Below are 72,089 nucleotides of genomic sequence, written 5' to 3'. Positions count from 1 at the left end.
CAATTTAATCGCCTTTTAGATAGTCAGAAATGTTTCAAAATACATTATATCAGCATTTGATTTATTATATAATTTTTATTTAAAACATCAATACATTTATAACAGGTTATTGATATAACACCAAATAAAGAATAAACATATCAACATTAATCATTAGTGTTTTCTAGATCATAGACAGCATTCAAATCACCGCCATTTCAAATTATTAAAAAATTGTAATTTCACCCATAAATAATCTACAATATATGACTGCTAAATGTTTTTGTGTATTTACATCCCTAGAGAAATCTGCAAACCATGTTTAATGTACATTTGTCCCAAATATACTTCTGTTACTGGCACCATCCGAATAGGCAGTTCAATTGATGGTGTAATTTCTGTTTCCAGTGCACTACTTTACAATCTGAAACACTAATTCAATTTTAACAATAACCTCAAAAAGTATTTTGGAATAAACTTTTATTGTTTTACTATGTAGTAAACTCTATTTAGTTACAAAACCAATGTAAAGTATTTATATTATCTCTTTAGAGTACTAAAGATTTGAACAGTTCTTGAACGTATCAATGGTACAAGAATTCTGATTCACTTTGCTGTAGATTTTTGCTTCAAAAAGCACCTTTTCCCTCCTGGACCTTTTTCTTGGAGCCTTAGAGTAGTAAACACTGATCGGTTGAGAAGGAGCAGTATTTCTAAGGAAATATATCTTGATCAATTCGCGGAAAAGGGTTGCTTGAAATCACTCTAAACATGAGTAGATCTAACTAATGAGTTACTGTCACCAATATTCCTTTCAGGAAGCTTCCTGGATAAAATTCTGACCAATTAGGGTTTATCCAATCAGTAAAGATACATAGACGAAGCGAATCCACATCGGTACAATGTAGTGAAATTGTCACAAACTACATAATTATCTAATAATAATTCTACTTTGCCTTGTAAAATAAGGCATTCTTTAACTTTCTTGACTTTGACTAATATTTATGTAATGTTTTGCAGCACTATGTCTGCGGGTCTCAACACAGTGGCTGGCACAATATACGAGGACTTTGTTCAGTTTATACTGAGAGGAAAACAACAGTCCGAAGCTATGCAAGCATTCACTCTTAAAGTAGTTGTTTTAGTGATTGGCGTCATCTGCTCATTACTAGTCCCCATTGTAGAAAGGCTTGGCGGTTTGCTTCAGGTATCTTAAAAAATAGTAATTTAATTATCCTACTGTAAATTGACCCATCCAATAATTATAAAATATTATAACCAAATTGTATTAATATTTAAAAAATTAGTTTTTCAGTTGGCCTTCTGTAGGAAAATTTGCCCTTTTTGATTTGTTGCCTATCAGAACAGAGTCAATCTCAGATACTTTTACGCCCTTATTTGTGTCTGTATAGTTATAAAGTGTGGCTAATTTTTAAGATAAACACAAATCCAGATGGTTTTAAATTTTTTTATATTCTTTCGGTAATTTAGAAAATTCTCTTATTTTCCATCCTACATAGTTTAGATATCCGAAGAGTATAAACTTTATGATAAAAAATAAAGTGAAATTGGAAGTGTATTATTCATATGTTTAAAATGAGATGTCATCAATTAATCCATGACCCAAAACAAGGAATTAGACGTGTCCTTAAAAGGACCTAAAAGTTTAACATTGTTCTTAAGAGTTAAATCTTAAGGCTATTACACTACAGCTATTAAATATTTTACTGTGAAAATAGTGTTACGCTTTAATTGTTAATATCCACAAAAATTAAATTTCGTCGTTGGGTTATATAGGGTGTTTCATACTATCATGACTTACTGCAGAGGTTGATTTAAAACGGATTCTCAGCTAATACCATCCCAAAGAATTTGCTTAAAATAATTTCAATTCTGTAAATATATAGCTTGCTTAAAAAACAGAGGGCACGTGTTGGAGTATAAAAATTAAAAAATGTAAACACACTTCATGTTATACATAATTTTAAAGGTCCTTGAGAAGTGCTAAGGTGGTGTTTATTAATGTCGTGAATAAAGCTTTTTAAATATTTTAAGTTATAATTACCTCGGGACTAATACCTTTAAGGACTAGAACTGTACAAAAATAAATAAGTATTTTTCTCCCCCAATATGTTTAGGATGCAAAAGACTTTGAAAATGTTCTACAACATTGTGTCTTTGTATTTAAAACTTTTCAGATTCGAACACGGGACACTAAGATTTTGAGACACTCTGTATTTATTTTATAGAGCTGTAATTATTTGAAACAAATTCGTTGGGGTCGATTTATTGGGCAATCAGTTTAAACTAAATCTCTGCAGTTAGATATTTGACCGCTAAACATATGAGATGGGTGCTATGAAACAACCATATAAAGTACATGGTAGTATGCATTTAAAAATAATATTTTATGGTAGTTTTCAATCTTTTTGACGAACAATATTATTCAAGTGAAGTGATTTTGGAGTAAACTTGTTTGTATATATTTTTATTACTTAGAAGATAACTTACATTTGAAAGCTAAAGTATTTTTAAATGAAAAACGCCTTAGACTCTTAGACAACTTGGTTTCAGCTGGGGCTTTTGTAAAAAAGTAGCTAACTATTTCGTATTATGTAGATAACAATTTAAACTTTAAATACTATATTTTGAAATTTAATTTTTATCAATTTTCAAATTAAAATTGCCTTACACTGCTTATATTACTCTCTTAATTTACATTGAAGAAAAATGTTATATAAATTCTAAGCCTTCAAAGCAGAGTATATTTTGTAAAAATAGAAGAAATTTCAATAATACATTATATGATTTATATAAAGTAAAAATAAAATTAGATGTAATAATGAACTTTGTGGTTTATATGACTATGTTATTCCTTCTATCCTAGTATAAATAACGCTTTCTTTGAGTTAATTTATAATAACAATTTAAGTATTAATAATCATTTAGGGTTCATACCACTTGTTAGCTACACTTAGTCCAAAATGTAATTTCCTTAGTAAATGATCATAGAATATAATGTATACAATGCTTTTAATAGAGGATAGAATGTATACAGAAACTACTTTAGGTAATAAATAAATGCAATTTAAATTAAACTATACGTTCCTATAATACTTTAACATTCATTAAGTACTGACTAGTTTCGGAATTCCGATCAAATGTAATTGAGGAAATACAAAAAACTATTAATAATGGTGTTTTAACCAATTAATTTGTGGAGATTGTTCCGTTATTTTAAAATCATTGTATATTAAATTTTGTTATTATTTTTTAAACACATATTTAAAATAAAAGGTATGTTATTGGGTTTTTTCAATAAAATACTATAGAAATATTGAACCATTAGGGTCGTAAAATCTACTTACTTATGGTGTCAGGACATTGTTCTTATTTTATTTTATAAAGTATGTTATATTTCGCCAAAATTGAAACAAATAACAGTTCAATGCTATTTGCAGGTAGCCGTCAGTTTACATGGAGTTAATAGTGGTGCTCTTGTGGGGGTTTTCTGCCTAGGAGTTTTCTTTCCCAGAGCCAACGCCAAGGTAATAACATGACACGTTATACCATAGAACATGTTATATTATTCTGTTCTATAATATGTTAAACACAGGGCAGAATACAAAATTATTTTCAAGAAACCTCTGTGTGAGTGAATCATAAACAACCTCTCCTTCAGAATAGGAACATCATTAAGAATCAAAAAGAAATTTATCATTTCCTTGATACAAAGTCACCAGTGGAGTCCTTCATATGCACCATTAACAGCCTCAATATGGAGGCTCAGCGGTAAAACTGAATGGACTTCATCATGAGAAGAAAAAATGATACTGTGATGACTGGGCTTCAGAGTCTACTTGCGTAACTTCATGGCCATTCGGCTATCCCAATTATGAGTGGTCATCTTACTAACCTCATAATAGAGGCCTTGCTTGTAACCCAACAGAAGGTTTTCAGGAAGCACAATGCACACATTGTAGAACAAAAGAGTCTTCATTTCACAGAGAAGTTGTTAAAGGCTGCTAATTGATGAAAAGTTCAACTCTGTCTCTATATAGACAGCCATCTTTGTAAGATTAGTCTGGCTGAAAAACTACTATAATGGTTATTAAGTCAAAGCTCATAAGAACAATCAAGTTTGGTGTTGAATTTTGGAGCATAATTACCATACGGTTTTCGAATTGGTAATTTTAAAGTTGTGAGAATGGCTCAAACACAAGTGGTGAGTGCTTTCATTGATAGTGCAGGATTAGATGAGCACATCATGATTCTAGCAATCGATAAGACCTAGGTTGTTTATCCCTCTATACAAAGAATGGCATCATCAAGTCCCAAATACACCATGAAGACATCAATATAAATAACGCCTTGAATTGTCTTGGTGTGAATCTTGATATATTAACCATATGTCCACATCAAACTCATAGAAAAAACGTTTAAAAATAAACGTTGAATATGAATATTCGAAGGACTTTGAAAGAACCTTATGTTAAGTTAAACAGAAAGTGGTCTGTAAATCACACAAGCTTTTAGGCAGAGGAGTCTTTTGTGGATGTGACAATCTCGTACAATTGGTAAATACTTTAAGATCAGAATGGCAAATTAGTTTTTCCTCATCCGTAAAAAAAGCTTATTGCTAGCAATCCTGTTCTTCTACACTGCTAACCCTTATTTAAAAATATAATTCAAAGACAGGCAAATGTAAATGTGTAGTATAACTAATCTTATTAATTAATTAACTATTCCAAGACTATAATAATGAAGAAGATAGCAGTACACTACACCACGTGTCGCAACAGGCTCAATGAAAAAATTTAAAGTCGGACTCATTTCATTCTTGAGATGTCTGCAGGCGGATAGACAGTGATTATTCAATAAACAGATTTTTACGTAGCTCTGGCAGGTCAAAAGGAATTGTGTCAAAAGGAAATAGGTTTAAATGGCATTCAGTCAAATTCAATGGTTGGACGCGCACAATCATAAACCTCATTCTTATCTACATTGGAATAACATTTCATATAAAGTTTAATATTTCTCGAAATAATATGTTAACATTTTTGTTAATTAAATTGGGTTTAATTGCAGTGTATAGTTAATAAAAGTCTAAACCCGTTTCAAATTTGTTTATTCTGCTACTTTCTCGTTGCCATAGTGGCAGACATATATGAAATTATTCCAACCTCTCCAGGCTTCGCTAAAGCTCAGCTAATAAAATCCTTGAAATGGCACAATAAGATTTATAAGGAAATGTTATTACCTCTTTATATCTAACCACTATGATAATTCTAAAAAAAATTTTCTTGCCAGAGGAGAGTGGCTTACAAGGAATCGGTGAAGTATGATATGTTTAAATGTGTGCAAAACTTATGTTTTTGTGGCTATTATAAAACAAAGAGAGGGACGTAAAGGTAAATTTTGCAGCTGTTTCCTAATTTTTAATGTTTACTATTGCATTTTTCAGGGAGCAATTGTAGGAGTACTAATGAGCGTGATGGTAATGACCACAATTGTGTTCGGCGGTGAATATTTTATTGCCAATGGCCTGCTGAAATTTCCCGGAAAAGTTACCAGTGTGGACGGCTGTCCTGCAGACTTTCTGGCTAGCCTTCCTTTCAAGTAAGTAATTAATAAATAAGTAAAAACAACTTTTATTTCCAAGCATTCTTCAGTCTACCCACTACTTTTCAGAAATTGAGGTAGATTAAGAAAAAATAAAATGTAAAATAACACTTAAAACTATACAAAATTACAACGAAAATTACAGTAAACTAAATCACAAAATAATGGCTCCAAATAATTTTTTTATCATGAATTTAATTTAGTAGTAACTCAAATCTAATTAATAATAAAATCCTTAAACCTAATTTTCGAGTTCCTTCAGGTGGTAGAGGAGACCGTTAAACAATTTTGGATTGAAGCAGGAGAACCTCCTCCTTCCCAACTCCAACTTAAATTTTGAAGAGTGGAGCGAATGCGCGACATAGCAGGTCTCATATTGAGACCTCTTTTTCCAGTACGAGAGCCTCCCGTCTATATATTGTGGCTCCCCATGTGATAGAACCGTATGGATCATATTGCAGGTCTGCATCCTGCATTTGGTTTATACAGGGTGAATATAAAGTCAGGACCCCCCCCTCTATTTTCTTCTATAGGTAATATAAGGAGATATCCTTTGGGTAGTGGTGCAATGTGGAAAGGAAGTTTCATTTTATGACATTGAAAATTTTTTTTGTCCCCCAAAAATGCGAAATTTTGGGGGCAACCCAAAAATTTCAAATGTAAACCCCTATCAAGTGACCCCTCATTTTAAAGAGCATGAAAAACTTAAATAGTAGTGAAAACCAGAGATTGCTATCTCTTTCCTAATCCGAAATAATAGCCAGTATTACCAAAACACAATTTTAATAACTCACCACGTCACGAAGATACGAAAGATACGAAAGTGGCAATGTTCCAGCTGCATGATCAGCTGTTGGTGTCAGCTCTACTGTCTATTATAAATAATAATGCATCAGCTGACTCATACTGCTTATTGTGTTCTGACGATTTATTTACATTAAGGTAAGGTTATGTATACTGATGATAGTCCAGTTGATTTTGATGTGAATATTTCTCAATTTTTGAAATCAATTCTCAAAAAAAAAAAAAAAAAAAATCTCCAAATAAATCACTGGATGAATTACTTTCTAAATCACTCTGTGCCATTTTTTAATTTCAAAAATTAAGAAATATTCACATCAAAATCAACTGGACTATCATCAGTATACATAACCTCAATGTAAATAAATCGTCAGAACAGAATAAGCAGTATGAGTCAGCTGATGCATTTTTATTTATAATAGACAGTAGAGCTGACACCAACAGCTGATCATGCAGCTGGAACATTGTCACTTTCGTATCTTCGTGACGTGGTGAGTTATTAAAATTATTTTGGTAATACTGGCTATTATTTCGGATTAGGAAAGAGATAGCAATCTCTGGTTTTCACTACTATTTAAGTTTTTTCATGCTCTTTAAAATGACGGGTCACTTGATAGGGGTTTACATTTGAAATTTTTTGGGTTGCCCCCAAAATTTCGCATTTTTGGGGGACAAAAAAAATTTTCAATGTCATAAAATGAAACTTCCTTTCCACATTGCACCACTACCCAAAGGATATCTCCTTATATTACCTATAGAAGAAAATAGAGGGGGGGGGTCCTGACTTTATATTCACCCTGTATAGACAAAAGGCTAGCAACTAAATGATAAGGAGGCATATGCTCAAAACGTTTCAATTTAAAAACAAATCGAATTGCAAAGTTTTGCAGTTTCCTCATTCATTCCATGTCTCCCTTCTAGATGCTATTAGTATATGCAGGATAATAATAATAAAAAAACAGAAAATACGACAGCCTGCATTACCTTCAACTTTGCAAACTGTCCAAGTAGGTATGAACCTGTGGGGGCACCTTAGATTTCCAATGGCATTTTGAATAGTGTGTGTGCCATGATCATAGAATATGAGGTAACTGTCCACCACAATACTAAGTCTACAGACTGCTACCAATATGCAAGGATTCAATGGCATGGTGGTGTAAGATGTCCTTAAAAAAGTATCAGGCATTTGTTTTTTTATGTTACTATTACTGTCATATTATAACAGTTATACAGAGTTAATAACTACATGAACTAAACCAACTTTTACTATAAACCAAAACTATATTATCTGTCAAAGTCTAGAACTCTTACAAACACACAATGTTTTTCAGAATAACTGTAAAATCTATTACGATTAAGATGAACACTATAAAGTTACAAATACAAGTTTAACACTATTTCATCATGTAAAATACCTGCAATTTAGTCTGGGTTGCTTTTAATTCACCCTTAGAGAGAGTTTATTTTCAGAATTAGTTTCACAAGTAAATTTGTTGTTAATAAATATATAACAAATGACAAATTATTCATACCTTAGCACTGATTATTTTGATAAAGATAAAACAATTTTATTTAGTTTCAATTAGAAATTTCTTTCAAAAGATGTGGATTGAATACAAAATCATCCTGAAGTTTTCCTATATTTATTTATATAGGAAATAATTTACCTATTAATTTACTTTTTAATCTAACTACTATTTTTTTGTCATGTCAGAGGGATGGCCCTTTAGGAGTCAGAAGAAAATCTTAAATGAAAGCATAGGTTGAGTAGTACATACAATTCACCCTTAATGAGTAGGGTAGGTTGTCGGTTAGGTTAGTTTAGGTAAAGGTCTATATTAGTTGATTAATAATAATTTTATAGATACAAAACTGTACATGTGTTTTTTTTTTTTTTAAATATTTATGACGCAATCCAATGCATGTTACATGTCTGATGGAAATAAAGGATATTTGATTTGATTTGATTTGATTTGATTAGTAGAGTACAGTGCCGCACATCCCATGTTAAAGAGTTCACTCTTAAAAAACTACGTTGGTTTAAATTTCAAAACATTTACAATCACAGTCCTGTTCTAGATGGTTTAAATACTCTTGTCTTGGCTGAAGTTGTGAAAGTTAAACTTAGTAAATAATGAATACTGGACTAAAGAAATAGTTTTTAAGGTAGTTAGTGACTCTTCACATCCAATAGAGCATGGTCTTCAAGGAGTTGGAGGGAAAATTTAACGTAAGCGTAGCTCAAGCTGTATATTATTATTGTTAAATGATAAAAAAATAGTAGTTACTTCAAAGAGTAGATTTAATGGAGCAGTAATGATGTACCAAGTTTTATTGCTTTACCTGCAATTGTTTGGAAATTATGAAGCCCGTGCGGAACTATTTTTACACTCTGTATAATAGAGAAAAAACATATATTTTTGTTTTCTTAGGACAAGTACCTTGGAAATTGCAATTATTCCTCAAAGGACCTTTGTGCTGCTTCCGGAGTGACAGGATATTCTGGGTGGGTAAAGTTGGGGGTGGAGTCCGTCTCCTGTCAAATTCCATGAGGAAGGATTTAGGGCATTAATCTCAGTGATGTCTCCTAGGAAGAGGGGGAAGCCAGCTTTGGACCAGCTTCTCCAGTCAAAGCAGGCAGGGGGTGACATGCTCTTGTGTCCTTATGTCTAGGCTAGCAACAGCCCTTAACACTTGGGGGGGCCCAACTAACCCCAGCAGTCATCGCCTCAGTAGACAAGACCTATGTACAGACCACAATATCTCGACATTTGCATTGGTTAGTGATGTGCTGCTCCAGGACATCCATTAGGATTTCAGATTTATGTTAAACATCGGTTTTTGCTATACTCAGTGAAGGTTCAATTGGAGGGTATAAATCAGCTAGATGTGAACCCTCCTGGGGTACATATAGGTATTACAGAATTGATTCCAATACCTTAATAGACCTAAAGTCTCAGGTTTGATCACATCCTATCCCAAAATAACGGGTTAGAACAGAATATGTCTCCTTTTATGACTACCCACTCCCAACAAGACACGCTTGAATATAGTATTTGTATTTATAGTCTGTAGTTTGTTAACACCAATCCAGAGTATTTGAAATTCTAAAATCGGTTTGAGATTTACTTCTGTTGTTGCAGTGCATCAGCACGGGTCCAGACCTATGTCGGCGTGGGATCGCCGGTAGTCGCTGATGCATCCGTGCCTCTCATCTTCCAGATGTCCTACTGGTATTACATCACTCTGGGCACTCTGGTGGTTCTTCTGGTGGGCCTTCCGGTCTCCTACTTAACGGAACCTGTGGACATGAAACACTTGGAACCAGCATTGTTCGCTCCATTCGTCCGTCAATTTCTACCCCAGAAACAGAAATTTCCTGTCAACCCTCCAGCAGAAGAGTACAAGCTCGTCGCCACAAATGATCACTCCAAGGAAGTGACCACACCGGAATCTGATAATAAAGATTCATAGCATTCTTTGTTAATAAATAGTGATTTTGAAATCGTATGAAACGTGTTTACTTCCTTCCTGTACAGAATATGAGGCTTATTTATTTAATTTTGTTTCTATCCATTAATAATAACAATTGTTTTTATTAATACACTCAAATTATTGTTTAGGTTTTGGTTTTCCATTTTACACGTGAAATATAATTTACTAGGTAACAATATTCTTTCAGAGCTGACTTTTTATGTTGTGGTTAACTTGATTGTATTTTAACTTCATGTACAGGGGTTTAATGTTGTTTTAGATTTAAATACTAGTAATATAGTGGTAGGGATGGTGGTTTTTTGGTGGTTGTACACCATGAAAGATACCAACATATTATTTAGCTCGCCTTAAGGATGCGAACTACCACGGGTTAGAAATCGCAGTACGATTTTTCAAACCTCCAAGAGGATCACTGGCAAGGTCGGTTGTAGGGAGTAGAGTACTTAGTACTTAGTAGTGAGTAGAGCTGTAGAGGGGATCGGAATTTACTAGCGCCACCGACATTTGCAGAGCCGAGCCTCCGATGCGGCCATGAACGCCTGACGCACGTTCGCACGCAAGCACGCACGCTTGCTCGCACGCCGCTTTATCTAGCTATTGTAGGGAAATTATAGCATGACCGGTGGGATGCGCGTGAGGAGTGGAGGAGGTGAGCGCGTGGGGGCACAATCTAGAGTAGGGGAGTGAATACGGTGCTACTACCCCTTCTGAGAGTTTTCGGCTCCCGGCTCATAGTGGTCGCGGGAGCCGAATATTGTAGTGTTTGCCAACATTTCTAGACCCTTATGTTCTTACCACGTTGGTCTTTTATGATGAGCAATTTAGTATAGGAGACCTTGAGAATATTTGAACATTTCTAGACTCTTTTGTAGTTACGGCGACGGACTTTTATGATGGGGAATTCAATACTGGAAATCTTGGAAATATTGGGACCGGATGTACGTGATCTTAACAATGACTATGTTCTGCCGAAATTGTGTTCATAGCTCACCCTTCTTAATGAGTTCGCAGTAGAGATACCTGGTGGTAAGAAAGGGTTCTCATAAATTGGGAAGGGGTAGAAATTTATATTATTCTTGATCTCCAACGACGACAACAGTTCAGAATTGTAATTGTTACGCTTTGTTAGCCATTAAAATTCAATTTATCATATACTAACCGTGTAAGCTTCAGGATTTACGATAGTAGATACAATATTATACACTGAAACATTGTCAAATGACATAGCCTAGCTGCTAAATTAAAAATTAATATAAAACTGGTTAAACTAATTTGTCAATACCATACAGAATATTTGTCAATATACACAGTAGAATAAGAAAAAACTCAGTTTTATCTACCAACTTGTATCAAGTTAATTTAATGATGTATACTTCAAATAACAATAACGCCAACGATCTACACGCAATAGTTAACATAACAAAACCCCGTTGTCGATGAAAATTATTTATTGTTCTTCGAACTACACCCAAATCAAAATTGTTCAGATCAATTTTAGTATGTTTGCGTTTTCTTACTTTGTTGGGCGTACTAAAAGAATTGCCAATTGGACTTATTTTTTTCCTCCTTCAAAATTCGTCTCAGCGTACTTTCAGAAATTCCAGTTGCCTCTACGACACGCTGTTGAACTTTCTTCAAATTTATAAGTGTGTTGGTTTCTGCTTCCCGTTTCATAAAATGGTAAACATTTACAATCACTTCTCTTGCTTGGCCGTGTATAACCTCTCTACCTCCAATTTTACTTTTTACATTACGATCCATCACAAACTCTTTACTTAAAACGTAATGAGCACAACGCAATTAATTCACAAATTGTATTACAACTCGTGAATTGGCACAAGCGAATGTTTTTTGGGCGGCACGTATAAAAGACTGGTGACCGAAGTTCACAAGGCTACATACGGCAACAGACTGAGCCGCTCCACCCCCCCCACCACTTTAGTTCCGTCTTTGCCTACGGCGCATCTCGAAGTCACCGGTCATGCTATAACTTCTCTAAAATACTTAGCCCGTGCTTACTTAGCGTTACTTTCTATGCTTGTTTTAAAATCTGTTATTCACATCAGTCTCTTGGGAACACAATGAAACCATAAAAACACAAATATACACAAAAAATTATTGCGTAATATATGTAAAATTTAAATAACATTACACAAAATTGCAGTAAATGTTTTTAATTTTTAACCCAAAACTGAGCTTGGTGTAATAAACTTTATTACTGTGAATAAAGCAAATTTCTCTAAATAAGCAATCTTCAGATTTGTACATTTGTACAGCACGCCTAATATAATAAAATTAGATTTATTTGTAACAAACTTACTCTTTTTTAACTGTGGTTCTAAAATTATGAAACCCTTAATTTATATTTTTAGTTAATAAATCCATAATTAAATTATTTTGAGTAATGGAGCATCAAATATCAATGAATTAAAATACTATAATTATCTCGGTAATTTAGTATTATCCCGAGGCCACTATTTTTGGAAGGGGTTTTCTTACAGGTGATCTAAAAACTACATTATTAAAAATAACAGACTTTATTCAACTTATTAAGAAAATTACAATGTAATTATGACGATTGGTTCTAGTTTTCTGCTCTCTGTTCTTGGGTTCTGGATACTCTGTCCCTATCTACTTCTTGTTATTACACAATATGAGTAGGTTTAGATTAGATTTTTATAAATATATTACTAGTAACACCATAAGTTAAAGATAAACTTTACGAGTACTCACATGATCTGACTTGAATTTAGGCATTTCAAGCTGGCACTCAAGGAATGTGTTTCTTTTTTCGCGGGGTGGCGTCGAAGGCGTCACCGAAACCCGTAATGATGGCAAGGGGCATTTCCGATCTGTACTTTCCCGATCTCAGATCACGTGTCAAATCGTCTAACATGATGTGAGGTCGAAATGGTTAATGTAAAGTTTTTTCATCTGCCCAAGATCAATACACTCATTTTATTAAGTTGACTATGTAAATTTAGTTTTGGCATAACAATGTACAGTTAAAAACAAACTTTCAAACTCCTAACACGTTGTTTAATTAATTATGGCCATTAATTACATATCACTTATCGGACATCAAAGAAGAGAATAGGAGAGGGCTTTAAAATTCTCAGTATATTAAAAAAAATGTTACTTTAATATCTTGAAATTATGAAGATAATAGTCATAAAATTTTGGGAAACGAATGGTTATATGTAAGTAATCATGTACTATATAACAAAACATAAATTATTCGTTTTTAATGAATACGTTATTTACAACAATGTTTGTATTTACTTTGATTTTTATATCTTCGAGTGGAGGATATGCAACATTTTTAGAAAAAAAAAAACAAAAAAAAATTTAAATTAATAAATTATGAATGAATATGTATGTTTATAAACGTTTCTAAATAATAGGAACTAAACCAAGTCCACATTTTTGCTTAAAGAAGTGTTGTTAAAAAGGTTTCAGTGTGATGGGGTTTATAAATATCTTTAAAGTATTTGGATTGTATTGACATGCCAACTATTAGAGTTGCCATATCATCAACACTGTACAAATAACGTTTCTGAAACTAATAATGCATCTTCAGTTTGATAATTCGAAATGACAGCAACAAGTGAAATCTACCCTTCTTTCGACAACGCCGTTATGTATATTAGTATATAATTGTTTCGGATGTTACAAATAAAGTAAATGAGAAATAAATATTCAGGTTGAAGACTTGAGGGGTTTTTCAAACTACTGAAATGTTGACACTTTGTGGATAGGTGCTATTTGATTCAATTCCTTATCTTGAGAACTGGTGCTTGACTTCTAAGATTATCTTCTAAGTGCACTTAATCAAGATGTCACAGCCTGGCTCTACTCGTTCACGCATATCTTTTACTCCCCATTGAGTTTTCCTAAGTTCTGAGTAAACATCTTCATGCTACCGTAGAATTTGCATTGTAATTTGTACGAGATAACTTGTTGCATTCATATTGTTAATAATTGTTATTGACTTCAATAATCTATCAATGGAAATAGGTTATTATATACCTGTATGACATCAAACAATGTAAAATATTCAACAGATATAAAAAATGAATAGTATGTTTTATGTTAGTGATGCTAATAAGAAAAGTATCTCTTCATTGTAATTCTGTTGCAGGAAAATTCGTCATAACTAATTACACATAACTATATTTTGTTGGTTTACTTAAATTTTCGGGGCCAGCAGTTGATAAAAGGCTATGAGTATGCTATTTCCTAGAAAAAAATGATTGGCGAAAAACAAAATGGTAGCGGTAACACTACTTTTTTGTAATTTAAAAGTTAAGTTACCAAATTTTTTTTAATAATCACAAAGCTGCAAAATAACCAAAAGTAAATATGCCTGGAAAAACAGGATGCATATTTTAATTACCTTAAGGAAAAATTAAAATTTTAAGATTGGTGTTGAGATTAAAAAATAGTAAAACATAGGTCTTTAATTTACTAGTAAATTAAATATAAACGTTCACGTTACTTGCTTTAATATAATATATACAGGGTGTCCAGCAACCATTCGAACAAAATTTGCCACATTGTTCAACAGGCCAAAACTAACAAATAATGCAATATAGCAGGTGCTCTATTTTACTTCTTTTAGCGTCTGTCTGTCTGTATGTTACTACTAAAAAAATTACTACTCAAAAACCACTTAAGATACAGAATTCAAACTTAACAGTTATGTTAACCTAGTGCTGCTCCTTTTCAGTGAAAAAATAAAACAAATATCTCATTGCATTTCAAATGGCGGCCGTTCAAAATTTTCAAATTGTATTAGCTTTGAAAACGGCTACTTTGACAACAAATTCACCAGGATAACTTTTTTAGCGTATTTTATTACCAATTCAAACAGTTTTGTTTCAAAAAAAGATTGAATAACAAATAACTGAGTTACAGCACCAAACGTAAAAACAGATTAAATCCATGCATTGCAAGTACATACAACAATGTAGTGGAATTTTACGAATACACTTTTTAAGGTTCTTTATTAAAATACTGAACAATTATTATAACCTAAAAAAATATTACTATCATTTTTGTTCCATTTACAGTAATCAATGTGTTACACACACACAAATAAAAAAGAAACAAACTATTCACAATGCTCTTAAAAAAGCAATAGCATAATATTACATGAAAACAGCTGACCAACAATCAGCAACCAAATCAGATATTTTAAATGAAGAAAAACTAATAAACAAACTATCAAGACATTGTTGAGCAAGTCTATGTTTTGAACGTGATTGTCACTTTTTGAATGTTCTGTTCTTCTTTGTAAATTCCTGTTAGTTTTTTCCTGTTAATTTAAAATTCTTTTATTACTTTGTTTCTTGTACGATATGAACCGTTTTACTTTTGAAGAGTATGCTGATATTCACTTTGTGTAAGGGGTCTTGCTGGAGGCAATGCCCAGATTATCTAGCAGAATTGTACAGAGAGCGCTTTCCAGATAGGCTGCACCCAGTTCATAGCGTCTTCAGTGCCGTTCATATTCGTCTTAGGGAAACTGGACATTTGAAAAGTAATGTTGTAGAATGGGTAAAATCCGTATGGACTGTTGATTTTAAAGAAGAGGTTTTATTATTCGTAGAAGAAAAAACCCCTCCACCAGCGTTCGCGCTATTGCTCATAATTTGGATGTATGCAAAAGTTCTGTGTGGAAAGTGTTAAATGAAGAACGTTTGTGCCCTTACAGACATCAGAAAGTACAAGCCTTTTTCTCTCAGGGTAGACTGCTCTCGTTGGTTCCTTCACAAATTGATGGAACCTCGATTTTTTTAAGGTATGTTCTCTTTACTGACGAAGCGTCAATTTACTCGAGATGGCATATTTAATAGCCGAAACAGCCATTTGTGGACTGAAGAGAACCCTCATGAAACTGTGCAAAGTAAGTTTCAGCACAAATTTTCTGTCAATATCTGGGCTGGAATAGTAGACGGATATTTGATTTGGGCCACACATTATAACCAAACAGACTGAACGGACCTACTTATGAAGTTTTTTTGAGGGAAATCTTACCTGAGCTGTTGGAACATGTTCCTATTGAAACTAGACAAAGAATGTGGTTCCAACACGATGGAGCACCGGCCCACTTTTCCCTGATTGCTAGACAACATTTGAATGAAGTGTATGGAGATCGTTGGATTGGACGTGGAGGTCCCGTCCCTTGGCCTCCGCGGTCATCTGACCTCACACCCATTGATTTTTACTTGTGGGGACACATGAAGCAATTAGTGTATACCACTCCCATACAGAATGAAATGGATCTAGTAGCTAGAGTTGTTGAGGCTGCTGCAGTTATTCAAGACAGTAATCCTTTTGAAAGGGGTGAGAGAATCGTGCTTACGACGCTTCAGAATCTGCAACGAGTTACAAGGACGCCACTTTGAGCAACGATTATGAAAGTTTTACAGTAATGTAATCATTGATTTCTTAATAAAAAATATCATGTTCAATAAAATTTTTCAAACACATTGAATTATTAATTACGCTGTTTCACACAATTGCCATGTAAGAAAACCCTATACCTAACCATAACGTAGCCCTATTAACATTTTTTTTTAAGATTTAAAAACCAGGATTCACAATTGGTTAAGAATTTTTTTTAAATTTACCTTAAAACAAATATTAAATTTCAGGTTTATAAATATTGTTCACTATTTTAATAAAGAACCTTAAAAAGTTTATTCGTAAAAATCCACTACATGGTTGTATGTACTTGCAATGGATGGAATTAATCTGTTTTTTTACGTTTGGTGCTGTAACTCAGTTATTTGTTATTCAATCTTTTTGAAGCAAAAATTGTTGAATTGGTAATAAAATACGCTAAAAAAAAGTTATCCTGGGTGAATTTGTTGTCAAAGTAGCCGTTTCAAAGCTAATACAATTTGAAAATTTTGAACGGCCGCCATTTTGAAATGCAATGAGATATTTGCTTTATTTTTCACTGAAAAGGACCAGCACTAGATTAACATAACTGTTAAGTTTGAATTCTGTATCTAAGTGGTTCTTGAGTAGTAATTTTTTTTCCCAAAAAACACATACAGACGGACAGACGCTAAACGAAGTGAAATAGAGCACCTGTTATATTGCATTATTTGTTAGTTTTGGCCTGCTGAACAATGTGCAAAGTTTGTTCGAATGGTTTGCTGGACACCCTGTAATACAGTCTAATATATATACAGCCGCATGTGTAACTCACTCACGTATACAAAATTCTAAGGTACTTCTAGAAGTGCTAGAAACTTGAAATTGGCACGCAGGTACCTTTTGCCGTATAACCAACAGAAAAAGTCTGAAAACCGGGAATTTTTAATTCTAAAACCCCTCAAAAAAATTCGCAAAAAAACGCGCATTCTTTACCCGCAGGCCTTTTTTGTAAGCCCGATAGCGGGCGAACCGTTGGAGCTAGCTCAGATCTGACGAAAAAATCGTTAGTCAGGAATGAAGTGAACTACAAACAAGGTCCAGTGACTTTTTGCTCTATCTTCCATGTTTAAGCAACAAAACGCTCGAATATTTGACATTCCAGAGATTTTTTCGCTAAAATAATGTTTCGAGCCCGATAGCGGCCGAACAGTTGGTTGTAGCTCAAATCTGATTGACCCATAAAATTAGCAAATTGCGCTATCTATAGAAAAGGTCTAGTGACTTTTTTGCTCTACCTCCAATGGTTTGGCCGAAAAAACGTGATTATGTGCAATTTTGTTGTAATTTTTAACCTGGAAATTTAGATTTTGGGGTTAATAGCGGGAAACCATTGGGCGGAAGTCAACATAAAACAAAGATTGGATTTTGGAAATGAAGTGATCTACTTAAAAGGTCCAGTGACGTTTTACTCTATCTACATTGGTTTGGCCGCAAAACGCGATTAAGTGAAAATAATTTGGAAATTTTAGCCTAAAAACTTTACCTTCCATGCTTGATAGCGGCTAAACGGTTAGTTGTAGCCCAAAACACGTATTTTAATAAGTTTTATTTAATGACGTGTTCTACAAAAAAAGTTCAGTAACTTTTTTGCCCTATCCTAAATGGTCTGGCCGAAAAACCTGTTTATATGGAAATATTTTATAATTTTTACGTGAGAATTTTGTTTCTGGAGACGGTAGCAGCCGAACCATTGGTCATTACTTAAATTCTAAATTGTCAATAACTAGGCAATCTAGAGATCTAAAACAAAAGTTAGGTACTTTTTGTCGTATATCCTTACGTAAGCCCTAAAATCTCTCTTAATGGAAAATCTTGGTCGTAATTAGCAAATATCAGTTTATGAATATGATGCGACTATAATTTGTGCAATCCGTTCTCGTTCCGGATTTAACTTGTGTCACTACGTTAACGAGTGACACAACCCCACATCGTCAATTGGCTGAGCGTTAGCAAAGCGTCAATAATTTTATAGGGACATAGTACTTTTTAATTAATTTAGGCTAATGAAATAGTGATTCATTGCCAACACTCTGATATTGAATGATAATTTCCTGAGTAATATAAACCCCCAGATCAACGTTTTATTTTGATAAAAATTACTGTACACATATTCTCGTAGCAAAGACACACATTTCCCAGAAAAGTACTTCGCGTACTTATAAAACCCCCCCCCTCATAACATAAACCCCCCCTCTCGGGAATTTTCCTGGTAGATGAACTCCTGATTAAGTTAAACCCTCTGATCAACTTAAAATCTATTAATACAAAGTAATGCGATCAACAAAAAAGGTCTAGTGACTTTTTTTGCCTTATCTCCATCGGTTTGGCTAATAAATGTTAATATTTTGTATGGTTTAATTTTTTTTAGTGGAGTCGATAGCGGTTGACCCGATTGTGCTAGCTTAAATCTCAAAACATTTATAAATTGATAGGATCTACAAACAAGTTTCAGAAGCCACAAAACGCCCTCAAACTCAAAACTCTGGTTAAAATTAAACACTCTACTTACCACTTTCTGACGAACCTAATCTCGGACTTTTGTTATCTCCCCAATTCTCGTGTCTCCTAAATTGGCTAACAAGTCACTTTAATTTTTCGCCGAAATCCATTGTTTATTTTTATATACCACATGCAATTTTGCTGAACGTTTAGCGAAGCATTATCACCCGTACGATTCTCCGAATCGAATGCAGCAGGGAACATGAAACCTCATATGCGAATTTAACTAATCACCAAATCTATCTAATCCCCGAATTTTTAAGCATTCACTTTGAGGGTCTGGGGGCGTAATTTTCACGTGAAATTTTAGACTCCGGGCTCCATAGCGGCCAAACCGTTGATCATCAGCCCAAAATAGATGTAGTACTGGAATTATCAGATCACGTGATCTAACAAAAAGACTTCAGTTACTTTTTGCCCTATCTTCAATGGTTTGGCTGCAAAACTCTTTTATATTCAAACATTTAGTAATTTTTACATGAGATTTCTGTTTCTGGAGGCGGCAGCGGTTCAACCATTAGTTGTAAACTTTAAAAGTAAACTTTTTATAACTAAAAAATAATTAGATTCTACAAAATAGGTCAAGCACTTTTTCGTATATACTTGCATAAGCCCGACAAACGCTCTCAATGGTAAAATGTTTGTCGTGAATTGGCTATTTTAATGCGGTTTTAAGATCTATGCGACCACAATTTGTAGAAATTGCTCCAGTTTGGGATTTATCTGGTTCGATAAATTTCCTCCAGAAAAAAAAACCATGTATTCCTGATAACCCCCGATAACACTAACCCCCCTCCCGGGAATTACTTCTGAGTAAATGAAAGCCCCTGATCAACTTAATAATCCGATAAAGACCAAAAATGTGCAATTCATCCCGGTTCCAGATTGAGTTTTTACTACTATGTAAACGAATCACTAGTATACGTTTACTACCCACATCATGAATAGGCTGAGCGTAAGCGAAGCGTCAAAAGTAGATAGGGACAGAGTGAATTTTAATTATGTTCACAAACATACACACTCTACACAGAGGCCCACGTGTGTCATTAACCCCCGGTAACATTAACCCCCCACCCGGTATTTTCTGGTATGACCAGATAATCTCTTAGGTAAATTAAACCCCCTGATGTCTTAACCCCCGGTAACATTAACCTCCCCCCCAGGGAATTTCCTGGAATGACCAGATAAACTCCTGAGCAAATTAAACTCCCTAAAACAAGTTAAAAATACTAACTTAGTGTATGTTTTTTACTATATTTACACTCAGCAATTCACACTAGCTGCGCAGTGCAGACTTTTCTCCCAAGCTATTTCTCTGATTTAATCTTACACTTATCACCCTTACAGGCTTTTCTTTGAAGCCCGATGGCGGGCTAAACGTTATAGCTAGCTCAAATCTGAGGGAAAATCGTTAGTCAGGATTGAAGTGAACTACAAAAAACGTCCAACAACTTTTCTCTTTATCTTTATTGGTTTGGCCGCAAAACGCGATTTATGTGTAAAAAATTTTAATTTTTACTTCAAATTTAACTTCCGGGCCTTATGGCGGGTAAACCGTTTAAAAACATTTTATTACGATATAGGAAATTAGTTGATCCACAAAACATGTCTAGTGACATTTTGCTCTATCCTCAATTGTTTGACCGAAAAACCCGTTTAAAAGTATTAATTTTTTAAGTTTAAGTGATAATTTTGTTTTTTTGGGCTCTATTGCAGCCAAACATTTAACTGTACCCAAATATAAAAAATTTTGATTGTAATACAAAATAATGCTTTCAACAAAAATGTTCGGTGACTTTTTGCTCTATTTTCCTTTCGTTTGGATGATAAATGGTAATATTTTGTAATCTTGACGTGACATTTTGGTTTCTGGAGTCGATAGCGGTCGAACTACTGAATCTAGCTTAAATATAAAAACATTTCCAAATATACACTGATAAGATCTAGAAAAAAGGTCAAGTATCTTTTTTGTCTGTCTCCATCGGTTTGGTCATAAAACGTGATTAAGTGCAAAAATTTAGATTCCGGGCTCTAAGAACAAACATTTTACATTTTTCACCCCTTGCAGGCTTTCCTTTGAAGCCTGAATAGCGGGCGAACCGTTAGAGCTAGCTCGAATCTGAGGAAAATTCGTTAGTCAGAAATGAAGTGAACTAAAAAAAAGGTCCAATGACTTTTCTCTATATCTTTATGTATTAACCTCGTTAACATTTTACCCACCAACCCGAAATTTCCTGGTATGACAAAATAATCTTCTGAGTAAATTAAATCCCTTGATGTCGTAACCCTCGGTAACATTAACCCCCCACAGGGATTTCCTGGGATGAATAGTTAAACTCCTGAGCAAATTATACTCCCTTACCATTTTAAAATTCTAACTTAGAATCGGTTTTTTATTATTATTACACTAAACAATTCACAATAGCTGACCAGTGCAAACGTTTCTTCCATGCTGTGTGTTTGCTAAACCGAAACTCGGAAGCTAAAATCCGAGGTTAGAATCGAAAGATAAAATTAAATTTCCGACAATAAAAGGTCCAGTCACTTTTTATCGTATCTCTAATAATTAAGCTACAAAACGCCCTCAAAATCAAAAGTTTGGTTGAACCCGGAATGAATCAATAAAATAGGTCTAACGTTAAACTTCCAGATTCCCTAATCTAATGCTCGGACTTAAACCTGTCTCAGAATTCCGCTTATCCTCGCATTTAGCCAACTCCCCATTGTATTAGGGGACTGGGGGCGTAGCCCCCAGCGAGCCGAAGGCGAGTCAACGAACAATTCGTTGGCTTTAATACAATTTCTCTCCTGAAATATTTAATACAACAATGAAACAGTAATACATGTCCTGTTTCACTGTATTTCTTCTTGTCCAAATAAATGAACAAAACAGAGTATGTAGGATCCACCAGAACGTAACGAAAGTCTTAACAGTTTATATAACCAAGTAACTTCATTACATGTGTTGGTAATTTACTGAAAGATGTTATATCATTATACTCACTCAAAGGATATCTCATTTTACCAGGTGAAGTTAGTGCTAATAGGCCATCTCTAACACTGGGAACCAATTGTTTAAAGGTGGTTTCCGAACCATCAAAAATGGCTGGGAAGGCGGGCTGCTTGCAAGGAGAGGATCGCTCACCCATCCAAACAGCAGCCACGTTGCTTGATTCGGTTATCTTGCGATAACCGCCTTATCCTTTTAAACAAATAATTGGAAAATCTTCAGCCTATCCCTCTTGGGGTTGAAAAAGTTGTATTTCTGTCTGTCTGTCTATATGTAATATGTCCGATATCTCATAAACGAATTGGCCTATATACATGAAATTGTGCATGAAGCTTCATTTATATACAAGGAACACTGAGTTAGATGATGGTACATGTCACTCCATGGGGTTTTGCTGAGCTTTAGCGATTATGTTTACATTGGCCTTACGGGTAACCGTGATCGCAACGGGAACATATGAGAATAAACAAATTTGTAAACAAACTGAATAAACCCATAAGAGATTCAAACATATATATTATATTAAAACATGTATCCTAAATATCCAAAAACATACATAATTTTATTGTGACTTGGTGTTAGACTTTTATTATTCAAACTCTAATATTAAAGCAAAATCAATGAATAAAAATGTGAATGTATTATGTGCAAGATATGTCGAGAAGGGTTTCATATGCAGACTTTACATTTCGCATGAAACTTTATTTCTGCAAGAATGTTTTCTATGATTCTTTTATGCATGTCTGTCTGTCTTATCCGTTCGCAGGACATCTCGAAAATGAAATGAGCTATAGAATTGAAATTTTGCACGCAATCTCAGCGAAGCCTGTTACGACACCTGGTGTGGCGTACTTAAATCTTGTAGAGGTCCAAACCGTTGTAGGATATTTTTAGTTATAAAACAATTGACACGAACAAATATATAAATTTATTTAATCCAAAGCATCATAGTTTAAATAATAACACATCCAAGTTAGACTTTCATTCAGAAACAAAGGCAAACAAATATTATTACGGGGTTAAGGTGTTTACATGTAGTTGGTAATTGTGGAATATGCCTGACGGTACTTAGTTCAGAATAAGTACTTCGTACTCTTTGTACTTGATCTCGTCTCCACCGTATGGAATGTAGAGACATCCATGGCTGGGCTGGATCTGGAATGAAAATAAAACACTAATTATATAAAAAATTACTTTATTACAGACTCTTACTGCTGAGATTTCATGTTGCTGAGAGTTTAATATTTAATGGTACATTACTGAAATAAATACTTCGGGGAAACCTAAAAAAATATTGTTTCTTTATTTGATCAGGTTATAAGGAACTTTTAATACCATAGTTACCAAAGACCGTTTGATTTATTGTTACATCGTGTTTCAAAACTTATTTTTAAGCCTAGTAAGCTGTTTTGGATACATAATGTTTTACTTGTCTTCTATTTACTGATTATATCTGGCCTATATTAGGAGAGAGTAATGACACTCTCGGACATGGATGTTACTTAAATAATGTATTAATAAACTGAATTTAACACTTTAACAAAAATATCTTTTATTGGCTGAGCGTTAGAAGAGCCTATCACTCGTGATACTGGAAAACATTAATATATGTCTGTCTGCATAATATCTTGAAAATAAACTGACTTACAGGCGAAATTTTGCACGAAGCTTCATGTCTACATATGTAGCACTGAGTTCGATTATGGTGTATGTCATCCCATGGGATTAATTCGTTTACTGTTTATCCAACGATAAATCAATTCTTATTCAAGGATTTCTAAGTTTGTTACACGTGTTTAAAGTAGTCGAGTATTTAGTAATCAAATATAAATTTCTGAATAATTACGTAGATAATTATTAAATAAATAAAAATTTATATTTTGTTTTGAACAAAACTATTCAATACATTGGTAATTTTCTCACATTCACCACAATACACGTGGTCTCATATTGACATCTAGATTATAATAATCATGAGCTCTCATATTCTGTAAGCTTTTAGGAAACTAGACCCCCAGAGGCAGAGAGGTTTCAGTTGAAGAAAACTCCCAGTACCCAAAACTACCAGAGGTTGAGGACTTCGAGATCTTTCAGAGGCTAGTGAAGGTTTAGGATTTGGAATCTTCCAGAGACCATCAGGATTTTCAAGATACCAGAATCCAGCGACCAAAAGTTTCTAAAGGCAACAAGTTTCAAGTAGCTGGTAGCTCAGTGGAGCTTTCAACGGTCAGTTAGCGGTATGTTGACCATTAGTAATGATATAGACTTACATATATATCGTACTTACTTTTCCCGGAGTAAGCGTGCCATGATGATGTGCTCGCCCCATGTACAAGTTCTCACCATCACAGGTCTGCCCTATCACGATGGCTCCTAGGGGCACATTGCCATGGCAGTCCTCCACCCAAGCTGTATGGTGACTTATTAACACCTATAAAACATAAGTTCTACTTATTGATTGAAAATGTACTGTTTTGTGATGAGCAACTTCTGAAATTCCACATAGATTTATGCTCGCTCTCATATTTGGTATATATACAATGTATAAGTATATAAACAAATCATAATATAGTATAGGAAATGTAGAATAAAAGAGAACAGTTATTTCCATTAAGGTATTTGTATTTTTATGGTTTGCTGTGGGATATTTTAAATTATAGCGTGGAGCAGAAAGTATTATCAGGATATTTAGATGTTGACTAGTAAAATAAACAATTATATAACAAAATGTACACTTTCAATCAAGGAAACATTCATAAAGGACTATTTATTCAATTATAAAAACATGTAACACTTTAAAAGTAAAAATTAGCTCGCAAGTGGATTAAATCCTAGAAAATATTTTATAGAAAAATCATTTATCTTGATAGCATATTATCAACGTTATAGGGACAGCAGGCAATGCAAAAAGACTAAATTTTAAAAGTTGTGACTATAAAAACTTACAGTAATATTTGCGAGTAGTTAGTGTCATACGTAGAATATGTGCTTTTTTGTATGCATATTCCACTAAGATCCAAACTGCATATTGTCCGAACCTCATACATTTTATGAGTTTTACAACAATTATACAACATTTTCAGTCTTGTAAAGTTGTTAAAAATTATTTTCCAGACACCATCAGGCCTTCGAGAGCTGACAAGATGGGCTAGAGTTATCCTGTATTTCTTATATCAATATACTGAAGGTTGTAGTATTGTGATATAAACCAGGCGGTGACATTACTGTATATTCCGTCAAATCTAATCTACATTAGCGAGTCATTATTGCGGGGCCTAAGCCCCAGGGAGTTAACAAAGTGTGCTTGAGTTGTCAAGTATTGTCATAAAACATAGAGTAATAAAGTTGACAAGTGTTGTTATGTAACTCTGTGGACCACAAGCATATCTAGTTTATAGTATGAATTTCACCTGGACCTCAGAGAGTAATAAAGTGTACACTTACTACCCCACAGGATGTTTCTCTGTACTTACACGATGTTTGACTCTTTCTATGTTCCATTATTCCGATATTTTATTCGTTAGTAATTATATAAGGTGGCCATTTAGTGCCAAGGTACACTACCAATTGTCAGTTGTATTTAAAAAAATACTATAAACTGTTTCAACACCCACGAGTTACCAACTTCTGGATAATATTTTCAAGAAATTAAAAAAAATGAACCCAGTTGTTTAATTATGATCAACCGGAATTTATACAATGTCCAAAATTTAAATAGCAGCAGGGTTCTCCGAAATTTACCGCAGGTTGCATGTTTAAACTAAGGGGATATTAAGAAAATAAGAAGAAACACACAAATTAAGATTATAATTTAAAAATTGACCTCCTAGCGAACTTAAAACATACGCAATGTATCATGAATTTAGGAAGAGTAAATCAATGATAGTTAAAAATGTACTAAGGTTAATTATTAATTATTCAAAATAAAAGTAGATTAAATAGTCAAAAATAAGCAAACTAAAGGTTAGTACGGAATGCATTGAGCTCAAGTTAGGGTTGATGGTAAACCAGAGGGTCGGCTAACTCTGAGCGGTGTGGTTCGCCTGTCACCACACTCTATCAACCCTTATCCCAACCATGCATGCCATCCACCCAAGTTGCTGTCTACGCATAAGTATGAAACCTCAACCCAACCCTGTATGCCATCCACCCAAGTTGTTATTGACGCCTCAGTATCAAACCTCAGCCCAACCATATATGCCATCTACCCAAGTTGCTATCTACGCCTCAGTATCAAACCTCAGCCCAACCCTGTATGCCATCCATCCAAGTTGCTATCTACGCCTCAATATCAAACCTCAGCCCAAACATGAAGCCCCATCCACCCAAGTTGCTGTCTACGCATAAGTATGAAACCTCAACCCAACCCTGTATGCCATCCACCCAAGTTGCTATCTACGCCTCAGTATTAAACCTCAGCCCAACCATGCATGCCATCCACCCAAGTTGTTATTGACGCCTCAGTATCAAACCTCAGCCCAACCATATATGCCATCTACCCAAGTTGCTATCTACGCCTCAATATCAAACCTCAGCCCAAACATGAATCCCATCCACCCAAGTTGCTGTCTACGCCTAAGTATGAAACCTCAGCCCAACCCTGTATGCCATCCACCCAAGTTGCTATCCATGCCTCAGTATCAAACCTCAGCCCAACCCTGTATGCCATTATTATTTTGAAAAAAATTATCGTATATTTTTCTATATGTAACAAATGTAATATGGCATTGGTTTATAGCTGTTTTTGCTATATTTCATAGTGTACACGAATCTCCACTTACTATAAGACGGCTAGAGTGAAACGACCTTGAGTTCCCCCCCATAAGACAATGTTAAAACTTGTGTTTTTTAAAGCATCATGTTTCATAGAAACGTTATCTCCCATTTTATTGTTTCGTTTTAAAGATATAATTAATAAATACCAAATGATTTCTTTTTTTTTTTTTGAATGTACGTTTATAGTACTTAAACGATTAAGAACAAAAATAGTTGACATTTTCCCGAAAAAACACAAAAAAAAATTGAAAAATGTAAAAAGCACGTGGATGCGTGTGAGATATTCTGTATATTTTCAATGGGACATCTGCTTATATTATACGACTAAGAATGTGGTTGAAAAAGTGCAGGAGGTTTTACATTGTTTTATGGGCATACAGTCAAGATAAACAACTGCTAATAATAATATCCTTAATCAATGAAAGCAAAGTATCAGTAAGTATGATTACCTCAAACTCGTGCACTGTGTGTTCACGGCCTCCGTACGGTACGTAGGCCTTGTGGTGTGACGGAGCTATCTTAGCTGGTAGCAGGTCACCCTCGTAGTAGGCTCTGCCAGCGTACAATGGGCCGCCGTCCTTGTCTCTTCCTGCGTGCACGGCATTGTAAGGGATCTGCCCGGGCTCACAGTGTATCCAGTAGAATTCGCCTTGGCAGTGAGACGGTCTCTCCCATTGGTACCAACCGTAGCCTGTCACCACACAAACATCAGTCTTAATCTTGTATTTTGATGCTTTAACACTTAGTGAAGTTAGAAACCGATAAACGGAGTAACTAAGAAACCCAAAAGACACATCCATTGATCTTTTGATCCCAAATTCAGTAGAGTTCTTCCTTGCACCATGAGGAACCTCTGTACAATTTTTAGTCTTTAGCACCTTTCTTACAAGAGTTTTGGCACTGATAGACGGACAGTTTGTTCTTTGAACTTGTACTCTAAAATCAATAAATTTGTAGATGTGTTCCTTGACCAAGTGGAACCCATATACCAAGTGTCGTGCCTCTATGTTATTTCTATCAGACGCACAGACTAACTACCCTTTGACCTTTTAATCCAACATAAATAGATTTGTTACTTGGGCCAAGAGGAACCCGTGTATCAAGTTTCAAGCCTCTAGGATCTCTCTCCCTGGAGTTATTGCACAAACAGACATAGAGATGGACTCACAATAAGATTTTAATAATCTTCTGTTAAGAAAAAACACGATAGGTTAAAAACCTCCATTGTACACCTTGATTATGTAGTGTTTATGGCTATGTACACCGTCAGTGGCTATGCGCGCGCACGTTTTCCATTTTCATAACTTATGCGCACAATTGTAGATTATACGAGCTCAGTATAGCTCATAAGAGAGTAGCTTATACAAATAATCTTATAATAAATATAAAGTATACAGTTGACTTATTGTCTTATTATTTCTTTATTCTATTGCTACATTACTTCCAAAATTTTATTGTTAATTTAGGTATATATTCCACTAACCAATTATACAACATTGATTTTAATTTTAATGAACTTATTAAAATATTTAAGATAGTTGGTACTATACTATAAATAATAAGATTGTTATGTGAGTTGTGTATTCAACATTAATAAAAAAAAAACACTAAATATAATGAAATATGGTGTATGATATTTCCTTAGCTCACAATAAAACAACAACAAATAATAACGAAAGGTTTAGATTAGATTACGATTAGAAATGCATTATATACAAGTTTATTGAATATATATATATATATATATATATATATATATATATATATATATATATGTATTCAATAAACTTGTATAAGTGACAATAGCCTAATTTAATTTCAATAAACATTAAATCACACAAAGTACTTGCTCTGCCGGGAGTCTAACCCGGATCTCACACTTGCCGGGTGAATATGCTACCATTACACCACAGAGCCCTTAATTTTTACAATTCAATTTTTTATATTTGGCCATTTCTTTCACATGTGTGTTTAAATAACCAAACTAACATATGATCGGAAGACCAATTCATTAAATTTGTATAATTGGCAATAGCCTAATTGAATTTCATTAAACATTGAATCACAAATTATATATATATATATAATTTGTATATATATATATATATAACAACAATATATATATATATATTCCACTAACCGATTATACAACAGGACACAATTTAGATCCTTATTGTTATTGCATATAATTTATGTGCGTGTACAATACATATTGTACTAATCTAATGCACATTTTAGTTACAAGCTACTGATAACTCAAGTTTTTAATTATGTAACCAAGCAATCAATATAGTTTTATGGAGAAAGTTAGTATAAATGTTTATGAATATGAATATTATAATGTGAGAACATATATATATATATATATATATATATATATATATATATATATATATATATATATTCCACTAACCAATTATACAACAGGACACAATTTAGATCCTTATTGTTATTGCATATAATTTCTGTGCGTGTACAATACATATTGTACTATTCTAATGCACATTTTAGTTACAAGCTACTGATAACTCAAGTTTTTAATTATGTAACCAAGCAATCAATATAGTTTTATGGAGAAAGTTAATATAAATGTTTATGAATATGAATATTATAATGTGAGAACATGATTATTGACCTTTACAAGTTCTAAATAATTGTATTTTGTTTCCGAATTGTAACTAATTTGGAAGTAAAGTGGTTTGATAACTCTAATTCAATATTTTACGTTTGTATTGGTGGATGAAACATTTTTAGCCTCTTCACTATAAAAAGAAGTTATATTATACATATAGCCTAAAAGTTATTCTATTGTACGCCACACCAAGTGTCACATAATAAGTTCCGGTGAGGCTGCATGTATACTTTCAAATCTATATCTCATTTCATGCTCTATATATACTGCGGTCAAATAGTATTAAAGCGTCTGATAGTACTTCGCTAAGCTCAGCCAATCAATATATGTTTACGAATCATGATATGAATTGAAATTGACATAGTTATTAAAAACTTAAATTTTCATAAATTCCTGCCATTTTAAGGCCAATCACATTTGATCCAAAAACCACTGTAATTTCTATGAGTGGATGTAATGAATTATTTTAAAGAGAAATATTAACACAGAATAATTTTTACTATAAACTGCTATTATAAACAATTTAATAAGCCAATAAATACTCTGCAGGACCAATTAGTTATGAAATCAATTTCCTTCTGATTATTAAATTATGAATAGAAATGGAAGTCTACTTTGTAGTTGATGATTCATTGTGCTATCGCAATTGTAAACACGGTGGATAAAGTCTTAAAATAAACTAAAAATAAATTTGTATTTGAAAAAACTGTTGTCAGTCAAACATTCTTTCTAGAAAAGTGAAAGTTAGTCAAGTCTATTGTTCAGGTATTTCTCAAAACTCTTATCGTTATCAAAGCACTTGGCGGTGTTATCTCTAAATTCCCAGTATTGGAATTAGGTTGAAATGCGATAATGGAAGGTGCGCCTATAAGTGCAACGGAAATAACACTAAATTGCGTCTTTATCGTGAAACTTAATTTAACCAATTCGCTCTTATCTATGTCTTCAGGATTTCTTGTTGTTATCTTTCCAGGGTATGGAAGTTATGAAACTTTCGAGTGTGTCTACAGTATGCAATGGTTAGAACTGTACCAAGAACCCGCAGCACCAGGTGAGTTGTCTGTCAGATTTGTGACAGCCTGTTTAGCGCCGAGATAACGATGATAACACCTGTTATCAGGCGAGAATGGATAACCTTGACCGGGCAAGATGGCTGCCGTCATGTGACTCTGCCGTGCTCTGTACACCGACGGTTCAGTGCAAACAATGCAAAGCGTTCTGAAATACCTCTGTCATATCTCCAACTGTTCTGTCTATGTCGTGTCATTTGATAAAGCTCTTGTTATCTGTATCTGGTTTAGTGATGAAATAAATAAACACGATGCTTGTATGAGTATGAATCCCTCTATTTATTTAAATACTTAGTATAATCGTTGTAGGACAGAATCACAACTTATAAGTGGAAATGGATGTGCTCCATCCAGGTACGAAAGTGGACATGTTTGATGGCGCATTTGGGTCAAGAACGCGATGATCGGTTGGTTCAGCTGTTTGGTTCAACAAATTGAGATTAATATAACAGAAATGTAGGAAGGAATACGGCGTTGGGTTCCGCTCACAAACAACGGTTGGAGTATTAGATTAGTTAAAAAACAGATGGAGTAGCTGGGCACGACACAGTTGAAAGCCATTGTAACATTCAGGTCAAGTTTCTTAATAACAGAATTGCTACTATAGCATCCTTGAGCACTTGTTTGGCCAGTGTCTTCACACCTTTTTAGCAAGGCGAATCGGTCAAAGATTATATTAGATTATATTTATGATATTTCCTTGTCTATACGGCCAGGAATGTTGGTCTATGATCAAGTGTATGATTTGTATTGTCACAGTTAGGCCTACAACAGAAGCAAAATATGTTAATGTTTTAAAAATGTTGGTATAAAGTTAAGAACATTGGTGAAGGAGTTTGGATACTACATTTGGTCAGTTTGTGATGAAAGTAGCTTATGTAATGGACCGGGATGAGAACAAAATACCCTATTTTAGAATTCAAGTCAAGAACAAGCCACCAACAGATCTTTCAGCCCAACGTCCCCACCGGGCCACCAGCCGCCCGGTTACTCTCATTTGCAAGAGTTAACTCCTCAGTTAAATAAATAATTTATGAAACATATTAACATTTCATTACAACTTTTATCTTTATTCTCCCCTCTATTTGATAAAACTCCTCCTTTCAGTTCAAAGCCTGAACAACTGTTGCACATTACAAAATAGTATTTAACTAGTTCTTGTATAGTGCTTAATGATTATCTTCCTATTTCTGTTTAAGAAAACTAATTTTCGAAGTTTTGATACTGCCCGATGACGTGCAAAGTGCAATGTTGTTATTATGTTCGTTATAATGTTATATTTCTAGTAGTGAATCATAACATAATACTTAAAAATAGCGGTCTCAGTCATAAAATAGTTATTACTCATACATAGAACATTTGGTTTTAAATAGTTCATATAAGTTTGATGGTTATTAATTATAAATTTCATTAATAATATTTATTAAATTCTTAAACAGTTATTAGCAATGCATAAAAGACAAGCTTAGTTCTAACACTCAATCAATTTATGGATTCCTACAACTGTATGGTAAGAAAACAAGGGGGTACCAGTACTTCAATATTTCAAAAAAATATAATATGTAAATTCGGTTACTGTTGATTATATGGCCTTATCTACAACTTGGGATTCTGGCAAGAAGTCGGCCGGAATTGTACTACACACATTCCTTTAGTAATTTTCATTAAATCAAACTTATTCTTGACTTGACTCTCCTTTTGGTGAATAAATTTATTGATGCCAAAAGAATGCATGATGTAGAACTTTAAGAACATGTTACAACTATCCGATATCAATAAAAGAGTCTCGGTTTGAACAGCTCGAGGGTAAACACATATGTTCTTTTGATCATGTGCTAAATACAAAGATGATGACATAACGGAATGTCAGTCCTTCAAAACGGAAGTTGGCACTGGGGACAGCAATCAGAAGGAAATTTTAGCTCGAGAAGGTAATTAAACTCAGAGAAGCTGTTTTCGTAAAGTTCTCGTACAAAAATAAATCTTTTATGGGCTATGTACCTAGAAAGTCAATAAGTCCACCGCAGCGCAGGGAAAGGCTGGGACGTTATAACCGAGAAGTCCTGAGTTCGATTTCCAGGAAGGCCAAATACAATTTTACAAATATGTTTTGGGCCATTTTCCTGTTTGGCGTAACTGATTAAAATGCTCTTCAAAATAGCTAGGCACTATTTATGTAATTAGAGATATTGATTAAAATTCGAGTACTTTTGTATTGAAATTAAATTCAAACAGAATTACGAACTCTGGATGGAACGAAATTTTTGGTAAAGGTCGGAATAGAAACTGCTCCAATGTATTGAGAGAGCCAGACCGATATTCCTTAAAGCTAAAGCTATATACCTTGCGCGCCGGAGGAAAGAGAATCCAGACTATCTAGACGTAGATATACTCGTATTCTCCATAAACTTAGCATTACTTACCCAATTTCAAAACCCGAGGAAACTATCAGTTCCATAAAATGAATAATTCTACCAAAACAAACCTGTAAGTATAGAGAAAGTTTAAAAATACATTTTTTCCAATGACACTGTCTCTAGTTTATTTAAAACTTAAAAATAAAGCGCATAGAATTTTGAAGCGAATTATATCAAGCGTTGTTTTGTTGGAAGCGTAGGAATACATTGACGGAGATGCACACAAGGCCATGTACAATCATGTTTACAAAACTGACAATAAAATTTGTGTATATATTGGTGGAAAACAAAACTGAGAAGCTATAACGTAGAATCGACCATATTATACATGACTGTACGTCAATCATTTTCACATTTAAATGAAATACTATAGTATGATACTGGGCATTTGAATCTTATTATTGTTCACATTAGGCTTTATTTAAATTAGCTTTTAAAGAAAGATAGGTTATTGTTGACGATTATTTTAGAAAATTGTTATATGATATTGCGGATTAGTAATGTATTAGTAGTTAGCAAACTATATTAGTGGAATATTATTGACTTCAAACACAAATATTAGTGGTTACCTCACCAAAATAGTTACCTTGGTTAGGAGGACTCCATGGTCCAGGTGGTGGGGGATACCCACCGGGTGGAGGGGGGTAGCCTCCGGGTGGAGGGGGGTACCCATATGGTCCCCCAGGTGGCGGCCCATAACCTCCTGCACCATAACCATAACCTACAAGGAACCCTGACATAAGTATCTTTCTAGAACAGAGACTGCAAAGTGAAAAAATACTAAAATTATTAAAATTTTGTCTTTGTTAGCAAAGTAACACGGCTTTAACCTAATTGGATAAAGTTTCTCTTTTTTATTAATTGGAAGGCTACCTCAATGAACGCCATCCCTAATCAATTTCTTTTCACATTTTTGAAACATAAGTTTATATTACGCCAATTATCAAAGCTCAAGTTTAAATGTATTAAAGCTATAGCGTTGTTTCATATTCTTGTATAATAGTTTAAAATAAATTTCTTTCAAATTTAATTGAAGCTAGATTACAACAAACCATGATTATTTCAGAAATAAAAGGGAAACGAAGACTAATATAAGCATAATTATATGATTATCCTTAATATGTGTTTGTTTTATACTATTTGGTTATATTGAAATGGTAAAACATTATAATCTGTGCCAAAGTAAGTTTTGCTGTGACAATTTTTCAATTGCAGTCTTAGGTTGGATCTGTCTAAAAATTGCAAAGCTAAAGCTAAAAACGCTTGGTCATTACAAGGTGATGGCGGAACAAAGACACAAAAAAGCAGCTAACAGAATATAAGCAAACAGTCATATCTTAATATAGTTAGTTATGTTAATTTGATAAAAAGAGTAACTTTCTAGCATGGAAATAAACTAGACGTGGATACAAATGTATGGAAGAGCCGGTTGGAGTGAAGTTATCTTGAGTTTTATCGCACAAGAGCAATATGAAACACTTCCACGCTCTTACTTTTGGTCGTAAAAATATGAGAATTGTCTGATTTTAAAGAAATAATGAACACAAATACGAAAAATCTGTTCTCTTAAGGTGTATAATATTTAAACGATGAAGTATAAAAAATGAGATTTTATTTCTAAATAGCCTCTGCAAATCAAATAACAAATCTGTATAACAAACTAAAAAAGGCATTTGTAAGTATTTAAATCCTTACTTTAAAATAAGGTCAAGATTTTTACGGCTAGTAGAGTCGGAAGAATATTTACAGTTTAATATTGGCCTTATGGGTCTGGAATTAAGATAGCTGACAATGCAGCCGGCTCTTATAATATAATAAGGGTACAAGTATCCATAGTCGATGTTATCAAGATTTTCCTTTAACATGTGTCAAGGTATTTATGCTTGTCATAGATATTTATACTTTAGTAATTCTTAGTGAAGCCATTGAGATTAAGGGTTGGCTAAAATTAATATTCACTATACTTAAGGGGATCTCCAGGAAACTGAAAGAGGGTGCAACTATTTTGCTGCTCACAAATTGTAGTGTTGAGTTTACGTGAAATTTTGAAAAGTTTACGCGCTTACGCGCCTTTTGAAAATGCAGGATGTTGTCGGAATTGCTGCATAATTAATCGAGTTTTAAAAACAAACCCTAATGTCCGTGACAAGGATACTACCCTGACTTGAGAGAGAAAACTTGTATTTCATTGAGCAGTGTTCTTAGTTTGCTGTCAAATCGACCAGCTCCATTTTCATAGCCAGAAAGATCAGTATTGTCATATTTATTTCAACACTGACAACAAACTTCCCAGAACTTGAGGGAAGATGTAAACAATTTCGTAGCAAAACACGCCTTTATCTGTTCGTTATCAGTTAATCTCACCTTGTTGTATCCCTTATTTTATTTACATCTATCTGTATATATTAAGTATTCATAATATCGTTTACCATATTGAAACAAAAGCTGTTTAACCTAATTGTCAATTTCGAGTTTTAGTTATGTTGATCAATGAGAATCTGACAAAGGGATACGATTTATGTGTATAGTATTAAGATTATTAAATGTAAATAAAGGTAATATTAACTCTCTTATAATCATAACCATCCAAAATTATGTAATATACTTGTTGGACTATTCTCAAACAAGCTTAAAACAAATATGCTGTAATATATTTGTTGAGTAATAACCATAAATAACGACATAAATGTCGTATGGTTATTACTTAAAAAAAATATCGTCGTAATAAAACAAACGACAAAAAACTTATACGAATAAAACGCTGCAACGCTCGTGTTAGTCAATAGTCAAATAAATAGAGGAATAAAGGAATAAAGTACTACATTACACACTACACACTCTATGATAAGTAAGCTTTTCAATTCAAGTTTACGTTCAGGTTCAACTGCGCTAGTTTGCTCAGTATCAAATGGTTCATCCTTTTTCAGCCATGTACAAATACTTGCTGCTAGTGTTGAAAATATAGATACATTGTGAATATTTACACGTTAAAATACAACAGTTTGTGTGCATATATATATATATATATATATATATATATATATATATATATATATATATATATATATATAGTTTTAGTAAACTTCTGAGAGAAATTATTTAATTTCATGAACTAAAAACGTCCAGAAAATTGTACAGATTATTTTCTGAATTAATTACCGTGCTTGTAACCGGCAAACTTTTTAACAACTAACAGGTGAGTGTTTCTATAGCATATATATTAACACTTACTTCATATAATAAAATGATATATAATAGACTATACATTTTCATTAACACAGTTTCCTAGAAAACTGAATGCAGTGTTTTTCTTCATTGAAAACCACAAGTTGGCCGCAAATTTTCGCATTAATTTTAAAGTTTACTGGTGGTCTGACTGCGAACTACTCTTTTGTTGGTTTGTTGTGTTCTCACTGTTAAAAACAGTTAAAGAATGTAAAGTTGAATTTATAAAATGTATTTAAAAAATAAAACTGTGATTGTCGTAGAAGTGTGGGAGTTCTTACATGTACATAGTACTAAAATGTAGATAGACGTTTTACTTACCAGACATGGTATAAAGCAGTCGAGGACACCAACACTACGTGAACACTCCGGTGATCTGGCAGCCTGAACGGTGCACACCGAGGTCTAAACTTCTCTTATCACAGAGGGCGTCTCGCTCTAGTCGAGTCTGACTCATCATACATATGCATGTTTCGTCATTTCAGTCTATTCACACCTCCGTTTTCATTAGAAACTTCAAGTACGTACTTGTGGTTTCTCGTATGACTCGGGTATGAATTTCCGTTTTTCAAAGAGCATATTCCGATCTTGGTATTATCAATTGGAAGCTAAATTAAGCGTTTTCAAGATATATTCTAAGAAGCAACGTTGAGGTATGAGCCGATATTGGTTACCATGGCTTAAGAACTGATATAGTGAAACGAATTTAGGTTTCCTCCCATAAGAAAAAAGGTTAAAATATTACTAGCTTATGTTTTGTTGCAGCTTTCTGGGAGATGTCTCATATAAAATATATAATTAATAATTAGGCTATCCAAACTCTTGTTAGTTGTTTATACAGTTTATAATTCTTTTACCTATATAAATGATGCACAGAAATGTTCCAGATTCTCCTTCTTAATAACCTATAAAAATATCAAGAAATACTAGCATTTAGGCGTTTGTAAACCTTTTATAATTTTTTGAATTAAAATATTGTAAAAGTGATCAAGGTTAACATTCCTCTTGAGTCTACAATTGATATGACCGTCAGTACAACCGACTTTTAAAATCAGGAATATTACTGAATTCATGCACAAAAAATGTAATTTTTGACCGTTTTAACATTTGTATTCACTCCACTCAAAAATGTTTCACCTAGGTAGTCAACCAGTAAAAAAACTAATCCTACGATATATAAAATATTATATTTAATGCTAGGAGATGTACTAGCAGTCCTCCTCCCTCCTTGGAGTTAAATTAATGTACAGTTTGTATATGGTATAGTTTCTCTCACATGTGTACCCTCTTTCCTCCCTCTAGCTCACATTCTGTTTTTTTTTTTTTTTTTTTTTTTTTTTTTTTTTTTTTTTTTAAATTAGCCTACCACTGTCCAGATAGTTTCTCTCTCTTTATGTATTGTTAACTCATATACCAAACACCAATATTGGGTTAGCCATAACTAAACTTGGGTAATTATCATCCATATTAAAGCACTGCTAATGGATATTCAGAAAACATAAAAAGCAAGTGGTTGAAATTAGGGACACTTGGTGAATGGCAAGTAGAGCCTAAAGGGAAAAGGCCATTGAAAAGAAATAATTCACTTTTTGAAACTTCTGGACTTACCCAGGACGTAAAGTAACCCACATTAGCAGCTGGTAGAACATAAACAGTGCCTAAAGGACGTTCAACATGTGCAAAACCTTTCCTGAACCAATTAATAAATCAGGTCCTTAAGAATTCAAACATTACACTACTATTTATAGAAAAGGTCTTTTTTACTCGGTTTACACAGAATAATTTGTGATTATCTTCTGTTTGATACTTTCAATCAAGTTATCATGTCTGTATGTATAAATATATAAACGCTGGTACGTAATATATGGATATAATATATATAAATGCATACACAAACACACACACACACACACACAAATATATATTATATAAAATGGGTGCAAGTTAACTTTTTTTACTTTCTAAAATTTATTGGTTGGCAGCACTGATTCTTATTTCAGCTGTTATAGCTTACTAACTTTAAAATCTCTTATTGTCTCATTTGTTTTTGAAAAAACTCCATTTTATTTTTTTTTTGTTATTGCATTTTTGCTCATTTTGTAACTATCTTGTCAAATTTGTGTCTTTGTACCAAGAATATTTTAACAAGAAAGAGAAAAGCTATAGAGATTGAGATTCTGACATTAAGTGAAAACACTTCTCTGACTCAAAGAGAGACCAATATTGTCAAGTTAAAGAATAATTGTGATTAATATTCTTCATGAAGAGTAGGAACATGTCGTAGAAAGAGAACAAATATTGCCAGTAGGTTTTAACTGATACGAGGTTTTAAATTGAAAACAAAGTGAGAATGATCCAATCAAGAATAGCTTTCACTCTCAGGAATATTTGGCTGCCAATGGAGCTCAAATTTGTGATTGAACAGTCCGTCGTAACTTATTGCTGACTTTTGCCACGAAATAAAAACGCATCAACTGGGCATGAAAATGCAATTGAACTAAGGAAGATTGGAGAAAAGTTTAGTTTTCAGATGAAACTCATTTTCTAGTAAAAGTAGTAAGAGTTAAACAAAAGCGCAATGGTGTCGATGAGAAGGTTCATACCGTTTAAGAAGTTTCTGCAGTTATTTCTTATTTTATTTGGGTCTGGGACACTTGTAACAGTAAATGGAATGATAAATGGAGATAAGTTCGTTTAAGTAGTGTGCTCCAGAGTCATTCAGTTGATTCAGAAACTTTGTCCAGATGATTATGATATTTTATAGTAGGATTTAGCACCTTGTTACACATCCAAAAACGTGAAGAAATTCTTCACACAGAATGGTTTAAAGGTACTAGGTCGGGCAAGAAACTCTCCTGAAAAGTCGAATTGAGAATATTTGGGTTTATTTACAGACTCAGAAATATGGATTGCACAACAGAAGACTTTGAAAATATGGTTCCGAGATTAAGGAAACCCTCCAAAAGTTACAAACTCAGGTTGATTCAATGCCTAACAATGATAGCCATGGTGTAATTGGTATGGGACAATAAGTCAGCTTAGACAGATCTTAGAATTTTCTCCCAAAAATAATAGATTGAATTTTGATTTTTGCAATTCATTTAATGTATAAAACAATTCGTAATTATTAAAAATGTCTAAATTATTATTTGATTAGTTACGTATATTTATACAGGTATGATACACCTTATGCAGAATATATATAGGTAAATGGAGGTAAATGTAAATTGGAAGCAATTGTATGATAATGGGGTAATCGTCAATGGAGGTTAAATGAACTGATTCAATTAAATAATTGATTAAAAAAATAATTAGGTTATCTTTTTTAGAAAACAAACAGTTAAGCTACTTGTAAAGAAGTTTTATTTTGCATCATGCAATTGAATTTCATGAAATAATATATATTAGGTATATTATGGTATATGAATCTCGTAAAGGCAAAACAAAGAAGAAAGGCTACGTCATCGTTTTGGCCGTAGATATATACAATTTAATATTTATACTAACGTAACTGGTATTACTATGGCAAGATACATTCATAAATATTGGTTAAAAACAATTCAGTATCGGTTCTGTGAGTTGAGAAAAACTCAAGGATCTTAGTTTTAAAAAGGACACTTCTACAACAAAGCTCTCATGATAGTATTGTTGAAACTTTATTAATTCTTGTGCTGTAACTCTTTTGTTTCTCAAAATTTCTGATATTAATTATAAGTTAATACATAAGCCATAATAGATCCACGCCAAATTTGTATATGTTCCATCTAACAAATACACTCCCAGACCAGTCGATTAGTTCACTGTTGCCCCCTAGGAGGGTTCATATCTGGCTGGTTTGAAATTACCAATACTGGATACAGAAAAACAGATATCCCTTTCATTCTGGGTAACCTAATTGATGTTCAGTTGAAGCACATTACTAACGAGTAATAAAGATATTGAGATAAAGAGATAACTTGATGTATAGGCCACAACACTGTGAATTATTGCAGAAGCGGATTTGAAGATTTGCCGCCCTTGGCCTATCCACAATTTGCCGCTAAGCTTGTAATAAAATGCAAATAACATTAGGTTGAATTGACAACATTACAGTTACGCTTATTATAGTTGCAGTTATTGGTTTCACCATAAAATATGAGATGCCATAACATTTTCAACTGGCAAATTTCTAAAAAATCATGAAGAGAAAGTCGAAGAATTTCTGTTGGATTAAGGACAATCAAATTAAAGAGATATATTTAGGAATTAAAAAAAGAATAACTTTACTCTGATTTTAATAATAACTAGATAGGATTATTAAATTTAGGGTGAAAATGAATTGAGTTGTAATTTTTATAATGTGAAATTAAACTATTAAATATTACGAATTTACGAACACACAACACAAATCAAAAGGTCAGCAATTTTTTGACATATTTTTAAATTTTGGAATAATTTATTTTTTTACTTGTTTACCAAAAGTTGCCGCCCCCTGAATTCTGCCGCTCTGGGCTATAGCCCATTCAGGCCATATGTAATTCCAGCCCTGAGTGATTGTTGGAGTGGATGGTGTTTTCTTAGCATTTAGCGAACAAAACCGTGAGGGAGAACCCTTCTCTGGTCAGGTTGGATCAGAGATAACTTTCATTCAAGGCGGCATTGCTGAGATACTCATTATAACGTTGTTGGAGTGATTGGAGATCTCTCAGTGTTTTAGTGAACTAAAACGCGAGGGAGAACCCTCTTCTGCCCACTTTGTTTCCTAGAGACTGGATCAGAACCCAACTTTCTTCCAAGACGGCATTGCTGAGATACTCACTGTAACCTTGTTGGAATGGATGGAGATCGCTCAGTGTTTTAGCGAACTTAAACGTGAAGGAGAACCCTCATCTGCCCACTTTGTTTCCTAGAGACTGGGTCAGAACCCAACTTTCTTCCAAGACGGCATTGCTGAGATACTCACTGTAACCCTATGATGTCTATACCATGGGGTCTCGGCTTGTGGTAACTCCAATACCCTACCCATACCCATTCTGAATGTCCTGTCAATCGAGAAGCCGCGCAGAAGAATTTATTGGTTTAATGAATTACTGGTTACCTGATCTTCTTGTCGTAGAGAAAATCAAAACTTCTTAGAGTTTCACACCATCTGCTCATATTTGATTGAAATGATTTCTTTACATTCACTTGACTCCATAAAACAAAAATGCTGTTTTTGTTGAGAATTCACAAGTAAAGCTAGAAAAATGATGAAAAATATTTCACCGAGCAAAAGTATTTCTGCTTCAAACATTAGTTTCAAATTTATAGACCAATCAAATAAAAAAGTACTCCACAAAGTTTTGCATAATCGATTTTATCATTACTGTTGACTTATTTAGTAATTTTTGAATGAATTCAAGCCTTTATTCTGGGATAAATTCATAAATATGCTATGCCTAATTTAGTTCAAACCACAGTTGGCAAGAATATTTGTATAATAATGGTTGAAAATAATTTTTATCGAATAGATCTATTCTCTTATATTTAAAATTATGATGGACCCACTTTTTCTATGCACAAGATAAAATGTGCAACTTTCGGGATAAAGCGGAAAGATAAAACAGGCGTGTACTCTGCATAAACACACAAGAAAACAAGCAATCCATGATATTTTCACAACATATAGATTCCAACACCTCAACACGTGCTGTCAGTTACTAACGGATATACGTATAGATAGACAGTAAGACGGATATGCAATGAAATGTTTCGTCACATATCGAGTGCTTTATTACATTCAGCGAACAGATATCAGCCGATTTCAACTAATCATATGACAACCAAATATAGTTTAACTGAATTGGGTTCGGTGAAATATTAGTACATAAATCACTGTTTGGACCACTAAACGGCATTAGCAAATCAATCATCTTCTCATTATAACATACAGTATATTGCCAATATGGCCAATAGCCAATTTGCCATAAAACCTTTAAGACAGCTTCCAACTGTAACGCCATCAAAAGGCTAAAAATTAAACTATGGTATATAATTTTCACTTCCTGGCAAACCTAATCTCGGACTTTAGTCATCAGCAAATTCTTCTGTCATAATTTTGCTAACATATCACTTAATTTTTCTACGATATTTCTTAATTATTTTTATATACCACATATAATTTAGCTGAGCGTTAGCGAAGCGATACAAACCCTCACGATTTTCGAGAACGGATACAGCTGTAAACACGAAAATTGGAAACCTTATCTCCGAATTTAACATAACCTAATTTCTCTTATCCCTGGATAATACCCAAAACGGGGCCTGGAGGCGTAGCCCCCAGCGAGTTGAAGGCGAGTTTCATATATATGAAGCTTCGTTAGTCTTATTGAAGATGTATTTATTATTTTTGTCCGAATTATTGTTTCCTGGCTTTGTAAATGAATAATTACCGCTGCCACAATGTTCAATATTGAATTTTATACTTTTAAATAATTTGTATTATGCTATTTAACTGTAGTAATAAGATAAAATAAGAAAGAAAAATAATAAACATCACAAACACTAGTCAACACAGAACAGAGAAGTTCATCACCACACTTTGTAGTTTTTAAGTTTTTTGTGCATGTTTGTATTAGGGCTTTTGAAACTTTGAAGAACAAAATAGATTTCAATTCTTGAAACATTGTGTTATATTTATCAGTATGCGCAAACTGAGAAATAACTTTTATGCAAGTTTTACCCTTGGTTTGGGTTTGAAATCTTTGCAACTTATCCTCAAGATATTAATCGAAACTTTTTTGTTCTTTTAGGACAAGAAATTTAAGAACCTTTGCGCTGCTTCTTGAGTGACAAGACATTCAGGATGGACAAGGGGGTTAGTGAGTAGGGGCCGTCTCCTATCGAGATCCATAAGGAAGAATTAGGGCACTAAATCTCAAAGTCATGTCTCCCCGGAAGAAGGGGAGGCCAGCTCTGAACCTTCCTCTCCAGTCAAAGTAGGCAGGGGGTGGCTCACCCTTGTTGAGGCTAGCAAGAACCTCTGAGGTTAGGGAACAAACCCCACCAACTCCAACAGTCATCTCCCACAGTAGACTAGACCTATCGAATTGCCCATGAACCCCAGAATCTCGATATTTGCTGTTAGTGATGTACCACTTCTGGACATCCATAAGGTTGCCCAAATATAAGTGTCACATTGGGTTTTGCTCTGCCCAGTGGGGGGTCAACTGGAAGGTATAACCCAGCCTGAAGTGATCCCTGCTGGGTAATTAATCGGCTCTACGAGCCTCGTTGGCTCCGACAGCGGATTTGACATTTATGAGCATTGGTGTCAAAAAATTTAAGTAAAATAATTAATATAAATTCCTTTCTTGAGAGTGAATAAATAATGAAATTAATTCACGGTGAAGTTTTGCAATGTATACATACGTAAAAGCAACCAATATGAAAATAAAGTACTATTTGAAAATACCAGAAGTTTTTAATATCAAATGCACATAGTTTTATTAATATGCGTTATGTTTTCCATGAAATGGTGTGTAAGAGAAAGATAAATAATGTAGATAAGATAAGGAGAGTTCGAATACGATGTCATGAGTGCACGGATGGAGTAGGCACTAGGGCTAAAGTCTCCAAATTATTTATTTGTTTTCTACGTTTATCAAAGCAGTTAGTCACTCCTCTTAAACATGATAAGGGATATTGTTTGATTAATAACACACTTTTTATCGATCTATTTTTATCTCTGTCAGCTGATGCGATTAGCTTCGTCCGGGTCCCTACAACCTTATAATCTAAAGTACACTTATGCGTTAGGTGATATTTTTTCTCTTTGAAAGGAGCTCACTGTAATTATTTCATTTCTAGAATACATTTATGGACTAAAGTTTACATAGCTACGACATACAAAATGTGAAATTTTAATGGTCTCTTGTCGCAAGTTGAATTCTTACCGTGGGCAGTAAATTTTGCTACTTCTTTTAGTTGAAGTCTATTTCAATGTTTCAGACTTTTCTCGTTGACCACATAGGTATTGCATTTTGGAGTCTCATATATCGAGTATGGTTCTTCACCAAAAGAACGGTTCATTCACTACTAACTGGTTAGCCTATATCTTCCCGTTATATCTACACTGTGTGCGGCAAAAACCGATGTGTCACTTATATCTGGTAAACCCCAGTGAACAAAGAAAACTAAAATAATGTTTCTACCCACAGGTGGTGCATACTTTACGGTATACATCCACAAGGTGGTTCACAGTTTCATTTTAAGAGGAGTCGTAATAAATTAATATAAATATTTAAGACTGTGACGGCGAAGGAAGGAGTGCATTAGACACAACCTTGGGTTTACTCCATACACAAGAATAACGTTAAACTTCACATATTTTTAAGTTCTCATTTATGTAGTTTAGGATCTATCCCATGTTAAATATATGTTAGCACAGGCAAACTTTATTTAGAGGTTAGAAAAAACTTATGAATTTGAAGTAAAGCGACTATGGCTATAAGTTTATAACTATTAAAACGTCAACTCCTACAAATTAAATTAATATAAACAACACACATTTACATTTTTATTCGATATCTAATGCCATTGCATTGAAACTGTACCGTTTTAATACTTCTAGGAAACTATCAATGAATAAACATTTGATTCATCGTGCTATTTTTATACCAAGATGGCATTTATATTTCAACGATTAAATATCAAGGAAATAACAAAATATTACTAGTTTAAGGACTTATTACAACAACTTTACATTATTTTATAAATAATAATAACAGTACGTACATAAAATTTGTACAAGTTTTCATTAATTTGAAGAGAACAAATTAACACTATAATCCAAAACAAAAATATGATTTAATCTAGATGAGATATTAAATATTTTAGCTCTTACAAAACATTGTTAGTAACTACGTAGAAAAACAATTATCCTGTAAGGACTAGATTATTATTATCATGACAAAATAATGTTTTATATTAAGTAGTATTAAAATATATTCATTCCAGTTTATGCATGATTCGATAACTTTTGATTTTATTGTAAGCAATGTATAAGTAATTACGAATTATGAATTTAATTTATGACAGTCGTTTAATTTATTTATTTATAAATATATATTTAATATCGTGTTATGCTCCTTAAATAATATTATGTTGAGTAATATCCTAGGTTTCATTGTATTATTCTTTTTTCATGTTTTTATGACTTTGTATTTTTATTTTTTTTCAGTAAGCTCTTTTGTGTTTATTTTTCTGTTTTTATGTGAGTTTTATATATTTTTGTTTCTAATAATAGATTAGTACACTTGTTGATAAATTTGTTACTATGGACTTGTTGAAGATGTCAATACTCATTTATAGACAATATAAGATTAAATTGTTCTTGTATGTACTATTGTTTGTTTGTACACAAGTGGTTCAACCTCACTCAGGTTTTTGAATGTCTTCTTTCGGCGGTACATCGTTCTTCTCTTCGGTTGTCACTTCTCCAGCGACATTAACTAATTTGAATTCCTCCTCTGCAAATCTGACTGAGTTGGACTTCGGTCTGGCGCGGGGCAGGAAGCGCTGGACTACGGGCGAGAAGAGGTGGCGGTCCCGGGCGCTGATTGGTGGTGGTGTGGTAGCTAAGGAGACCAGGACCCCTACCACAACCCCGACCAGACTACCCAGCAGAGTGTAGTGCATGTAGGATAGTCGGTAGATTAGTGCAACGCTAGGGTCTGCTACCACAGGCGTGCCGTATCCTCTGTAAGTCTCAAGTCGCGACATAACCCTAAAACAGACATACAATTTTGTTAAAGATGGATATTTATTACATTTTTAATTTTGAGACCATTCTTAAAATATTTGGTCTCGAATACGTGTTAGTAAGCGAGATAAAAGAATAAACCCGAGTCTTGATAAACATTTAAACGTTAGACAGGCTGTCCACACTTAAAGAATATTGTTAGTTTGTATACAAGTGCCTGCTAAAACGGTATATAATTCGCAATTTCTGTTAGGCAGGCCAAGCCCAGCAATGTATAAACTAAAATTTTAGGTAGTTTATACATCGTGGTCATACTAGAGTTCCTCTTTTGTCTTTTGTAAAACACATAACTAATTATAGAACAACGGAAATTTAGTACAAATTTACACTACACGGTACTAGTATTTAACCAAGATGCTCTCCCATACTCAATAAAATATTTGTTTTAGGATATCCCACAATCCCGTACCCTTGTTGGCTATCGTGCAATACTAGGTCTAAAAATAGAAATTCAGTTAATAATGTTTAATCTAGCTCTTCTTGTAAGCAAAATTAATGAAATCTCTGAACGTGCTTTAATTATTCAAATTTCTAAGAATAAATTTATATCGAATAGAAGATAAACCACTCCCCAGTTACATCACACATGATATTAAACTGAAGAAGAGGCACCGTGGTAGGTTTTTGTACAGCTTATTTTAAATAAAATTATATTGAACCGTAACATTCTTGGTTATTATTTTTGAATAAAAAGGAAGCGGTTCCATATTTAATCTTCATTTGCCCATTTGAAGGCTATAGATACGCATGGAGAATATAACAGAGTAAGAGGAAAGGAATTGACGAAGTACGAATAATTAACGTTACTGATGAAAACTGTCCAGTCCAGGCAGGATGAGATCTAAAGTTTATTAAAAGTATGCCTGTTAATCTATACGTACTCAAGGTCTCCAGTGTAGTTGAATGGGCAGAGATCGACACTGGTGTGTTTGCTAGGATACTTGAGTTCTCCAGTAGCGAAGAAGTACTGAGTCCTGCCGACAAGCCAGGACATCACCGCCAAGCTGCTGAGGGCCCCGGCTATTGCTCCCTGTACAGGTGTCTCAACATTTTTAGGTTCTGAATATTTAGGCATATAAAGGAACATTTGTATTACTTATCTATGAGCAAGTTAACATGATTATTTCTTCTAAGGAAATTAAGTCTTTTGGAGTAAAGGGAGGGTATTGTGAGGAAAAGATCAATAGCCTAGAACAAAACTGTTTGTAGCTTTGCCGTTTCGCTCCCTATAATCACTGTAACCATTTTGTAACACCTACACTTCACCTTCTACAAAGTTCTTTACTTTGCAGCACCATAAAGCAAAAAGGTCAGCAAGGTCATTTTTAGTAAAGGAAGGATAGGACAGGCGCTGGCATCCATTAAATACACACAACTCATCTCTCATACTTGGGAGATTACCTGATCACATGCAGTCCCTGCAGCTCTGGTGGCATTTTACCACATATTCATATGTAAGGTCCATCCACCTTTTGTGGTAGGGTGACAGAGTCGTATTAAGAGGGTTGGAATGTCTTCGTGTTCTTCAGTAGTGTTAACATTTGGAGAACAATGTAATTTACAATACGTATATAAGTTACTTATTGGTACTCGTATGCAAAGGTCTTTCTACTCAGTACTGAGAGAAAACGAACTGCTCTCTGTTGAACAATAAAGATCTTTAAAAATAAAGTTTGAGTGTTTGAACCTTATACAAGAGTATCTAATACGATATTCAGTAATGAAAAGAAATAATTGTTAGCATATACGAATTGCATCGATTAGCTAAGTTGCAGATCATCGCTGTTACGTAGGGATAAGGCTACGCTCTCTAACTGAGAGACAACGGGTTCGATTCGGTTTGGTTCAGGGATTTTGGAGAGGAAATACAAGTTTAAAAAAAGTTTCTTTGGACCATTTCCCCAAAAAAACCTGAAGTATATTTAATTAAAATGCGACTGTTGTTGAAAAACTCTCTTAAAAATAACAAAAACAAAATTGATAAGATCAAAAATTATGATCAAAATTAGTTCCTAGTGGTATCAAAGCATATTTTTGTTTTATAATACTGGAGTTGATGATAATAGTTGGAGATATAGCTCAGTTTCGTTTCAAAAATCAACACAAGTAGTCTTATTATTATTTTAATATAAATGTAAGCTTGCATAACATAATTATAACCTTGTGTAAGGACAATAAAACTTCTTAAGATTATAAAGTACATTACGAAAATTAATCATAATATTGTCTGCTTGAATTTTAATTGAAATTAAAAATAATGCTATACACCAGTGAAGTTATTTTGTGCCAATTGACAAATGTAAAAAAAAACAGGGTTTATGAGTGAGATTGGACCACCGGATAATCGGTACTGTCGGAATCGCCGATGAATGATCGGGTAGTGGCGCGGCGTTACCCATAACTCACGTCCTGCTGTAAAAACGGCGATTAGTACCAAACGGCGCGGCGACTGTGCTCGTGCGTACCATTACCTGAGGTCACTTTGCCCATTCAATCAATCTTTATTGTTCACACAACAAAGCTCTCTTTTCAAAGCCATTATTGACGATGAAGCATTTAAGGTAGTAGCATAGTTTAAGAGATTGTCTATCATTATATATTTCCAAAATGTAACACTACTTTTTGTACGTAGGCGCTCTGCTCAACACATTACAGGCAAAAGAGAAGTTTAGTGGGTGTTGGAGCTGGAAGAAATATCGGTACATCTAACATTATGGTGGTTTGGAACTTCTACAAAAATACGATAGAGGGTATTTGCTGTAAAAGAAGAGAATGAGTAGGTCTTACGGGGCTTCTCTGGGCCACAATGGCGTTTTTTATCTCCTAATTTCACTGGCTGGGATTTCTATGAGATATAGTTGTGTAGTGAGGTAGTGTAAATTTTCCAGTTAGTTATTGTTTTACTCTATTTTTTATAGTATTAATACTGGAGCCAAGTTGGCCTGATTTCAGCTAAATATCTAGTTATAGATTAATGCATAATGGCACCTTCAATTAATTTCCGTTTTGAAAAACAATCACTTCATTTTGTATTATTTTGGCTTTATACACTCTTTGAGATGGTTTTAAGAATAGTAATGTGGAGCAATTATAGAATTTTTCATCGTTCATGTGGAGAGTACATGTATAAATATTGTATAAAACAAAGCCAACTGTAATCGCTGAAACTTGTGTTGCCATCAAGAAGGGTTGTAGCTGTATTATATTTAATTGTTATCAAGTTCCAACATAAGATTTAAAATCAAAACAAAACTAAAAAGCCTGTAAATGTTGGCAACGTACACAATCGATCATAAAGTGTAAGTGCATAACTAGAACGGATTGTCTATTGTTCTGAGGTAAAAAAGTCAACATTATCTGAAGGAACACTGCATGCAGGACACAAGTCGACGTATTGTTCAACTCAACAGCAGTGAAACTTATCGTTAGCCGTTATCTCTCAAGGTTGACAGTAAAACACGTCTGTACATGATTTCTCTAGATGATTTGATCTGCGCACTGTGTCTCGAGATCCTGAGATTCTTGATCAGAATCCCTAGTTTCCTCAATTTTATTATTCCATAACCCATACTGTTCATCGCTAATCTCATAGTTTAAGGAATTCTTTCCAGATGGCGCAGTGAAACCTTTTGCTGCCGGAATTTGAAACGAGATTTAAAAAAATCTCGTAAGAAACACTGTTTAAAGAATATGAGTTCCTCTACAATGCTTAATAATTGAGATAAAATTATTCTTTTTTAAAACTTTGAACTTAAAACCTCACGATGTAAATAACTGAACTTATGGAAGAAGTTTGAAATTGTTGATAAAAAAATATCTTTAGTCCACGTTTTGAAGAGTTAAGATACAATTTTTACAAACGCCATGAAACCTTGAAACGTTTTGTTAATTGTCATATATATGTGACAGTTTCCGAACATTTGTTCGTGTAGGTTTGAGTCTTACAAATTGTACTCTGTTGATGGGTTCGTTATGTCAGTATGTTCAAAAGTTCAAAACGGAACGTGTTGTAGATTTTATAACGAAATCAAAATTAACTGTTTGGATCTGAAGTAACCTTTGCCTATGTGTGCCAAGTAGTTTTGTGTCAAATTATGTCAATAAAACTAATAATGGTATTGCTCTTTTCAAAGAGCGAGAATAATAAAGTTATCCTTTATTTTACAAAAAAGACCGATCCCCTTTTAAGCCTTATTCTGTCCGTTCTCATAGCCCACTAGCCTGTGCGAGGATCTTATCAAACAGAATAAGGGGGAGAGTCGATACAGTACAAGGTCGATGGTACTGATAAAAAGTGCAACGGTTACAGACAGGATTCGAACCTGCGCTATCTCTAACTCAGACTCAATGACCAATTAATGTCTTAGACCACGCGGCCATTGGCACTCCCTATAACAAAGTCTACGCCTAAAATTATTCTAACGCTGATTTATTTTAATAGTTATTAATTAAATTATGTTACATTAAACAGAACTTTTAAAATCATGACAGGCTGATCATTATGTTACTTCAGTTACGACTGAGTGAGCATAATTAAATAAATAATTTCTTAATCTATCGATTTTAGGAAAGCCTATGTTGTGCACTTATGCAGTTCAAGCCGGATCTCAACTCTTTGTTTCATTAAAGTTTTATTGTTTGAGTTGAAAATACTTACCTTTGAGTTTGCTCTAGGGATGAATAGACCCAGGACGAACAGCGTCATCAAAGCTCCGTTGGTGATCCCGGCTAGGCTCATCCCCATCTAACACAAAGGTTTCGGTTACACAACACAGCATGCATATAGGTAAAAGCCAAGTTTAAATGTGCAGTTTTGATGAAACACAGTGAATCCTCTGTTATATAAGTATACGGTGGATAACTTACCTTATTCTTAAAAACAATGGTAAACAAAGATAATCATGAGAGCATATAAATATTATGTTGATGATTAGGGTTTATCAGTTTTGTATTGTTATTAAAATAGCGTTGCTTGTAATCCTTTTCCGTATCTTTTACTTTTTAATGTAAGCAGTATTAAATAGATAGCTCATTTGTGGTAAAAATAACGTCAGCATTAGTCGGCTGTGTATTTTTAAGTTTATAATGATGATTATCATCTCTTTTTTACGTGCAGTCGTTTTACAAACTAATATTAGTGAAACGTAAATTTACTCCTTTACAGAAGAAAATTTTGTTTTTACCGACTTCAAAAAACGAGGTACTATTTTAACATTTATTCCAATTGTTCCAACAGTCTTCAATAGTCTCCCACACCTACCCACCTGAAATATGCTGTCGGTCTTCTCCACCAGAAGCACCAGAAGGACACAGAGGAGGCCCAGGAGTAGCGTGATGACTTTCATAATGAAGGACTGTTTAGCTTCTGATTGCTTCTTCCCTCGGTAGATAAACTCCACAATGTCTTCATACAAAGTACCGGCCATTGTGTTTATTGACGAAGACATGGAACTGCAGAAGAAAAGAGCTTCGTCATAACTAAAATCCATTACGCTAAGACAGTTTTAGAATCCTTATAGAATGCATATACTACAGTATACGCTTATTTTTTCAAATTCTATTAAAATTTCACATATCATAACGTTCACATGATTTAAAATCTATCCTAAATTTGATTTAACTAAACCCATGCACTTATATGACTTACTGGGTATTTTACACGAGAAAACCTTTCTGGCTCCATGGTCTAAAATTATCCCATAATTAATACACATTTATATTATATGCGTACGAATTTATACGAAATTGCTTGGAAGTCGTATAGTGAACTGATAACAGCTGGATATAACGGTTATAATAGACTAAGTCTGTTATATACAGGGTTAACCTGGGTTTGGTCCTCGGCGTGAAGAATTGACAGCATTTATGACTTCTGAGTTTTGCTATCATGGCTTTAATGGCACGCAATACATATCGTGAACCTTCTCATATAAGAAATATCCAGATCAGTCTAGGATGAAATCTACGGTTTCATTGCGCCTACAGGATTAATTTGCAGAATTATTTTATTCATGCGACTCAACTTCCTCAAAGATCCTCATCAAATATTTTTGGTGGATGGTTTGTTTCATAGAACACCCATATACATTTTTAATTCAGATTAGCGGTAGATAACTAACTGATTTTGTTCCTTGAGATTTATTTGGCCATGTATATTTACTCTGGTGGTTCCCTTCCTAGGCCTCATATGTGTTCACAAACCCTTCTGAATTAAGGCTATCTACACTAACCTCTTGCACAAAATTGGGTAAGATCCATTTTTAACCTCAAAGGATCTATAGCAAATTTGCGGAAACACGATAGTTATTTGTTTAAAGTTTATTTTTGACGATGGAAGGATTGTGAAGGAAACAGGATTTTCCGGACATTTGCCATCATAAAGTGAAAGAAATAATCAGCAACACTACATTTCGAGATCTACAATCTGATCTCTTCTTCAGGTTGACTAAGATAACTAACCTAACACATTTTGTTTACAACCAAATTACAAACTAAGTTAAAATAAAAAATCATACCAGAGCATTGTGACACGCCTGTGTCAGGAATCACTATCACCATGTTGTGTGTCAACTTCACAAACTCTAAAACATGCACCTAATAGAAAAACTTAACACAACACTAATTATTAAAACTTAACTTTTGAATACAGGTCACAATACATCTGCATTCGTTGCCCAACAACCTACGTCTGACCAGAGGCCATAGTAAAAAAAAAAACACTATAGTGTCACTACTTGTAGAACATCCATGCAGAGAGCGTGAACCTCCGGCAGGAATTGACGACGTAATCGTGATACATAGATAGAGATGTATTCACAAACTCAATGACTTTGTTTGATCAGAGCACCAGTTCATCAGGGATACAACTTTAAATCAATAAATAAAATAAGACAAGAACACAAATTTGTTACTTACCTAAGCGCTGCACTAAGGACACCCGACACGAAGAGACCCGCCAGTCCAGGGTAGTTGCTGGTGACTTCGGTCACAAAGAGTGGCAGCATTTGTCCCGTCTTCTTTATTTCCTGCAGTCGGAATATTATAGTTGTTAACTAGATTAAAGGATTAGGGGAGAACGCAATGCTTATGTTTTATTAAAGATATGGCGATACTCACTACGTAAAAACTATTTGGAGAAGTAATTAATCACACCTGAGGTGTTAAACAGTGTACAGACAATTATTATAAAAGACAAACCACCAATATATTTCTTATGTGAAGAACACAGGTGGTTTACAACTAAAACAGACTTCATAAATCGGGAAAAATAAATAGCAGTGTCATGGATTGTACTGGACTAATGGGACAGTTCATTAACAATTTTATATTGAATCAAACAAAGTAGGCAATGCCATTTTATGAATAAAAGTACCTGATATATGAGCGAGGAATAAAAAATAAATAAATAGAGATAATAATTTTTAAAATGAAGCTCCACCAATATTCTAACAAAATATAACTCATTATACAATTTAAAGGTGTAAAAAGACCTTAGGGTCTTTAAATGATGCAAATTTGTAAAATATAAAAGTATATCGTAGTGCGATTCTGCATAAACCAAGCTCCTCCTAGTTTTTGAAACAATTCTGATAACGTGTTAAAAGTCAGCTTAGAATCTATCAGCAAGATTAAATTCTGCACTATGCATTTGTAATTTTGTTGATCCTACTGCTTTCCCCATAGAATAAAAACAAAGAGGTTCTATGTTTACAAAACAATACCTATGTTTTGCTTAGTTTCAGGAGCATTTTGAGTGCATTACACATTATTATACTGCAGAATTATTGACTGATTTCTCCATAAACTGCAATCTTGTTGATTAACATGGCAGTTCAGAACAGATTACATACAGTTATCGGCAAACTGCAAGAACAATGAGAACCCCAAATTGAAGCTTTAAGCACTCCTAAATTAAAAAAAACGGAATAAACCATATAAACTGGTAACTTAAATGCGTTTATTTAAATATTGGATTTGATAAAGTCAAGAGAAATACTAAAGCTGAACTTTAATATTAATTGATAATTGGGGAGCTTTAAAAAAGCTGAAGATTTTTAATTTTTAAGTTACAACTTCCTCTTTTTATACAAAGCCAACTGTTAACATAATGACAAATTTGTGACGAATGAAATATTTCCATGAATGTGTACGCAGATTGTACCAATAAAAATTGGTTCTGCATTAAAGAGTTCAAATGAATTTTTGAAATTTTTCAATTTTTGTGTGACGGTGATAATGTAGTTGAGTTTTAAAATCCTTCACGACAGAATGGAGGAATGTTAAAGTTTGAAAATCATTACGTTCACCATCTCTAATATTTCGTACATTTCCTTGCCATCCGAAGATTTATCGGCGAATAGCTATTTAAAATTGGTAATTTAGCATAGTGTGATAACAAGTATATTATAGTTCTGAATCATAAGCTTCTAATTACTGTGAACTTATCGAATATTCAAAAATTTGGTTTTTTTAATATATAGACAGATCCATTGAGAATCATTACATTTTTATGACAATGATCTAAGCTGTAGAACCGCTTGTTTTAAAATTGTTTTGGTAAGATTCAGATAATTATCTTAAGCGTGCAAAAATGCTATGGCCTAATCTGGATTCGAACCAGGATTTCTTGGGTAATAAGTTGAGACGCTAACCACTCAACTATCAGACACTGCAAGGACCCCTTTAAACTAATAGGTTATGAAGCTTATACTTAACAACGTACTCCAGTCGCAAAAGGGTCACAGCCATGGTATCTGGCGTAAAGTACCATCCCCATGAGGACGGTCGAACCGTGAACAAAGGTAATTCCTATGGCAGACCACCACATAGCACTGGAAAAAAAGAATGAATAGTTTCAAAAAGCGCTAAACATCTGTTGTAAGATTAATAAAATGCCAAATAACAAACATGTTACTTAAATTTAGTATTACTCTTATAGGCTGAGCGTCAGCAAAGCATATCACTCGTAACCTAATATGACAGAGAAAGAGATTATAAATTGGACCAGGAGAACATCACAAAAATATTAAATTCTTCAGATAGAGGTTGGGCGAATGAAATCAGGAGACTTCTAAAAACTCACATTACATCGAATGGGGAAATAGTTTACGAAATTGAAATGTGATGTACTTTTAAACTTCAAGTACAACATGATAAAATCCTGTAACTTTAGATTAATCAGAATATTCCTACTAGTATTACTTGGTAAATGTATAGATGTTAATAGGTCACTAAATATGTGTTTTAAATTAAACGAATTAACAAGTAGTAGAGGTATAAAACCAAAGAATATACGGGTTAATATGATGTGTAAAGGTAACAGGACAAAATTATTTTACATTGAGATTAGAATGCTTAAATTACAGAATGGCGGTTGAAAATAGTAGCCCAATCTCTAGCCGTTGAAAAACATCAGTGAACTGATGTAGAACATCAGTCAACTATACAGCATAAGATAAATGTAAAACATCAGTGAACTGATGTAGAACATCAGTCAACTATACAGCATAAGATAAATGTAAAACATCAGTAAACTGATGTAGAACATCAGTCAACTATACAGCATAAGATAAATGTAAAACATCAGTAAACTGATGTAGAACATCAGTCAACTATACAGCATAAGATAAATGTAAAACATCAGTAAACTGATGTAGAACATCAGTCAACTATACAGCATAAGATAAATGTAAAACATCAGTAAACTGATGTAGAACATCAGTCAACTATACAGCATAAGATAAATGTAAAACATCAGTAAACTGATGTAGAACATCAGTCAACTATACAGCATAAGATAAATGTAAAACATCAGTAAACTGATGTAGAACATCAGTCAACTATACAGCATAAGATAAATGTAAAACATCAGTAAACTGATGTAGAACATCAGTCAACTATACAGCATAAGATAAATGTAAAACATCAGTAAACTGATGTAGAACATCAGTCAACTATACAGCATAAGATAAATGTAAAACATCAGTAAACTGATGTAGAACATCAGTCAACTATACAGCATAAGATAAATGTAAAACATCAGTAAACTGATGTAGAACATCAGTCAACTATACAGCATAAGATAAATGTAAAACATCAGTAAACTGATGTAGAACATCAGTCAACTATACAGCATAAGATAAATGTAAAACATCAGTAAACTGATGTAGAACATCAGTCAACTATACAGCATAAGATAAATGTAAAACATCAGTAAACTGATGTAGAACATCAGTCAACTATACAGCATAAGATAAATGTAAAACATCAGTAAACTGATGTAGAACATCAGTCAACTATACAGCATAAGATACATGTAAAACATCAGTAAACTGATGTAGAACATAAGTCAATTATACAGCATAAGATAAATGTAAAACATCAGTCAACTGATGTAGAACATCAGTCAACTATACAGCATAAGATACATGTAAAACATCAGTAAACTGATGTAGAACATAAGTCAATTATACAGCATAAGATAAATGTAAAACATCAGTCAACTGGGCGTCCCCAATTCAGCCTGTATTTTGTGCCACTCTTCCCTGCTTTTCTGAATATCTTTATCTGCTTGACAGTCATGTCACTGAAAGCGGAATGCTTAATAACGCTTAAATGAGGTTACTCTCCCCCAATTTCAGGGTTCTCCAGAAGTTCTTTCTTTAATATCGAAATATCGTAGGCGAAGAAAAAAATGAAGATTGTTTCAACCAAAACACAAAAGTAAAGAATAGTCAAAAGTAGTTTATAGGTTTTAAACATAAAAACAAATAAATCGAATCTATAATTTATATTTATATCGAATCTATATTTATATTAGAGAATAATATTAATTTTCAAACAGGTTGATTCCCATTGTATTGATTTAGAAGAAAACTTTGCTGTTTGTTACATTTTAAATTCCAGTCAGTAAATATTCGAACCAGAAAACTAAAAAAGAAATTGTTTAGTAAAATAAATTAATCATAAAACATTATTCACAAATTATTATTCAGAAAATCTGTTCATAATGAAATGGTACTTTTTATAATTGGTAACTATTTATAGAATACCCAAATTGAAGTAAACATTATTATATTACTCTAACTAACTCAATGATTGTGGTAGTTTGATTGTCGTAGAAACTACACACTAGAGTCAAAGATAGTTTTAATAAATTTGCACAATATTGATAATTAACGTGTAGCGCATTGTTTTGACATCCGGTATGAATGAGGAGTGAAAATAACTCAATGATTGTGGTAGTTTGATTGTCGTAGAAACTACACACTAGAGTCAAAGATAGTTTTAATAAATTTGCACAATATTGATAATTAACGTGTAGCGCATTGTTTTGACATCCGGTATGAATGAGGAGTGAAAATAACTCAATGATTGTGGTAGTTTGATTGTCGTAGAAACTACACACTAGAGTCAAAGATAGTTTTAATAAATTTGCGCAATATTGATAATTAACGTGTAGCGCATTGTTTTGACATCCGGTATGAATGAGGAGTGAAAATAACTCAATGATTGTGGTAGTTTGATTGTCGTAGAAACTACACACTAGAGTCAAAGATAGTTTTAATAAACTTGCGCAATATTGATAATTAACGTGTAGCGCATTGTTTTGACATCCGGTATGAATGAGGAGTGAAAATAACTCAATGATTGTGGTAGTTTGATTGTCGTAGAAACTACACACTAGAGTCAAAGATAGTTTTAATAAATTTGCGCAATATTGATAATTAACGTGTAGCGCATTGTTTTGACATCCGGTATGAATGAGGAGTGAAAATAACTCAATGATTGTGGTAGTTTGATTGTCGTAGAAACTACACACTAGAGTCAAAGATAGTTTTAATAAATTTGCACAATATTGATAATTAACGTGTAGCGCATTGTTTTGACATCCGGTATGAATGAGGAGTGAAAATATGCTAGAATATAATTTGAAGGTGAGGTTGATATGATTTAACAAAAGGAAGACAAATACCTTGTCCGAAAATGTTAATAAGAATCTAATCTAGGAAAAATGTAGTTTCTGCTACTTACCGTTTTACCTTCTGAAGAGAAGGCATTGCCAGACATTTCTGGGTGGAACCAGCATTTATAGCCAAATATGCCAACCAATTTCCTAAATTTCCAATTGTCAGGGTCCAGAACGAATTACGCACAAAAGGTGAAGGCTCCATGCTGAGAAAATTAGAAAACAGTAGTAATAAACGGTAGTGGAGTATCTGAAATGGTTTTTGGATTCATATCTTATGTTTAACAAAGCGTATTCACCTCTGTTTAAATTCAAAATTGTCTTAGCTATCAAACGTAACATGTAATATCCTAGCTGTTATTATTGAATTACATTTAAAACAGTGATTACTATTAACGGACTTGAAAAACTCAATCCGTCCACCCTCTTTGTTTATGGCGAAGATGTTGGCTAAACCACCTAGACGGTCGATTCCCAGGTAGGCGATAAAGAGGATGGCAGCGAGCGAGAATAGATTCTGGAGAGCGTCTGTCCACAGCACCGCTTTCAGCCCACCCTGAACAAAATTTTCATGCTTAATGTACACCACATAAAATTACTATATATTCTAGTAAACGATCTATAAAGGTCGTAGGACAATTCTTTATTACTAATTATATTCATAAATAGGAAAGCCTATATGGACAAGCGTTGTGCATAACATTTACAGTTTTTCTTTCAGAAATGACGTTAAATAAATATTGGACAGCTTGAATAGCAAAAAAAATCGTAATTACATTACAAATGGATTTGTATAATGTATTACTAATTTGAAATTTGAACTGCGAAGACGATGATTTTATGAACTAATAATTGAACTAAATTAATCCTCAACAAACAATAAGTTTTAATTGAAATAAACCGTATAAATGTTCTCTATGGGTGTAGGCGATGGTCGTTGAAAAATGTAGGCCCGAAATATGTGAAGCCTCTTTTCCCAACTTTATGTCTGATTTTACGAAAGTTTAGAAGATTATTGCACAAATTACTTTTAAAACATTTATAATTTCACATGTTCTTTCTAAACATTTCTAAGTCTAATTTCTTAATTTTAGTGATGAGGTATCATTAAAATTAGATTACTTTTAAATTTTAATATTAAGAAAATTTAAATAGCAACAGAAATGTATTGTTATAATTGAGAGGACTTCTGCCAGAAGTGGTGTTGCAATCGGATTTAGGTTGAAATAAATTTTTACAATAAAAAATGTATTTCACGGGCTCTTATACCTTACACAAAGACTTGGTTAAAGTAAGTTATTTCAAATTTACCTTGTATGTATATGATGATGATGTATATGTATGATGATGATAAACTGAGTATTATTATATATTGTGCAATGTCTAATTTCTTTAAGTAATATGTCATCAGATAAAATGCAAGTCACTTAGTTGCATATCAAATATATACTGTAACAATCTTATCCTCATCTTTAGTTAACCTTTATTTCATATGCTAGTTTACAAAATTAATTATGCCAACTACGCGAACTAATAAACTAGCGAATAAATTTTAAATAGGCCATAAAATTTGATTCAGATTAAAACGTAAATTCACACTTGGACTGAATCTGGAAACATCTCAATTTTATATTTTCAGATCATTTTGATAGTAAATTATTATAGAAGTAAATTAAAGAAGAAAGATATCCGAAATTAGTTTTCAAAGTCTTTATAGTAGTAAACAAAGAGATGAACACAACAATAAGCAAAGACTTGATTATATAAAAACTATATTCTTTGTACTTTAACAGTATCCAGCTCGACGTGAAGTATATTTGAATGTCATTGAACTTTTACCAACCAAGTTATCCTACTCATTTTTGAATAATTATACATAGTAACATGTTTTGTACCGTCTGTCACAAAAAAATCATGTCAACAACATTGTAAAGAAACTGTCTATAAGCAAATGAAAGGTAAAAGTTAGCATAGCTTACAAATGTTGTGTAGAAGATGCACACTGCACAGATTAGAAAAGCTGCACAACAAGGACTGACAGACCTGAAACTGAACATGGACTAAGTTAGTAAATACATAATTTAAAATCATTCGTTTTGCACCTTGCAATAATCGTTTTTGTTATATTGCAGTAGATTCCAAAATAATAACAGGCCATTTTTGCTTGATCTTATAATTCTAGCCTGAATTCTCCATTTCTTCACGACTATTAAGCATTACTTAAGCATTTTTTGACAGCGAAAAATTGCAATAGCGCATACTTAGCGATCAGTTCCACTCGAATTTAGAAAAATAATCTAATAAAATAAATAAATAAAATCTCCAACAATAGTTTTTTTATATCCGGAAATTAAACATCTGACAGCGTAAAACCCTAATTAGTATCCAAAAATTTAAAAAACTCAACAAAATATTGTATAAGCCTACTATAATTTAAACATAATACTTGGATTTTTAAAAAGAGGAGTTATATATTTTCAGAAAATTTTGACCATGTTTAGAAACATAGCTTAAAAATTTGTGTTTTATGAACACACACACACACACACACACACACACACCACACACACACACACACACACACACACACACACACACACACACACACACACACACACACACACACACACACACACACACAAACACAAATACCTACACACTTTACAAACATAATGATAATAATACCTTTATAACATTTTTCATAGTGTACATTGTCTTGGAATCGTAATTATAGATATTGTCCAAGTCACACTGATCAAGCATTTTCCATACATAAAATATCCCAGAGACACCATAAAATGCTTTAGACACGAAAAATGAATTTAAAACGAGTTTTAAAATTATTTGTTACAATGTTAACACCTTCAGAGTGATTGGTTGATTAATTTGATTCCAACTTGTTGTGATAGATATTGAGTCAACGTCAATTTGAATTGAATTCTAAAGTGGTGAAATATACTGGTGAACATCTCCACCATGTATCAAAGGCGCACCCTGATCTGTAGTAAAGACCACCTCATACATATACAACGACAAGACAAAATCAACCAACTCCCCAAAGGCTTCCCACCACGATTCTCTGTAATTGGACTTGCCACTGATTCTGATTGCTTTTTTGTGGTTTGAAGATCCGTTTTGGCTTTTTGACAACTCCCCCAAATCTCACTCTATACACAAAGTGAGAGTGTATGAGCCATAGTAGGCAATTTTAAAAATTTTGGAGAACAGAATTTCGCTAGGTGGTGCAAGGCCACGCTTGTTCTAAAAACAAAGATTAATGGAAATTTGATTTTCCCGTGCGAGTTACAGTACTATAAATTTACGTTAAGGAAATAATTTTGAAAACAAATAATGTCAACATTTTACATATCCAACACATGTATTGCTTTCGAATATATTCTATATTTAATATACTTCCATCTGCCTAATCCTATATTTTTCACCTTAGCAATGAAGACATATTTGATTTAACTTTCGATTATGATATTTACGCTTTTGCTAATAACGTTTTGAGTTCCACAAGAGTAAATGATCTATTATATAAAATCATTTGTGAAGATCATATGAATCTATTATATAAAATCATTTGTGAAGATCATATGAATCTATTATATAAAATCATTTGTGAAGATCATATGAATCTATTATATAAAATCATTTGTGAAGATCATATGAAGCTGTACACGATGAGGTTCAGAATAAAGTCTTTTATTGCATTGAAAAAACATTCGAGACTAATAATAATCGTGGATCTGTAACCTCAAGAACTAGAGGTATTAAGACTAGGCGAACTGAAAATCTTGTTTGCAAACTGCCTTTGTCTAATTATGTTTGCACGAGTTTTAATGAATAACGTTTTAAAATTCATTCACAACCATTATTTATAAAACCCACCAGTGCTTTTGATTTTAAACAAGTTTTCTTTGAAGTAAAAGGAAATTAATTTAAACATTTAAACTTTGTTAAAATTAAGAACTGTTTGAATAGACTGATTAAATGGTTTTAAAATTTTACATTAAATCACATTACTATTAATTTATAAAGTGTATTGTGTGTTTTAACATTATTCAACGATGAAGTTGTTTAATTATTCATTAATCATCCGAGATGTAAAAATACCTAATGTTGTATAATACTGAGAAAAGAAACAAGAAAAACTTTATAAATAAATACTCGTAGGAGCGTTTTAAAAATGAGATATTATTATTAGGGATGATCAAGTTGAAAGATTTTCCCCGGGAAGTATGCTATAAATCCTACTAAATATATTTACTATAATACGTAATAATATGATAATTAGTTGTTATTTTAGAGTTTGAGCTATTTGGCACATCCAGAAAGGCTGAAGAGGAGGTAGTTGCCCAAACCACCTGAAAAGTAATAAAAAAGTACTAAAAATATATAAATCATAAACATATATATTTAGGGGTAACACACTTATATTAGTTACTTGCGAAATACGAAATATTGATCGATTCAGTGGTCATAATGAGGGGGGAGAGGTTCGGGGTTGGAGGACAGTTCGCCCAATGAATGGAAATACTTAGAAACTATATCGTGGTAGTCATAATTTGGAAACTTTTCATTATTAAATTAGAAAAGTTTTTGCTATAAAAATATTTGGAAATATGATATAAACTTTAGTTATATTTTAGATATAACCCCTCCCCCAATTAAAATCCTGGATACAGCCCTGGAACTGTTCTACAATATTTTTATAACTGTAAGTAGAAAAGTGTTATAATGTTTTTGTAACTTCATCAGAGTCAGTCTTGGCCGGATATCGAATGCGAGGGATTGATAACGTTATCTCTGCGTTTCAAATGAGCCGATACTGCTATCATGTTACCTAAGGTGATTGATTGCAGCCATTGTTTCCACTCATCTATTGTTGATATCATCCCTTCCAGGCCGCATTGTTACTGCGCCTTCAATTGTTATTGCCGGCGCAATTAACAATCTTTCCTGCATTGCTGTCATCGGCAAAGTATCGCCGGCGTCACCAAGCTGATCTCACTAACCTTACAATTGGCAGATTTATTGTTTTATCAGACTGTTTTAATTTAATTTATTGTTAGTTTTACTTCGATTATGCATGTTACTCATTTACTTTTTATTGGAATTATTTAAGAGTTTATTATAATGTAAAACTATTCAAAACCATTTTTATAACTATATATGACTACGAGTAAACTATATACTAGATAAACTTTGACGTCAAATATTTTTCCGTTACAAGGTCACACGAAATACTCATAGTTACTAGATGAATATTTAAAATTTTAATCATGACATTTTAGAGTTTAATTAACACTTTTACTGTGGCATCAAAACAATTAGACCACGTTCCCTGAGGTTACTGGTAAGTATTGCATTCCATATTTATTTAGTAACAAAAAATACTAAACACTTTTCTAAAGTCGACAGTAACAAACAAGAAGTGGTTTCCTTAAATGTTAATGTGCTAACGGATGAAACTAGATCACAAGGCTTTCAGGACAATTCAGTGATTTGTTGTAAAATTGAGGGATGGTGTAACCCTGACGATTTGAAGGTTTTAGGTTTAAGAAGTTTTTTAGTTGACAGCCCTTTAAAATGAACTTCCTGAATACAGGAAAAGTAATTTTGGCCACCCTAAGTAAAATTATAGGAATATAAAATAGTACACTTAGGCAATCTTTTAATTAGGCACAAAATTAAAAACAGTTAAAGATATATATATATATATATATATATATATATATAATATATATATATATATATATATATATATATAATTTTTTATAGGGTGTGCATGATGACTTATAGCATCAGGGAGTGACATTTGTAAAAATGAAAATATGTACTTAAAATAAATTAAATTTATTTAAAACATAATATACTTACGTTTTGAATAAATAATTCGTAAATTTTTTAATCCGAGAAGTTATTTATGAATTTAACATGAAACTATATTTTCAAAACCCTAAATCAATTTTTAAACCACCTAATAAGTTTAGGTGACAGCGGTTGTGGAATAATGTAAAGCAATGAACAAGTTTATATATATATATATATATTACATATTACAGTATTACAATATTATTACTATACTCTTCCTTCAAATGTTGAAATCAAACAATGGATTTGAAATAAACGTTAACTAAAGCTAGTCTGTATAAGTTATAAGCAGCAAATTGCAAATTGCGAACGTTCAAAGTGTTTTTCCTTATTTGCACTAGTGTCGCGTGCTTATTTTCCCTTGCACAGAACTATCTCGCTTGCCTGGCCATGACCTACTTTCCCGCTTGATGACGTAATATCTACAAACGATGTAAATATAAAGGTTTTGCTTATCTTAGATTTGTTTTTTATTATTCCAGCTTTTTTTAAATTAGTATTAAAGGCCATTATTTCTCCAAAAAATATTATTATTAGTATAAAAGTGATCTTGGTGCTGTGTCTTTACTATTAGCTATAACCAGGAAAGACCTGGTTGTCTCAATAAAGCACAGATATTGCCTGTAGTATCTCGAGTATTATCTTGAGCGCAATGTCTTATACATGAAAAATTGTATATTAGTGTTTATTCCTAAAATAAGGTTATTCACTTCTTTTGGATAATATTACATAGAATCCCACGTCTGTTCTGTTGGATAGCTGAAAGAATTTACCAAATATCGAACTTTATTATAAGATATGTTGTAGATTCTATTTAGTGTAAGCTAAGCTATTATTATTTATTATTTTGCAGTATAATTACGTAATCACCAAGGCGCTTTTAACTCATGCTGAAATCTGGTATATTTATTTATTTTGTAAAAGTAAAGTAAACATGTTTTATTTTACCAGAAGAAGTTATGGCTAAGAATCCCCCGCTAACACTTAACCTGAGGACCAACGGCTTAAAGGGGACCCAAACAACCACCAATGGCCGGGCAGGCGGGGCTGCTTGCAAGGACAAGATCACTCAGCGGGCACCCATCCAAGCAGCAGCCACGCTCGACATTGCTTTATTTAGTTATCTCGCGATAACCGCCGTGCACTGCGCCATTGCACAAAAATATATATTCACTTTCTAAAAGGATTATTAAGACGTTATATATGCTTTAAACAATATTGTAGTGATTTTTTTAAAAGAAATATGACAACACAACGTGGGTAACGAAACTCTAAATTTAATTTTTAAACACAATTTGAAACTCGTTGCCACTATAGTATGAGTAAATTAAATTAGTTTACTATATTTTGAGTATAACAAACTTACCTTGGTTGAAAACTAAAGATGGCACGTAAATTATTGCAGGCATGTACACTATCTGAAAACACATTTCAATATGTAATAGTGTGTAATGGATTGGAGTTCAACACATAAATAATATATCCAATTTGTCACATGCAAACATATGTAGCATTAAACAGTAATATTATTTGCTTTGTTTAATTTATTCAGCTAACGTTTTCCTCACATTTAACCTTTAATGTCTACTCACTATATTTCATCTGTATCGGAAAATGTTCCTTTCATCATATACCACAATTAAAAATATCTGTAAAAGTAGAGCCTGCTCTTTATAACATTTTTTTGATAACATATAGGGTAATATATTTATAGTTTGCTGAATGTTATAAAATACTAGCTGTTTCCCGCGGCTTTGCACGCTTTTCGTACGCTTTTCCCGTGTATGTGAACTTCTGGTTTAATTCAATTATATTTACAACGCCGATGTAGAGTTTGTCTTGTGTTGCAACGATCAAGAAAATATGTTTATGTTTATAGACATTGTGCACGTACATGTACTTTATTATAAAGTGATCTAACACTCAAACTTTAAGTTCAATCAGAAATGGATCTTAAAGACAACAACTTAGCGACTTCAAATAGTGTTTAGCTATGTAATATACGTAACTGTCTCGTAATTGCAGTTTATAGTGTGCAGGCGCTTTGAAACCTTTTATAGTGTGCATGCGCCCGCTTGGTGGTGAGTTAAATCAATGGGCATAGCTTATAAACCTTTCTTCGTGGGAAAATACGTATACATACAAATTTTCATAATGGTCTGTCTAATATTTTGCGATTCCATAAAGGACAAACACACAAACATTCATTTATATATATATATATATATATAATATATATATCAACGTAATATATGAAATAATTGTAATATAACGTTACAAACTTACCTGAGAAATCGTAAAAATGAGGGATCCAAGTACTCTGGTATCATGATTGAATCTCAGTTCTAAATACTGAAACAGTAAATAAAAACTGCAAGTTGTAAAGACACATTAAATAATTGCATGGATGAATGAAATCAAATAGATATCTTATCATATTTGTATAAAAATGTAAGTTTAGTATATTAGTAAATTATTTGACTTTATTGTTATACTTGCCTGTTTTTTTCCATTAGATGTCTATATATTATATACATTTTTGATATTTAATTGATATATTATTTAGAATATTTAAAAAGATTAATGAATAATGATAACCATGAACAAACATCATAACGTAAAAGCATTTAAAATTTCACCACGAGCTCAACAGTTTCAGGCTTCTAGCCCACCATTTTAGTGGGCTTATGTCATTTCCCCAAATTTCCCCCAGCCTGAGGTGTAACTATTGAATAAATAAGGGTCTTAACGAAGATCTTGTTAGAAGCCTCAGAATAATTAATGTGGCGAAACAGGACTAGTTGTGCTGCGAATTTCACTCAATATTTATAAGCGATTCTTGGAAATATGTCATCACAAATTTAAGGATGTAAAATTTGAAAACATTACTTTTGGACACAAATGGGTTCTGGTTATTGGCCCTTCAGATTGTTTGTTGAGATATGAATTTATTACATCATACGAGTAGATATTAGACCAGCAAAACAGTCGAATAAAATATTGAACAAAATAAACAAAATATGTTTTTTAAGAAGGTTTGAGTCCAACCTGGCTTAAGAAGTATTCTTACCATATTGCACTTCTTTTAACATATTAAAGGTCTTTGTCCGATATAATTCACTATATCAATGTAGAGTTTAGCTCCAATCTGACTCCTGGAATCCCAGCGAAGTTTTTTAGGTCTCTACAGGACGAACATGACTCCAGACTCCCGGAGTCAAGTCGTAACAACGTCAGGTGCCAGACGCTGCTGTAAGATGAAGGTGAATTTGAGCAAAACTTCGTATTCACAATTAATCAACCCTTCCCACATAGCTACGTTATACGTTATAAACTAGTTTTAATCGTTTAATATTTTTCAAAATATTTTTTCAATTTGATATATTGTCCCGATACAGAACTACATCCTTCTATCACTAATTTAAGAATAACTTACGACGATTAGCCATCGAGATAAATGTTACTCCATGGTGGTCCACGTCAACTTGAGCTTGACGCAAAGAGACAGGACCTTTGCGGATTTATATTTTAGCGGTGGATATTTAAAAATGTCTCGTCTATGTCAAATTGCTAGATGCCATTTATGAAGGATGGACTACATCAAGATGCCGACCTTTGTGAAGAGAAACAAAGATCATCAATGAATTAGGTGATAGATAGCTTGCGCCCTTGCAACTTATTATGTAATACGATCTTTATTAATCCACTGTTTTAATATATTTAGTTTAATATATTTTATAAGTTTTTTTTTAATTTAAAGATTTATAAGATAAACTACACGTCAAAACAGTGATTACTGCTAAGCAAAGCATTTGCTGCAAAAGAAATTTCAAATTAAATCCCTTTTTACTTCATCTTAAACGTATTATTTAATTTATCGCTTCTATTTAAGTTGTATGAGTGCATTTGGAGAATGTAACAAAATCAAACTTGAATATCCCCAATAAGAGTATAAACCATGCATTAGATTAGTCTACCTAACGTAGTAATATAAAATTGCTACTATAATTGTAATGTTAACATATATATATATATATATATATATATATATATATATATATATATATATAGAATATATATATAATACATTAATCAGTTTTCAAGTTTTTTAGTTGATAATTACTTAGATCTAACCATTAATCTTTCATGTAAGATAGTAACTTAACTGAGTAAACCGGAAAGTAACAACAACCACTAACCATAGTTAAAAAGATTAGTTGTAATTAAAGTTTAATAGGTGGTATAAACCTCATAAAGCGTGTTGAGCTGCAAGTTGTAGAAGACAGGCAGGAACATGGCGATATTTATTATAGGAACCACCATATCCGACAGCATCACCACACTGTAGAGGGTGCCGTAGGAGTAGACCTCTGCTGGGTTACCGACTAGGGCTATACCTGAGATGTTACTGTGGGAAACAACAATTTGAATGTAGATTAAAGATTTTACATATATGACAAAACCTGATCAATTTTATTGAGTGCTATAAGCTACTTTCAGTTGAACATGTTTGAAATACAAGAATGGCAATGCTTAGTTGATACAGTTAAGAACTATTCACATTTTTCGTTTTAGAGTACCAAGTGAACTCAAAGGACTGCACTTGGATTACAATTATTTAGAGTTGTTAATTGCTGTTACGGACTGAACTGTTACAACTACAATATACGCATATAATTTCACGTGATGAATATATATGTACGACAAATTCAAATCAGCATTGAATCTATCAATGACACATACACACACATTAGTATATTTCACATTTGATTTTTATTTTCCGTAAAATAAATTGTGATAGTCCAAAATATCGATAATTGATGAAAGTGCAAGTAGGCATGTGTGTTAGTAATTACACGTTCGTGCTTTTGTGTTTAGACGCAGTGAGCATTGGTGGTGACTGATTTCGACCAAATTAGGTGTAGGACTGTAAATAACAAATACATACCTGAAATCGTGATAGGCACAGAATATGTCTTGACTTTATGTTGTGATGGCTTTTCCACAAAAGTTTTGCTTAATAATGTAATCTACATAGAAACCTTTTATTTGTGATTTGGATAAGTGAAATTTTGTTTTGATTTGATCACCAAATGAACACAAAATCATATTTGCTCCACGATTATGGTGGAAAGCACTAATTGCGTCAGCGGGGAATGACTTATAATAATAATGAATTATATGTGGCATATTATTATAGCCTAGTGTCTGATATTGAGAAACAATTTAAGCTATATTAATGTTCCAACATTAAGTAAAGTGTGCGAATTGATTGTGATTCATGCACACACAAACACACACACACACACACACACACAAACACACACACACACACACACACACACACACACACACACCATTAAATGTACCTTCATCTGCAGGTCAAATTCTCCTTTCTATCCTCAAATGTTGTTTCTAAACTAAGGACCAAAAAATCAGTCCTTATGATTGATTATTGGAGCAAGATAAGAAAGTAATTTTTCTGTGTGTTACTTAGACTTCCGGCCTGTGGCAACATCTTCGACAGGCTGCCAGACACTGATGGTAACAAACGATAAATATCCTCTAGATCAGCTCCCAGATAGTGCTTACTTATCACGTAACATATTATAATTCTAGAAGTTCCGATTGCAAATGGATGAGAGAGCTGACAAATATTCAACCATTTGGATAGATATAATTCTACAGAACACGATTGGAGTTCCCAACTCAGCTGACTTCTTGAAAGTCTATTATTTTAACAGCCATAAGATGTTGACTGACCATGACGGGAATATTACTACTGATATTGGTTTAAAACTGATTCTTAGTAGTATTTTATAATTAGAACAATATAGAGAATTGTTTTAGAGTCAAATAGCCGTATATAAAAGTTCAAGATTTGGTCGTAGCTAATGGAATTTGACCTATATGCGTAACTGTTCTCTTTTTTAAATTTTTAGTTTAAATTAAATATAAAAAATGTCCAAACAAAAGCGATCACACAATGTTCATAAACATCCTATAACTGTTTGTTATTGTGCGGACGGTTAAACAAGATGTAAAAAAACATATTAGGGCTGCCTGATTTTCGCATATAATGTAACTTTTCTACAAGATTCTGAACAAATAGAATAGTTTTGTTGACATACTGACCTGGCTACTAGTGACATAGTGACAGGGAACACTCCCATCTTCCTGCCGCCCAGCATGTACTCGCTGTAGGAGTCTTGGCGAGACCAGAAGGTAAAATACACTCCGATGACAAGAGACAGCAGCATCATCAAAGCCACCACGAAGTACTCTTCTGGGCCGAACATGGCCGGTCCTTCCTCCAAGTCCTCCATTCAACAGGCGTTTTTCCTGTGAAAATTCCAGCTAAAGATAGAGATAAACATATAACGTAGCTATGGTAGGAAGGGATGATACAGCTTTTGGCATCTGACGCTGTCTCAGACTTGACTCCTGGAATCTGGAGTCATGTTCGTCTGAAAAGATCCAAAGAAAGTCGATGAAGAAGAAGCTCAAAGCGAAACATCCACATCGTTTCGACATCAGAGACACTTACAAGCAGGTGAAGTGGCAGTCTCATTGTCTCATCAGGTACACAATTGAGTGCACTACGATGTGATAGACACGCTCTCTAAGCACGGTGGAGCAACCGAGATTTCTTCATATGACTTAGTTATGGTAGGAAAGGTTGAGTCAATGGAGTTTTGAGTTTAGCTGCAGTTCACCTTTCTTTCATTCTGAAACAGCGTCAGATGCTGAAATAGAGCTAAACTCAAAATTCAATAAAGAGAAAGTTGCAATCATGCAGAGGTGAGAAAATCGTGGTGACATTAATGGTAATGGTGACATTAATGATATACTGTAATTGAAAGTGGTAAGGATGTTACATTCCAATGGATCCCTGGTCACGTAGATACGTTAATTTATATCGATAAATTAGCTGAAGACGCAGCAAATGATGGCACCAAAGTATCAAAGTTTGGACATTCCACCAACTTTTTACTTCAAATCCCACAAGCGTAAAGAATATACAGTTGCAAAGAAACAATGTTTACTGTCACAAAAGGCGAAATAGTATAAACAAATAGAAAACTCAACGTTTCATAATGACAGATATAAATAAATCTTAAGCAGTTAATACAATCAAGTTCAAGTTTGGACACGCCAAAGCCAATTATTTTTGACTTAAGAAACATTTTTACACCGTTATGTTTAAATTGCTCCTTCAGTCACATAAGTGAATGTCAGGTCACATAGTCCTACAAATACCAGTCTATGAGTTCGTAAGAGACCTGTTCCAAGATAATACAAGTTTAATTTCATCACGTTGCATAAATGTAACTCAGTTATATACAAATATATAAAGAATTAAATATATTTCTTATAAAAATGATATATATATATATATGGGGAATAAATTTGGATTATAAAATAAATAAATAAATAAATATATATATATATATATATAAAATCAAAATTTATTCCCACTACATATACATACGTTTCCCGGGTGTCATGTTTCTACATCTGTATCACGTTTTGGAATAGAAAATGACTGAAAGGCCCCTGGAGATAAGACATTCCATAACGTCCAATCCATATATACCATTAGAATTCTAACAAATTCCTCTAATATATAACACAATACATATAGTGCAGGTAATTTGAAACCATCCTATTAACAATACATAGACTTTTGATGAACTTATTATAATTATTTATCTTATTGTGTGACAGAAGTTGAACGTAAAGAGAAGTACAAGGTTGCACGGGATTGCTCCCAAGGCAAGAGAAGAAAAAAGTAAAAATATTGACAATGCAATCTAGATAGTATTTGGTGGAAAATCTACATTATTAAACTTAAAATTGAAAGACGGATAGAGCTCTGGAATAAGATAATTAGTATTATTGTTTTGATTTAATATTAAGAGATTTATATTTGAAGAAGAAATCGGTATAAATTGCTATTAAATGTGTTGAACTGTATACCTTATTAATACCTGTTTAATACCTCCTTCATTCTATAACTAAAAAAGGTTAAAATTATTCTTGTATCTTATTTTAAACCACACATTAAGAACAAAGTTTTTATAACAAACACATTCCAATTGATAGTACATTTGTAAGCCACTAACTTAAGTAGTAATATATCTTAGATTTATCACAAATTATCAAGAATTGTAAAACAAAATCGATAGTGATATTTTCTAGGTACTTAATATATAAAGACAAGCGAAATCGAAATAAGTAACGTCTAAATATTCTCAATAATGTGGTTTTGCCATATTTGAAAAAAACTACGTTTTCTATTATTATTTTTTTCTACATCATAGTCAAACTTACTTTTTCGTAGCAAATGCTGATTGAAGTTCTTGGCAGATCTCCTAAATACAAAGATACAGGTAGCAAAAATGAGAAACTCAGCCTTTTTGCCGTAAAGTTGGAAGCGTTGTTAGTTTATTAATGTTGTCTTTGGGTGATAACCAAGTGATA

At 33.2% G+C, this 72,089-nt stretch overlaps 4 protein-coding genes across 4 annotated transcripts in view; 1 reads left to right on the top strand and 3 right to left on the bottom strand.

Annotated features, from left to right (window-relative positions):
• Positions 1–9,912, top strand: part of LOC124353830 (sodium-coupled monocarboxylate transporter 1-like) — a 25,220-nt gene extending 15,308 nt beyond the window's left edge. Inside the window, exons 11-14 of the mRNA XM_046803850.1 lie at positions 1,000–1,186; positions 3,441–3,527; positions 5,444–5,598; positions 9,546–9,912. Of these exons, the coding sequence (XP_046659806.1) occupies positions 1,000–1,186; positions 3,441–3,527; positions 5,444–5,598; positions 9,546–9,876 (760 nt within the window). The 3' untranslated portion in view covers positions 9,877–9,912. The remainder of the gene's footprint in view (positions 1–999; positions 1,187–3,440; positions 3,528–5,443; positions 5,599–9,545) is intronic.
• A 12,849-nt stretch (positions 9,913–22,761) lies between these two features.
• On the bottom strand, positions 22,762–36,452 carry LOC124353829 (natterin-1-like). Its single transcript, XM_046803849.1, has 5 exons — positions 36,298–36,452; positions 33,338–33,472; positions 27,082–27,323; positions 24,144–24,287; positions 22,762–23,011 (listed from the first exon to the last, which is right to left on the bottom strand). Exons 1-5 carry the CDS (start codon positions 36,302–36,304, stop codon positions 22,925–22,927), a joined length of 615 nt encoding a protein of 204 aa, XP_046659805.1. The 5' UTR covers positions 36,305–36,452; the 3' UTR covers positions 22,762–22,924.
• An 8,140-nt stretch (positions 36,453–44,592) lies between these two features.
• LOC124353826 (sodium-coupled monocarboxylate transporter 1-like) lies at positions 44,593–58,276 on the bottom strand. The gene is made up of 8 exons (XM_046803847.1): positions 58,127–58,276; positions 57,791–57,931; positions 54,480–54,588; positions 52,673–52,782; positions 51,022–51,208; positions 50,415–50,501; positions 46,639–46,787; positions 44,593–45,721 (listed from the first exon to the last, which is right to left on the bottom strand). The coding sequence occupies exons 2-8, from the start codon at positions 57,928–57,930 to the stop codon at positions 45,370–45,372; spliced, it is 1,134 nt and encodes a 377-aa protein (XP_046659803.1). The 5' UTR covers position 57,931; positions 58,127–58,276; the 3' UTR covers positions 44,593–45,369.
• Positions 58,142–69,940, bottom strand: LOC124353827 (sodium-coupled monocarboxylate transporter 1-like). The gene is made up of 6 exons (XM_046803848.1): positions 69,741–69,940; positions 67,854–68,013; positions 65,892–65,957; positions 64,972–65,023; positions 59,705–59,774; positions 58,142–58,281 (listed from the first exon to the last, which is right to left on the bottom strand). The coding sequence occupies exons 1-5, from the start codon at positions 69,929–69,931 to the stop codon at positions 59,737–59,739; spliced, it is 507 nt and encodes a 168-aa protein (XP_046659804.1). The 5' UTR covers positions 69,932–69,940; the 3' UTR covers positions 58,142–58,281; positions 59,705–59,736.
• Positions 69,941–72,089: the final 2,149 nt, after the last annotated feature.

Source organism: Homalodisca vitripennis, chromosome 2 (genome assembly GCF_021130785.1).
Source record: "Homalodisca vitripennis isolate AUS2020 chromosome 2, UT_GWSS_2.1, whole genome shotgun sequence".
Taxonomy (NCBI): domain Eukaryota; kingdom Metazoa; phylum Arthropoda; class Insecta; order Hemiptera; family Cicadellidae; genus Homalodisca; species Homalodisca vitripennis.
Note: the sequence above shows the minus strand (reverse complement) of the source record. Positions and strands in the feature narration are given on the sequence as shown.

What these genes read in the sequence shown, in the direction of transcription:
- LOC124353829 (XM_046803849.1), bottom strand. An exon ending in ATGGAGTCCTCCTAACCAAG is followed by an intron (nt 27,324 to 33,337) that starts GTAACTATTTTG and finishes GTGTGGTGACAG; the next exon opens with GCTACGGTTGGTACCAATGG. An exon ending in ACACAGTGCACGAGTTTGAG is followed by an intron (nt 24,288 to 27,081) that starts GTAATCATACTT and finishes TATGTTTTATAG; the next exon opens with GTGTTAATAAGTCACCATAC.
- LOC124353826 (XM_046803847.1), bottom strand. Translation starts at nt 57,930, where the DNA reads ATGGAGCCTTCACCTTTTGTGCGTAATTCGTTCTGGACCCTGACAATT. An exon ending in TCTCTTCAGAAGGTAAAACG is followed by an intron (nt 54,589 to 57,790) that starts GTAAGTAGCAGA and finishes CTTTTTTTCCAG; the next exon opens with TGCTATGTGGTGGTCTGCCA. An exon ending in AGACCGACAGCATATTTCAG is followed by an intron (nt 50,502 to 51,021) that starts GTGGGTAGGTGT and finishes CCTTTGTGTTAG; the next exon opens with ATGGGGATGAGCCTAGCCGG.
- LOC124353827 (XM_046803848.1), bottom strand. Translation starts at nt 69,931, where the DNA reads ATGGAGGACTTGGAGGAAGGACCGGCCATGTTCGGCCCAGAAGAGTAC. An exon ending in ACTATGTCACTAGTAGCCAG is followed by an intron (nt 68,014 to 69,740) that starts GTCAGTATGTCA and finishes TGTTTCCCACAG; the next exon opens with TAACATCTCAGGTATAGCCC. An exon ending in AGCTCAACACGCTTTATGAG is followed by an intron (nt 65,958 to 67,853) that starts GTTTATACCACC and finishes TTACTGTTTCAG; the next exon opens with TATTTAGAACTGAGATTCAA.